General features: G+C 43.7%; 2 protein-coding genes and 1 long non-coding RNA gene across 13 annotated transcripts; 1 reads left to right on the forward strand and 2 right to left on the reverse strand.

The window, feature by feature from the left end:
• Nucleotides 1-659: 659 nt before the first annotated feature.
• Hnrnpr (heterogeneous nuclear ribonucleoprotein R) lies at nucleotides 660-32,455 on the reverse strand. Of its 6 annotated transcripts, none has more exons than XM_085838832.1 (11): nucleotides 32,305-32,455; nucleotides 29,135-29,303; nucleotides 26,918-27,036; nucleotides 26,167-26,274; nucleotides 23,713-23,826; nucleotides 14,011-14,187; nucleotides 11,963-12,098; nucleotides 8,719-8,924; nucleotides 5,162-5,311; nucleotides 2,041-2,162; nucleotides 660-1,919 (listed from the first exon to the last, which is right to left on the reverse strand). In XM_085838832.1, the coding sequence occupies exons 2-11, from the start codon at nucleotides 29,289-29,291 to the stop codon at nucleotides 1,310-1,312; spliced, it is 1,899 nt and encodes a 632-aa protein (XP_085694958.1). In that variant the 5' UTR covers nucleotides 29,292-29,303; nucleotides 32,305-32,455; the 3' UTR covers nucleotides 660-1,309. The 6 variants fall into 6 exon arrangements, with proteins under 6 accessions (XP_085694958.1, XP_085694955.1, XP_085694957.1 ...); XM_085838829.1 differs by having other exon boundaries at nucleotides 29,135-29,300; nucleotides 32,305-32,412; XM_085838831.1 differs by lacking the exon at nucleotides 32,305-32,455 and adding an exon at nucleotides 31,640-31,803.
• A 245-nt stretch (nucleotides 32,456-32,700) lies between these two features.
• On the forward strand, nucleotides 32,701-41,140 carry LOC147004194 (uncharacterized). 2 transcript variants are annotated; one of them, XR_015047300.1, is made up of 3 exons: nucleotides 32,701-33,159; nucleotides 35,003-35,128; nucleotides 39,725-41,140. It is a non-coding gene; the product is annotated as an uncharacterized LOC147004194 (long non-coding RNA). The 2 variants fall into 2 exon arrangements; XR_015047301.1 differs by lacking the exon at nucleotides 32,701-33,159 and adding an exon at nucleotides 34,796-34,856.
• A 9,819-nt stretch (nucleotides 41,141-50,959) lies between these two features.
• Znf436 (zinc finger protein 436) lies at nucleotides 50,960-60,540 on the reverse strand. 5 transcript variants are annotated; one of them, XM_021159664.3, is made up of 4 exons: nucleotides 60,026-60,540; nucleotides 58,630-58,684; nucleotides 57,813-57,939; nucleotides 50,960-54,943 (listed from the first exon to the last, which is right to left on the reverse strand). In XM_021159664.3, the coding sequence occupies exons 2-4, from the start codon at nucleotides 58,660-58,662 to the stop codon at nucleotides 53,691-53,693; spliced, it is 1,413 nt and encodes a 470-aa protein (XP_021015323.3). In that variant the 5' UTR covers nucleotides 58,663-58,684; nucleotides 60,026-60,540; the 3' UTR covers nucleotides 50,960-53,690. The 5 variants fall into 5 exon arrangements, with proteins under 5 accessions (XP_021015323.3, XP_085694961.1, XP_085694964.1 ...); XM_085838835.1 differs by having other exon boundaries at nucleotides 58,630-59,201; XM_085838838.1 differs by having other exon boundaries at nucleotides 57,813-58,056; nucleotides 60,026-60,539.
• Nucleotides 60,541-68,720: the final 8,180 nt, after the last annotated feature.

Genomic DNA, 68,720 nt, shown 5'->3' on the forward strand with positions numbered 1-68,720 from the left:
TCATTAGAATAAATTGGAACAAAACTTAAGTCAGTAGACATGGCAAAAAAATTAAAGGTATTATCAGAAAGCCAGAGACATAACCACTTGATATTTAAAAGTCTCTTCTAAAGCATGACTGCTTCCCAAAGCAAGTTTACACAGCAATGGGAATCACAGTCCTAAACCAGTAAAATAGGGGGTGCTGATCATGAACACTAAAAATGACTTCAGTCCACAGTACAAATGACATCACAATACTAAGTTTTCTCTGTATGTGTAATTCTTTATCCAGCAAATAAGGTCTTCAGTCACAAATTGTCCTTGATTTGAAAGAATGTGGGTCAAAACAAACTGCAGTGTGCTTCCCCAGCTCCAATTTGCTTTAATAAAAATTATCCAATACCTGTTCAAAAACATTGGAGTCTGTTTGTTTTCTTTTAAGGATAAAATTTCAAAATTAGAAGAGATTATGAAAGAACACCAATCAATGAAATGGTATTTGGAATATGTGAATTTAGAATAATCCTCAAATCTAATATCCACAATACATGATGGAATAGACGAGAAATTTTTCATGAATTTGATCACTCACATAGGCAGTTCTACTTTGAAAACAGTATTCCTTCAAGGATTACGAATAAAGTAATGTTTTAGGACACAATTGAATTTGAAATAGGTGATGTTTTGAATAGATTTTTGAGTTTTATTGAAATCTTACATGAACAAGAAATTGGAAATACAATCACATCAAAGAACAAATTGTCACGGCTTTGACGTTTAAGCCAAACAAATTTTGTAGGGCAGATTTCAAAAAGGTGTGGTTATAACAATTTAAAAACACAGTTAACCTGCTTCTAGGAATGCAAAACATACAGTCATAGGTTATCTTCAATACAAGGAAACTTAAGTCTGTTTGCTTTAATTTCTTAAAACTACTAAGACAAAGCACTGGCTTGTACTTTTATTTACAGCATACTTCACACTCCTATGTGATCTGTTCCAAATCCGAAAAAACAACTGTCCAAACCAAAGGTTCTGCAAAATCATGATTTCACAGTTTGTTCTGAAGCTAAGATGAAGCTTGGAACGATAAAAGCATTGTAACCCAGAATAAGGGAACTCTGCAAGCCCAATAATGTCCAAGAGCATTTAGAAAAGAAGAAAAATAAGAAGCCTTGAGTATATACACAATAGTGACTTCTTCAGCTGAATACAAATGGCAGCAAACTGCTACTTAAAGATGAAACAGTTACGCCAATTTTGTTTGAAGAATGTAGATCTAGAGCCAATTGGATCTTGACAGAATCGTTTTCAAGCCCTCACTTGTCTATTTCCACTGTTGCCCATAAGTATCCTGATAAAATTCTTGGTTGTCATTATTGTAACCATAGTTACCAGAATAGTCACCACCTTGCTGAAGCGGCTGCTGAGCGATGGGTTGGGAACCCCAGTTCTGTTGGTTGTTGGTCTGACGACGTTTGGAATCAGGCTGGTTGTACCCATCTGCCTTTCTCTTGCCTCCTACATTGCCCCCTCGATTGCCCCGAGCTCCACGAGAACCACGGCCTCTCTGCTGTTGTGCAGGACCCCCTCTGCCACCCCTTGAGCCTCTTGGTGGTCCCAAAGGTGCCCCCCTCTGTGAATAGCCAGCTCTACCTCTTGGAGGTGGTGCTCCCCTCCCCCTTGGTGGTGGTGGAGCACCTCGCCCCCCCCTTCCTCCTCCTCTTCCTCTTACTGCATAGCCATCATCATAGCTGTAGTAGGGATCTTCATAGCCTCCACGATAGTCGTGATAATCATAACCATAGTAATCATCATAGTAGTCTTCATAACCATAATAATCTGGAGGGTAGCCATATCCACCTCTCCCTCCACGACCTCGACCTCTCATTGGAGGTGGCATTCGGGGAGGAGGGTGATAATAATAATCTTCATACCTAGCAAGTGGAGGGAAGGACAAAAAGAAACAAGTCAGCTTACTGTAAGGTTCATCCCGACTTTATTAATCTGATCTGTTACCAAGATATTCTTTATTCAAATAATAAAATATAAACTCACGCAGTGCTTCTGGAGGCCTGTCTAGCAGCTTGGCGCTCTTTCCTTTTCTTGTCTGGTGGCTTAGCTAAGACAATTTCAATTTCTTCCCCTTCTATTTCTTTTCCATTCATTTCATCCATAGCCTAAATTACAAAATTAAGTTTATTGTATAAGAAACAGCATTTTAAAACTTAGTATAAATGGGGAAGTAGAGAGCTGGCTGTTCAACAGTTAAGGGTATATGCTGCTCTCCAGAGAACTCCAGGCTCAATTCCCAGCACCCACATGGCCATCTATACCACCCAGTTCCAAGAATGTGACACCCTCTTCTAGGTCTCCATGGACACCATGCATGTACATAACACAGACAGACAGACATGCAAGCAAAACACCTATACACATAATTTTTTTAAAAAAATCTTGAAAAAGTATAAACATATGGTGTCTTAGTAAGCATTTTATAATTATTTTAACTTATAAGAGCAGCCTAGCCAGATTAGTAAGCATTTTATAATTATTTTAACTTATAAGAGCAGCCTAGCCAGAAAGAGCTGTTTCCCTCACCTTATGTTTTATACATAAATTACTGCTGAGAACAAAAAGCAATGCCATCTCATTTTATTTTAGAAGGCAAAAGGGGAGAGCTGGAAGATGGCTCAGGTCCCAGCACCACCATCCCTAACTCCAATGTCAAAGGATCTGATGCTATCTTCTGACCTCCTGAGGGCACCAGGCACACACGTGGTACATATGCACACAAGCAAAACACCCATACACATAAAATAAATATGTAAATCTAAAGGTTTAAAAAAAAAAGTTTCATTTAGCCAAACTCCTTTTTCCAATTAATCAATCCTAGAAACAAGCCACACCTGGGGAAATGCCAGCAGCAATAAAAATCATACAAAAACTAACTTTTCAGATATCAATAAAGATGTGATATTCATTATCTAAGTTTTGCACAGATGTTTTAAGACTGTGAAATGCAAAGATGAGTTGAATATAGCTATCTGAAACTCAACAGGACACTAAGTTCTGATCATATCCAGCATAGGACTTACTGCACCCAAACTAAAAGCAGAGCAAAGAAATGCCAATAAACCACCAAGAAAGCAAAAACTAGTATTTTGTTAAAGACAGTCTTTCTCGGGCTGAACTGGAATTCTATACACTGGGCTGGCTAGAAACTCAGAGATCACCTACCTCTGCCTCCCAACTGCTGGGATTAAAGGCGCACACCACTGCTGAGCCTAAGCTATGAACTTTATAATCAGCACTTCAACAAATACCAGTGTGTCAGGATTTTCCCTGTCCAATTAAATAGCCATAGGTAGATACAATATCATGTAGGGATAGAATAATTGGGGTAACTTGTCTAATCTAGGTGGGCAGCTTGTATCATTATCAACTGGCTCTGAAATTATTTTGTGAGCATCTTGTGAATTGAGAATTTATTGTTATATAAATCTGACTGGCTAATTATAAGCTTCAAGAGTTTTGATTTTACAGGTTAATGGGTATTGTGATATTATCTAACCATGAGGTGGGCAGTCATTGCATGGGGCTGGCATGGCAGCAGCCCACCAAGGGAAATTAGTGAGTCGGGTGGAGAAATCTTGGGAGCCGCGCGTCAGAGAATCTGTTGAGATGAGAACACCCTGCTTGGAGCCATGCAGCCTGCCTAGCCTGGGAACTTGCCATTTATTTTTTTAAAAAATATTTCCCACAACATACCAGAAGAAAGCAAAGTAATTAACTCTATACTAGAACTCAAGAAACAGCTAATGTCTAATATGCTTGCTTTGCGGTTCTAGGTTTTCATTATCAGTGCTACAAAAACAAGAAAGCAAACAAAACCCTACACCAGCCAGTAGTTCTTTAAGTTCTACTGTAAAGCATCAACCTAGTCAGGGAAGTAAATGCTCAAGTCAAACGTCAGCGGTGAACCACTGCACTGGCCTATGTCAGCACATGCTGGTCTCCTAGTCAACTGAGAAAATGCTTTCATCAGATTAACCTGTGGGCGGGGCCAACTCCCTGTGGGAGGTGTTACTCCTGGGCTGGTGGTCCTGGGTGCTCTAAACAGACTAAGCAAGCCAAGGAGCAAGCCAAAATAAGCAGCATTCTTCTGCTTGAGTTCCTGCCCAGACTTCCTTGGATGGTGAACTACAAGCTTTAAGATCAAATAAACCCTTTCCTCCCCAAGTTGCTTTTGGTCATGAAATTTTATCAAAGCAATAGAAACCCTAGCTAAGACAACCATCAATAGAGAATGTGAGAAAAGAACAGTGTTTGACTCCCTTAGTATTCCATTTTCCCAATCAGGTATTTTTACAGAAAAAAAAAAAAAAAAAGACTACAAAAGTAGTATTGATTTTTCAGTTAAGGAAGGAGAAAAGAAGAAGAAATGAAAAGCTCTGCCCATTAAGAGCTGGGGGGCCGGGTGTGGTGGCGCACGCCTTTAATCCCAGCACTTGGGAGGCAGAGGCAGGAGGATTTCTGAGTTCAAGGCCAGCCTGGTCTACAAAGTGAGTTCCAGGACAGCCAGGGCTATACAGAGAAACCCTGTCTCAAAAAACCAAAAAAAAAAAAAAAAAAAAAAAAAAAGAGCTGGGGGTTGTGGTGGATGTAACCAGCACTTAGGAGTACAGAGGCAGGTGCACCACTGTGAGTTCAAGGCTGACCTGGTCTACATAGTGAATTCCAGGAGAGCCAGGGCTATGTAGACTTGCCTGATATTGCATAGAATTACACTTATTTAAGAACACTTGCTTTATATGTAGCAGGTCCTAGGTTCAGACTCCAGCAACTTACACAATGACATCAGAATCACTCACATACACACTCCTAAACACCAACTTTATTTCTGTTTTAATGTTACTTTATGAGGTGAGAGCAGTGGCTCACGTTAGGAGAGTAAATGTTCTTCCAGGGGAAGTGAGTTTGGTTCTCGCACCTGTAACTGCAGCTCTAGAGAATCCAGTGCCCTCTTCTCAACTCCACTGGGCACCTGCACACTCACATGTGCCCATAGTCTCACACGGATACACACATAGACTCACAATTTTAAAATATTAAAGTTACTTTATGTGTCTACCAAGTTTGAAAGCAAATAGCCAAGAAAAAAATCCGCAGTTCCTACCTTAACAGCAGCTCCCCTGTCTTCAAAATGAACGAACGCATAATCTTTCAACTTCTTCACTCTCTCCAGTTTTCCAAACTCAGAAAACGACTTTTCTAATATTTCTTCTGTCACTGTAGTTGCCAAGTTCCTCACAAATAAGACTTTTACCTAAGAGCAAAGCACAAAATCGGCAGTCTTAGACCAGCGAGTCTAAAGGGGAGTCAGAGGGAGTCTGAGGAACACGAAGAAATGATTCTCACATTAGCTACCACTTTTCTATGGCTTTTAAAAAAAATAACCAAGTTATATAAACTATTGGCTCCTGCCTTTTGTCCCAAGAGAACAGTTACCACTGAGGGTATAGGGCAGGCAACACATATAATTATTATTGTTAATTCACAATTTATCATGGCTCCAAAGTACCCTCCAAAACAAGTTTACCTATTTTCACTCCTAAAACTGTGGATAGTCATGTAAACACTATACAAGAAAATTCTTACTAGAGCTGGGGAGAAAGACAAACAAACTACAATGCTTAATTAAATCATTTAGTAAGAGTGACATTAATGGAGAAATAAAGAAAGTTGGTCCATTTTCTACAATATACACCAAGATAAACCCCAAACAGATTGAAAATGTAAAAAAGTAATGTGGGACTGTATGTTAAAGGAAAACAAGGGTGATCTATTTATAAAGTATTGGTGTGAAAGAAGGGGAAATGATATAATCTCAAAAATTAAAATTTTTAAATTCACAAATATAAATAAAGTATGGATGTGAAGCAGCTTGTGACTTAGAACCTAGAGCCCAAATGACGGAATGGCACTACCTAACGAGAGCAGTGGTATGACAAAAGCTATAATAAACAAAGTCAGAAGACAAGTGACAAGTATGAAAAAAATTTGCAACTTACACCAGAGAAGCATCAGAAAATAAGAAAAATACACAAAACTCATGACTACATGATTCATAAATACATGTAAAGCCACATATATTAAACACTCAAACCTATTAACAGCACTGAGCAAAATACAAGTTTGATCACATTCTATTTTGCTCTAAAAGCAAGCATGGGGGTATCTTAATAACTTTATTTCCCTTTGAACTACAGTTCTCTCCTAAGTGTCTGTCTACAATGTATCTGCCCTGCATCAGCACATAGCCCAGGCTTACTTACTATACTTAGAACAGAAGACTAGAAACAATCCAATGCATATACAGAGCTGAGTGTGCTGTGGAGATCACACTAAGAGGGCTCTATGAGCTGACAGAGAGCCTTTCTTTCCCACTGCTTCACATCTCTGAAGTCACCTGATGAGTTCCCAGAATGCCAATTTAACTGGCAGCACCTTGTGATGGTTTAGTCTTATAAACAATAATACAGTTATCTTCCCAGAGCTGATCAAACAGCATGGTGAATAAAGCAAATACAGATTAATAAACACAAAAGGCTACCTACAGCCACTTATCTAAGAGTTAAGGAAAATAACATACTTTTATTTGCCTATACGTGTCTAAGACAACACTAAAACTGGGTGCCTTACAGGAGTCAAGACAGACATGACAGCAGGGGTAGAAAGTGGAATTGTGTATACTTTTCTGTGTAATTTTTTAATACTTGAATTAAGAAACTATTCAAGAAAAAACAACATACCTACTAAACAAACTATTGCTCAGATAAAAAGCTATAAGATTCAGAAAGATTTGAGTCCAGGCATAGTAGCACACACCTTTAGTCCTAGCACTTCTTTTGGGCAAAGTGGGGGACATGATACTAAGAGAGGTATATGAATTTGAGAGTTTGAGGCTAGTCTGATCTATATAATGAGTTCCTGTACAACCAGGGCTACACAGAGAAACCCTGTCTCAAAAACAAAACAATACAAAACTGAGAAGGAAGAGGGACAACTTTCCGCTGTGAGACTGAGCCCTAGCCTCTTGACTAAACAGGCTTCCGCTCGTTTATTCACCTCTCAACAGAAAAGGAACTTCCTGGACGGAAGTGTAACTAACTCAGTCGTGGAATGTTTCCTCACATGTATGAGGCTATCAGTTTGACCCACAACACCAAAAAGAGACACAAACAAGCTTGGATAGGCTTACAATGCTCAGCAGTCTTAGCGTTATGTCTCATTTGTGTAGTACTTCCTAAGCACTGCCGTGTGCTGTGTTTGAACTCTAGGACTGCAAGAATATAATTTAAATATTCAAAAAAGAACATTCAGGGGCTGGAAAGATAACTCAGCAGTTAGGAGCACTGACTGCTGCTCTTCCAGAGGTCCTGAGTGGTGATGCACTCAGGAGACAGAGGCAGGCAGATGTCCGAGTTTGAAGCCAGCCTGGTCTACACAGCGGATGTTACTACTAGGCAGAGGTAGTAGGGTTGATTTTGAACTTTCACTTGAAAGGTTATCAGGAATGAGTGAAAAGTGATTGATAAAGCAAAATTACTAGTTGTATCTCGAAATTTCTGGGAATTTTACTGCTCCCAATATATAATACACTTTTTTAACTTTTAGATTTTTCTTTTTTTACTTTTATTTTTAAAAAACAGCAGAGGCTGTTTTGTCTTACAGGTACTCAAAGCTGTAGTGAGCTAAAGAGACTTATCCAGCCCAAATAAAAGAAATGACATCCAAGGTCCAGTACTTAGCACAAAGTCACACTGTACTGCCACAAACAATGAAGACTGAAATCAATTAAAAAGAAAAAAGGAAGGAAAGAACTACGACTATTTAAGATTCCTACTCCCCTCCCTGAACACTCATCTACTCAAGGAATGTGAGACAGAAAAACAGAAAGCACAACTCCTGAGAGCCTCTCAAATTCTTTTCAATGAATCATCTCTGCTTAGCCCAAAAATGCCTGTACTTACAAAGATAACATTCTAACACACCATACTAATATAAACCAGAATCCTCCAAACTAGTCCAAGTGAGCATTTTGCCTCTGTCAGTCATAAAGATCCAAACACTAATTTACGGGCACTGATCAAGTTGCCTCCAGAGGAAAGAACTGTAAGTGAACTACATAAACTTACTGCAAGCAGATAAATCCCTTCAGCCCCAGAACTGGACAATGAGAGCCCCGAGGCCCTGCCCTCTGGAGGATGTGTCACGTCTATTTTGCCAAATATCAGCAAGCATGACAAGCTTTTGTCTTTCTTCACAGGGACAATACTCTAAGAGTAACTAGATACATTAAAATAAATTAACTACAAATTCAAAAAAATGTAATTCAAAGCCATGTAATAAGAGTCACCACGTGAGCTAGTTCATGTCTGGAGTCTGGAGCAAGAGGATTCTAGAAGCCAACCTGGGCTACAGTAAGGCCCCAATGAGTCTGAGCTATATGGGGAGACCATCCCCCAAAAATAATAACAATAATAATAGTTATTATTATTACCAACATTTCGTATGTTTTATGGTCCTAACATCAAATAAATGCTTGGTGTGTATGAAACACTTATTTGAAGAAACTGAGCAGATGCTAAGACAGGCTACCAGGTTAGTGCTGCATCAGCTACTTTTTGCTTTTCTAAGCAGTTTCAGTGAACAGCTACCTTCTGTATTTACCTTTGCCATGACTTCTGGATCCGGCTCCTCCACGGGGTCAGCCCACTCTACTGTGACCACATTTCCCCACACTTTGACTTTTCCACTCATCAGCCGGCGTCTGGCTTGTGCTGCTGACTTGTGATCCTCATATTCAAGGAAGCAGAACCCCCGATTCTTCTTTTTGTCATCGGGTTGATGATAGAGAATAACGTCCACCAAACCCTCTGTTAAACCAACAGCCAGATATATAAGCCAAAAGCATCCACCACACGTCTAGTGATTAGGCAGACCTAAATCCACTTGCCAATGAGCAAACAAAAAAACATGATTGAAGAAGTCTCACAACAGTCAACATCACATCAGCATTACTCGATGCAGAGTTTGGGACAGTAGTGTGTGTTCTGTCAATTTTAGAATCCTTGAAGTAGGTCCAGCTACTATGAAATTTTGTAATTAATGATAAAACATGAACTCATAATCTATAAAGGCATTATCAGGACCTCAAGATTCAAATTATTTACACAAATGCAAAAGAACTAACTCTCAACAACTAGTCATAGGCAAAAATACAAAACAGAAATAAAACAAAACAACCCACCTTTCTTATATCCAGCACAAAAGCTAGTTTTACTATGAGCAAGGATGCTCGGTGCCCATTCATGTCCAGTCCTTGGACCTTGTCCTTTGTCCCTCCACATGTCCTTTCTAAATCACGTGAGCTCGCCGTAAGCACTTCCTATAGCCTTTTAAACAAAACTTTTTCTAGCCTAGATTTCTCTAGAAATCTAACAATCTAGGTCTGCCTAGATTGTTAAAATACCTTGGACCAATTTCACATGTCCAAAACAGCACTACTATACCCAACGTGTATTTTCCCAAGGCTTCCCTATCTAATAAACAGGTCATCTACCAGCTAAATACTCAAGCCAGAAAATAGTAATTCTTTTATATCATCTCTACTGTCCAAATCCAGCACATTTACTTTTTACCATCTATCCTAGTCCATGGTCTAACCTACTACTACTAATCCTAATGACAGCTCATATAATTCTACTGTTCATCTCATATAATTCTACTTTTAATTTGTTTTTAACAAACATGAGTTTTCTATCAGTTACTTTAGTATTAAGTTACTTCTTGACTTGGACACTTGATATATGTCAATCTTTTGGAAAACACTTGGGAGGGATGAGTAGAGGGACACAAACAGAAAAGAATCACTGTATAAATAGTCAGTAGAGCAATTTAACCAAGACAAAATGGGTAATGGAAATTAAGGTTTCAGACTGAATAGAATTTCTGAAGAAAAGATCCAGGGTCTATTCTAGATAGTATAGAACTGAAGTTCGGCCTTAGATAAGTCATCTATATAGATTTTATAGTACTCGGACGGTGGTGATGCACACCTTTAATCCTAGCACTCGAGAGGCAGAGGCAGGTGGATCTCTGTGATTTCAAGGCCAGCCTGGTCTACAGAGCAAGTTCTAGGAGAGCCGGGGTTACGCAGAGAAACCCTGTCTTGAAAAACTAAAAATGAATGAATGAATGAATGAATGAATCAGAGTACTAAGAATAAATCAACTTAGGACTGAAGAAGGAGAACTAATATGGGGCAACCTTTAAGTTAAAAAAAAAGGGTAAAACCAGAATAATAAATGATAGGTTTAAGTAAAGGGAGAAGAGAGTATGACCGGATGACAAAACATAAAAGAATATAGTGGGTTTTATAAGAGGAAGTCATGATCTTAAAACAGTGTTTTCAAATCATAATCTCAGCATTTCTTTCCCTCCCTTTCTTTGTCTCATTCATTCATGTGCATGAAGAAAGGAAAACGAAGAGAAAGAGAAGGGAGACAGACACACACACACTCACAGAGGCGGGAAGGGGGAGAGCAAGCATGCCAGTGTGTGTCAGCAGATACTCCTCCCATGGCAGCACCCATCTGTACACGTCAAACAACAATTCTCATGAGTGGGTTCTCTCTAATTTTTGTAATCTGGGAGTTGAACTCAGATCCTGAGGCCTGCAGTAAAAACACCTCTACCAGCTGAGTCATCTCACCTGTCCAATCTCAACATTTAAGAAGTAAAATGCTCACTCAGTCTAATAGCTTTGATCATAAGCAGGAAATCTGCATCCAATAACTGTGCCTACAATTCATCCCTTGAAGGAACAGACTCGTCAACTCTTTCTTAGCTTAGGTACTATGGAGGTAAAATCCTTTGGTGATGTGAGGGACATTGAGGTACAGCCTTATTACAATGAACTCCAATGTCTAAAAATTGTTCCTATTTTGGGTTTGTACCAAAATAAGAGCCAAGATCTTAAGCTTTACTAAAAACAAAACAAAACAAACAAAAACTATCTTTAGAAAAAATAATAAATAAAATAAAATAAGTGAGCAGGCCAGGCGTGGTGGCACACTACTTTAATTCCAGCACTCTGGAGGTGGAGACAGCGAAATCTCTGAAGATTCAAGGCCAGCCTGGTCTACACTGCAAACTTCAGGCCTTTGAAGGCTGTAGGGAAATGGCTCAATGGGAAGAGTGCTTCCTGTGAAAGCAAGAGAATCTAAGTTCAAATCCCCAACACCCACATAAAAAGTGAAAACTGACTGGAAGGTAGGTATAGGCAGGAACAATCTTGTTCAGTTCTTTCCCATCACATCATACAGAGTCTTCTGCTTTGTTGTTTGAGACAGAATCTCGTGTGTCCCAGACTGTTCTTGAGTTAAGCTTTTTTAAACTCCTAACCTCCAAGTGCTAAGAATACAAGCATGCATCCCAGTTATTTATATATTTATATATATATATATATATATATATATATATATATATATATTTATTCACATCCCAGTATGTGGACCTGTGGTATAAAATATACTTCTCAATCAACTGCATGGATTCAATTAGAATCTTTAAATAAAGTTATGTAGTCAGGTTAACCAGAAATGAGAACTGTCTTCTCCCGAATCCTAAAAAGTTATTGGAGGAAAAAGCTTTCACTTGAGGGCTAGAGAGCAAAGGCTCTGACAAAAAACAAGATTCGATTAAGACAAAGTGCAAAGGAAATTCCATGAAATCGAGACTACTTAGACATTTATTTAGTCCAACTACTATTAAAGCAGAAAGAAGCAACTGATACATAGGAATCTTGAACTCTTAAGTTTATTATAGATATCTCCTTTTGGGAGAGCATTTATATTTATAAATAATGCAACAGATCCCCACAAACCAACTTCTAAATGCATTTTTTTTTTACCTGTGACTTTACTGAACTCTTCCAGAATGTTCTCTTTAGTTTTATTCTTTGGAATGGATCCAACAAAAAGTCTGTTGTTTGCCACAGAAATGCACACTCCCAGGTGTTTACCAGGGCGAATCTCATAGCTGTCACACTGCAAAGAAGAAAAAACCAGAGACCCCCCAAACCACCCCAGACTGAGGACAACTAATATTAATCTAAAGAGCCCCACAATTTAAGATCAAACACTCACCAAGTTCCCTCACACTTGCTGAAACATGAGTGTAGATTTTAAATTCGTTACAATCCCAGTTATAGCTTAGTTCTGTAACCTCTACTGTTCATCCATATAAAAAGGGGATCAAAGCTATTCATTTTAACACACCTTTCTCTCCCTCTCCCTCTCTCTGTTTTGTTTTTGAGACATGCTTTCTCTGTATAGCCCTTGCTGTCCTAGAACTCAGTGTAGATCAGGCTGTCCTCGAACTCAGAAATCCACCTGCATTTCTCTATCTCCCAAGTGCTAGAACTAAAGGCATGCACCATCACTGCTGACTTATTTCAATTTTTTTTTAAAGATTTATTTATTTATTATATATAAGTACACTGCAGCTGTCTTCAGACACTCCAGAAGAGGGCGCCAGATCTCGTTACGGATGGTTGTGAGCCACCATGTGGTTGCTGGGATTTGAACTCTGGACCTTCGGAAGAGCAGTCGGGTGCTCTTACCCACTGAGCCATCTCACCAGCCCGACTTATTTCAATTTTATCTACATTCCCTTCCAGAGAATTTCAGAAGGAATACCTGAAAATGTTTTTTCTGAGTCCTTGAGGATGAAATTAGATATAGATCAGCAATAGCCAAAATAATTACATGTAAAAAGGAACAATTAAAACTTTAACTTATGAGTTTCACACTGTATACAAACCACAATTCTGAATAAAGCTATAAAGTATCAGAACACTTTCAAAACTTTATGAAGAGAACAAAGAATGTGATGAATTCTTTAATAAATTTTATTTTATGTTTTAACATTACTTACTACTAGTTTACTAAGTGATATTTTTAAAGTTATCCATGGGACTGGTGAGCCAGCTCAGTGGTTAAGAGCATTGGCTGCTCTTCTGGAGGTCCTGAGTTCAATTCCCAGCAGCCACAAGGTGGCTCACAACCATCTGGGCATCTTGATGCTCTCTTCTGTCATACAGGAACACACGGGAACAGAGCACTCATATATATGAATAAATAAATCTTTTTAGTTACCTATACACTATCAAAAACAAGAAAATAAAGCCTTGAAATGTCCTTAATATTAAATACATAAGTTTTAAGAGAAAAATCCATCAGAAAAACTAAAACCTGGACCAAGCTAGTAAAGGACTGCTTCAAACTCACTGATGAAACAAGAACACTTGGTGGATACAGCTGTGCTAAAAAAGGACAAGAACTGCCTGCCATACCACACTGCATATGCCCTTAGATGTCTGGCAAAAATCTGCCAAAAACAGTAACACTGTCACTTTAACACACCGAGAGTCAGAAAGCATACAGGCCAGACTCAGAACTTACTGCTGCTCTAAAAAACACAAGGTCGTAAGAAGCTCTCAGAGAAAAGGAAAGCCACGGAAGGCTAGCTGTTACACAGCACAAAGGAAGAGAGTTAGAATACAAGTTGTTAACTGCACAGCTGGATTGTGATACAAATAAAACAGATTCACACTATTTCTTAAACCAAATCCTAAAAACGTCCCGGTATTCCGGTTACACTGTGCAGAACCATGTCAGACTCCGTCATACTTCAGTACCAATTCTAAAGCTCGACAGCGAGAAGTGACAGTAAAAGAAAAAACTGAATTTGTTTGGTACTAAATAAAATCATACTAACCAACCTTGTTAGCTTAGAATTATAATCAGAAAAAATAAAAGGTTACATACCAAATCAGTCAATATAAAGATATTACAGGCAGTGACTAAAGAAAATGAGGCAATGTTAGCTGCAAATGTTGTTGAACTGCCTTATTCTCTCCAATGTTAAGTTCTTGGACAACAGATCCTTACCACATACCAGTTTAACTGCTTCCTGGGCAGCTTCCTTTCCACAGAAGGTGATAAATGCATAGCCTCTGTTCTGACCAGAGAGTGGATCCATCATGAGCCGCAGATCCCAGATAGGACCAGCCTTCTCAAAAAGGGGCACCAACTCATCCTCATACAAGTCTCTTGGGATTTTACCTACGAAGACCTGAAATAAAACTTCCTTATTAGAATCCAGCATAGGCACTCTTCATTTTAGAACCAGAGGCAGACTTCCTGTCTCTTGTTAGGAGATAAAGGCATAAGATACATAGTGTTCCTTCTTTCTCTCTGTTTTTGAGACACGGTTTCTCTGTATAGCCCTGACTGTACTGGAACTCACTGTGTAGATCAGGCCATTTGAATCTGGCAGTTGATTTGGATTAAATATGAACCCTAACTTTTTTTTTAAGATTTATTTATTTATTATATGTAAGTACACTGTAGCTGTCTTCAGACACACCAGAAGAAGGCATCAGATCTCGTTGTGGATGGTTGTGAGCCACCATGTGGTTGTTGGGATTTGAACTCCGGACCTTTGGAAGAGCAGTCAGGTCCTCTTACCCACTGAGCCATCTCACCAGCCCGAACCCTAACTTTTAATAAAGTCAGGCAGATGAGGTTACACAGGCACTTGTGAGGCAGACGCAGGTAAATCTCATGTGTTCAGACGCCACCTCATCTAAACAGGTAGTGCCAGCCTTGCCAAGATTATAGGGTATGATCTTGTCTCAAAAAAAACAAAACAAACATAAAAAAGCCTTATGGCCATCAACAAAAAGTTAAGGTCTATACTGAACAGAAACTGGTAGCTGCACAAAACTGTACTCACAACTTCAATTTTTTTTGTTTTGTTTTGTTTTGTTTCGAGACAGGGTTTCTCTGTGTAGTCCTGGCTGTCCTGGAACTCACTCTGTAGACCAGGCTGGCCTCGAAGTCAGAAATCTGCCTGCCTCTGCCTCCCGAGTGCTGGGATTAAAGGCGTGCGCCACCACTGCCCAGCTACAACTTAAAATTTTTAAATTTTATAATTTGCCTTTTCTCACAAATCTCTGAGTTACAGGCTATCTTGGTCTATAAGCATCAGGGCAGCCAGGACTACAAAGTAGAATATTGTTAAAACAAAGAATAAAGAAAAAGCTAATCCGTACCTTCATAGAAATATGATGCTCATTTTTATAAAACAGTAATTTAGTAAGAAAAGTCCCGGTCTTCTGGTTACACTGTATTAACCTGTATTTCATCAAGTTTTCTCAATATTAAAATCTTTATTATCTAAAAAAACAACCTTAATAGTTTTCAAAGCCTCTTGCCAACCCTCCTCCTTCAGCCTCCTTCCTAAGTAGCACACCATTACTTGGCTAGCACATTTAATTCCAAGGTATCAAAAAAATTACTTTTTTACCATTTAAGGAAGTCATAGTACTTCTTTAATTATAAGCAAAAAAATGACAAAGTAGAGTTAAGTATAAGATAACAACAACACTGAAGTAGAAAATTAGCAGTTACATCAAAATTTTCAAATTTCTCCAACATCAGTATTGGGACAGGGGGATTGAGGGTTCAAGACAAGGATTTTCTGTGTACCCCTGGTTGTCCTGAAAATGTCTTTGTAGACCAGGCTGGACTCAAAATTCAGTGATGTGCCTCCCTCTGCCTCCTGAGCACTCACTCAGTTTATATGCCCAGCTCTATACAGTCTTCTGATAAAACATTTAGAAGCCACAAAATCTGAAACAGTAAACTTTTACATTAAGTTTTCTAGTGAAAACTCATCTACATCAAAATTTTAAACTCTCAACAATGACCTAACCACAGACAACGAATAAAGTAACAAAAGCATTCTGAAGCATGTGAAAGCTGTCACTGGGACTGGGTATACAGTTCAGGGGTAGAGCATCTCCCATGAATGAGTAAGACTCTGGCTTCAATCCCTAGCACTGCAAATAAGAAAGTTAAAAAAAAAAAAAAAAACTATTAATGGTCAAGCATGGTGTGCAAGCATGGTGTACCATGCCCAGCACTCAGAGGCAGAGGCAAGTAGGGCTCTGTAAATTCAAGGCCTGCCTACACTAAATAATCTAGTTTCAAACCAGCTAAGATAGTGGACATAGAAGCTTCAACCTGTGTTCCCAGCTGCTCAGTAGGGAGAAGTAGAAGGAGGATCACGTGAGTCCAAGAGATGAAGAGCAAGCAGGGCAAGACAGCAAAAACCCACCCTCTCTCCAAAAAATAATTAGGCTGTGTATGTATGACCTCATAGATATCCTGTGTATATTAGTGAGAATGAACAAAACTTGCTTGCCGGGCTGGAGAGATGGCTCGGCTAGTAAGAGCACTGACTGCTCTTCCAAAGGTCCTGAGTTCAATCCCCAGCAACCACATGGTGGCTCACAACCATTTGTAATGAGATCTGACGCCTTCTTCTGGTGTATCTGAAGACAGCTACGGTGTACTTAACATATAATAATAAATCAATCAATCAATCAATCTTTTAAAAAAAAAAAAAACTTGCTTCCCAGGGCAGTCATAAAACACTAACTGGAGACTATACATACAGCATGATCAGGTTAGACATGCTCTGAGAGCCTACGTACTGTTTAAAATAACAGCCATCTTTTTTTTTCTTTTCTTTTTTCTTAAATTTGGGGCTGGAGAGATGAAGGACCACGGTTTAATTCCCAGACTGGCATGACAGCTCACAACTATTCAATTCACAACTCACAACTAACTCCAATTCAGAAGCTCCAACATTTCTCATACAGACATACATGCAGGCAAAACATTAATGTACTTGACATAAAAATGAACTTTTAAAAATTATTTTTATTTCTGTATGTGTGTATCTGCTTGTCTGCCTATGTGGAAGCCAGAAAGCTGTGCAGAAGGAATTCCTCTGGAATGGAGCTCCACACAGCTGTGAGACACCCAGTGCAGTGCTGGCCACAGAACCCAGGTCCTCTGCAAGAGCAGCAAGTGATCTTAATCACTGTGCAACTTCCCTAGTTCCTTTATTTATTTTTTTTTTAAAGTATGTGTTTTTGTGTTTGTTTTGTGTGGGTTACTAAGTACGTATGAATGGAAGAGCCTTTCAGAGGCCAGTAGATGGCATCAGATCGCCTGGAGCTGGAATTACAGGCATTGTGAGCAGTCTGACCTCAGGCCTAGAAAATAATTCCAGAAGAGCAGCTACTGCACCTAACCTCAGAACTATCCCGGCAAACTCTGCACGACCTGTTTAGGAGACTTACATGTGGCCTCTGGACTCATGGCATAGCTGAGGGTGCCCTAGAAGTCTTGACCCCAACCTGACTTCCCAATATTCACTGAGATTAGTCATGTGCCACCACATCCTGCTCTAATATTTGTTTTGTTTTTAATTAAATTTATTGACTTTGACTGAAGTCAGTGTCTCGAATGCGGCAATATTAAAACTGAATCTGGAAACTATTAAGTCTATTCTTTAGAGAAGACGCTCTATACGTTACTTCCACAGGTATGCACTCATTAACAAACTGTGAAGCAGTAGTTATCCCGAGAACGAGAAATGTACAAGAATGATGGGTGTTTCTGCTGAAGAATGAAAGCTCAGGGGTCAGACAACCCAAAGTCAATTCCTAGAACCAACTGCCTACAACTCCAGGTACTTAGCGCCTCTGCACACAACTCTACACAAGTAATGTACATACACGAAGAGAACACAGGTGCTGGGCATGCCTTGAATCCTAGCACAAGGTGGCAAACAAAGCTCTGTGAGTTTAAGGCCAACCTGGACTACAGAAACTTATTGGTCTCTGCTCCCAACCTTGTACTGATTACAAACATGCTACCAAGCCCAGCTTTTACACTAATGCTGGGAATTATGACTCAGGGCCTCAAGCACTTTACCCTCTGAGAGACCTGTTTCAAAAACATGGAAAGCTAGATATTCAGCAGGTAAAAAATGCTTGCAGCACCAGCCCGACAATCTCTGGAATCCACATAAAAGTGAAAAGTGAGACCCAACTCCATAGAGTTTTCTTCCGACCCTGACATGAACACTATGAAATGCAAACCATATCATTCATGTATGCTCCCACCACCACACACAATATGTATACACACAAATGATAACGTTTAAAAAATAGGATCCAGCACTCGGGAGGCAGAGGCAGGCGGATTTCTGAGTTCGAGGCCAGCCTGGTCTACAAAGTGAGTTCCAGGACAGCCAGGGCTATACAGAGAAACCCTGTCTCGAAAAACCAAAAAAAAAAAAAAAAAAAAAATAGGATCTGGACCGACGGTTCAGCAGTTTCAAGAATTTGATGCTCTTACAAAGAACCCAGGTTCAGTTTTCAGCCCCCACAATAGAAGCTCACAGCACCTTGCACCTCCAGTTCCAGGGAACTCATGCTACTGCTCTCACATACAAATTAAATCAATCAGTCTTATTTTTTAAATATGTAGTGGGAAGCAATTGAGGAAGACACCTAATATCAACCTCTGGCCTCATCGTAAAAGCAGCATACACAGCTGCTTTTAAACTGCACTGCCCTCTTGGAGGTGTTTCAGGATACCTTATAAACAAAGAATATGGGGCTGAAGAGACGGCTCAGTGGTTAAGAGCACTGTCTGCTCTTCCAAAGGTCATGAGTTCATTCCCAGCAACCACATGGTGGGGCTCATAACCATTTGTAATTGGATACAATGCCCTCTTCTGGTGTGTCAGCAACAGGATATACATTAAATAAATAAATCTTAAAAACAAACAAACAAGGAATCTACCCTAAGAACAAGAAATATACAGATAATTCCATTTTTCATTTAGTCATCTTGTATGTGTGTTTATAAGAAGGAAAATTCTAATGCTAAGAACTCTAAGCCACAAGTGATGTAGTCTCAGTCACACAGCAAATTTGAAGACAGCCTGAGATACGTAAGATCCTTGCTTCAAACAAACAAGTAAATGAACAATATTGGGGGCCAGAAAGAACACTGACTGCTCTTCCAGAGGTCCTGAGTTTAATTCCCAGCAACCACATGGTGGCTCCCAACAATCTGTAATGGGATCTGATGCCCTCTTCTAGGGTGTCTGAAGACAGCTACAGTGTACTCACTCATATGCATAAAATAAGTAAATAAATCTTTACAAAAAAAAAGAACAATATTAAAACTAGAAGAAGAATGCTAACAGTATTTCTCTGTTTTTGTGGTGCTAGGACAGAACCTAAAGTCTAAAGATTAAACAAGGATTCCACCACTGAGTTTTATCCCCCCTACATTTATTTGTTTACTATTTATTATTGATAAAGGGTCTACATAGCCTGGCTGGCCTCAAAAGCCACAGGAGTCACCTGCCTCAAGGGTGGGGATTCTAAGTGTAAATCACACACCAAGCACACAAGCCCTACCCTGCCACTGCCCCTACTCCCCCAAGCTCCCCAGCCCCAGTCTATCTTGAGATATGTTTTGGCTAACTGCCCAAACAGGCCTTGAAGTTAAGATTCTCCTATCTCTACTTCCCCAGTAGCTTGGATTACAGACCTGAGCCACCAGCCCCAACTGAACCACACTTCTATACTGCCTTAAAAGTATATAAATGCCAGGCAGTGGTGGCGCTCGCCCTTAATCCCAGCACTTGGGAGGCAGAGGCAGGCAGATTTCTGAGTTTTAGGCCAGCCTGGTCTACAAAGTGAGTTCCAGGACAGCCAAGGCTATACAGAGAAACCCTGTCTCGGGGGGAAAAAAAATGACTCAATGATGGAAATGCTTGCTTTAGCATGTGTTGGTCCTGGGTCTGGTCCTCAGCACTATGAAACACATACACACATATAAAGCATAAATGTCAATTTATTAAGAAGTGGAGGATAGGGCTGGAGAGATGGCTCAGTGGTTGGGAGCACCGACTGCTCTTCCAGAGGTCCTGAGTTCAAGTTCCAGCAACCACATGGTGGCTCACAACCATCTGTAATGTGATCTGATGCCCTCTTCTGGTGTGTCTGAAGATAGCGACAGTGTACTCATAATAAATAAATCTTTAAAAAAAAAAAAAAGCAGTAGTAGTAGTGAAGGATAGAAGAAGCTGTTAGAGATGACGAGAGAAATAAGGCCAAAATATTACATATTTGTACCCTTTGATTCACTGATGATGCATGCTTCTATGAAGAACCTAGATGGCTCAGAGTCCCAATCTAACCCTTCCGATTATCACAAAACATGATTTTATTCTTTTATTACATTTATACTGGGGATGGGAGTATGCACCATGGCACACATGCTAATGTCAGAAGACCACTTGCAGGAGTTGGTTCTCTCCTTCCATCATGTGTCGCAGGGATCCAACTCAGGTCACCAGGCACGGCATGTAAGTACCTTAACCCACTGAGTCCTCACGGCATGTAAGTACCTTAACCCACTGAGTCCTCTTTCAGGCCCACATTTTATGATTTTAAAACAATCACAAACTAATAATATGTAGATGGTTCTAATGTTTCTAAACCTGAAAATGCTTAGAATCTCTTTTGATATTAAGCATTAAGAAATAGAAATTAAGAAATAGAATATGGGGCTGGAGATATGGCTCAGAGGTTAAGAGGGTCCAGGTTCAATTCCCATTACCCACATGGTGGTTCACTACCATCTATATCTCCAGATCCAGAGGATCTCTTCTAACCTTTGCAGGCAGCAGGCATACAACTGGTAAGACATACACGCAGGCAAATCACCTATACACATAAAGTAACATAATTTAAAAAGTAGAATATTTGTACTATTGTAACATGAAAATGAAGGTTACAAGAACAAAAGGCAACAACCTTACTTTACAAAGACAAGACAGACCTTAAAGCTGACACTGGGACTGGTGAGACAGCTCAGCAAGTAAAGATGCTTTCCACACAAGCCTGGTGACCTAAGCTCAAACCTCAAACCCATGTAAGGGTGGAAAAAAAGAAGAACCAACTCCACAAAGTTGTCCTCTAGTCTCTATACAAACACCTACACATCAAACACACACACTTTTTTTTTCTAATGGTTGCTACAGTCATCTTTGCTTATCCATTTACAAACAAACAAAAAATATGACCTTTGCTCCTGATCATTTGAAAAGTTTTAGTTTTTGAGCATACAATTTATAATAGTCTAAAACCATCACTCTCCTTAAAAACTGTTCAAATGGGAGTAAATTTTTTTCTTGTAACTTGAACAGTCAACCTAGAACTCTCAAATCTCACAGTGACACTCCCCAAATAAAGAGCAGACACCGACTACCAGAGGAGCCACCCTCCTCATCCTCACCCCCACGCTGCTGCTCAGGAGACTCCTGCAGTGCCTGGAGCCTCCGCGTGGGAGGGAGAGGCTACAGAATAAGTTCAAGTCAGTCACAGACTATGAGACCCAGCAAAGTACACTTGTCACACATCCTGATAATCTGATTTCTGTCCCCAGAACAAACGCCTTCACTCTACCCTCCACATGCCTATACTCACACACACACATCCTCTATCACACACTCCAAAGGAGATCCTATCTCAAAAAAACAAAACAAAACAAAACAAAAAAAATCCTGTACCACTCAAGCTAGCTTAAATTTGTTACAAAAAGGCCACAACTTCTTTTGTTTTTAAAAAACACTTTCATCAAATACTGTGCACTGTGTTCCTGGCACTAAATATAGACAATGAAAACATCCAGTCAGAAAAAGTCCCTGCATAGCTGACTTTTGTCACCTAGTTTCTCCATTTAAAGATCCAAGAGTGCTAGGATACTAGGGAGAGAGGGAGGTGTACTAGGGTTGCAGGGTGTGGGAGTGACGCAGGAGCAGGGTGCTTGCCTAGCACACAGGAAATCGGGGTTGGACCCTCAGCACTACATAAACTGCTGTGGAGTAAACTTGTCATCTCAGTTCTTCGGTAGTGCCAGCAGGAAAATTGTAAGTTAGCTAGTTCTAGGACAACTTGAGCTACATAAAACTCTGTCTCAAACAACAACAACCCAAAAGTACAAAGGCACGTCAGATGGTAGTAGAGCACTCCTTTTATCCTAGCATTTGGGAGACAGAAGCAGGAGCTATCTCTGAGTTCCAGGCCAGGCCAACCTAGACTACAGAGTGAATTCCAGGAATGCACAGAGTGGAAAAGGGGGGAAAAAAAGTCCAGAGAGGGGCTGGCGAGATGGCTCAGTGGTTAAGAGCGCCAACTGCTCTTCCGAAGGTCCTGAGTTCAAATCCCAGCAACTACATGGTGGCTCACAACCATCCATAATGAAATCTGATGCCCTCTTCTGGAGTGTCTGAAGACAGCTATAGTGTACTTACGTATAGTAAATAAAAGTCCAGAGACAAACTTTTAGAAAAGCCTAAGAGCCACTCACTTTCCCACTCTGAGGATGAGCCAGTGTGCCCGCTCGCTCTCTTTCTCGCTCCCTCACTCTCTCGATTCTAATCTACACTCTCCTTCATGGGATTCCCTCCCAGTCAGAATGTTTCTCAGTCATTTCTAAGTGCATTTTGTGTTGAAAGAAAGCAAAGTACTGACATTACAAAACACAAATGATTGAGACATGATGGCTCACCCCAGCACAACCCCAGCATTCAAGAAGCATATGGGATTACCAATTGTTCAAGACAAGCCTGATCTACATAGAGTACTTTAGGCCAGGAAAAGCTACATATAAGACTGTCTTAAAATAAATATGAGCTGAGTCCAATAGCACATGCCTACAACCCCAACACTCAGAAGGGAGGCCTCAACGTCAAGGTAGTCTGGGCTACATACTAAGATATCATATCAAATGAAAGATTTAGGTCAGAAGAATGGCATAGAGGCAGAACACATGCTCAGAATGAATGAGGCCCCAACTCAATCCCTAGCACAAAAAAATTTAAAAATTCTGCAAAATTAAAAACAACTGCTTCAGGCTAGAGAGATGGCTCAGTGGATAAGAGCACTGACTGCTCTTCCAGAGGTCCTGAGTTCAATTCCCAGCAACCACATTGTGGCTCACAACCATCTGTAATGGGATCCAATGCCCTCTTCTGGTGAAGACAGCTACAGTGCACTCATATAAATAAATAAATTCTTAAAAAAAACAAAAAAACAAAAACAAAACACCAACTGCTTCTCCTTTAGCAGTAAGCTCCAACAATTGTCTGTATTTCTTTGCTTTAAGATATGCATCTTGAGCCGGGCGTGGTGGCGCACGCCTTCAATCCCAGCACTCAGGAGGCGGAGGCAGGAGGATTTCTGAGTTCGAGGCCAGCCTGGTCTACAAAGTGAGTTCCAGGACAGCCAGGGCTACACAGGGAAACCCTGCCTCGAAAAACCAAAAAAAAAAAAAACAAAAAAACAAAAAAAAAAAGATATGCATCTTGAGGTGGAGAGATGACTCAGCAGTTAAGAGCACTGACCTCTCCAGAGGTCCTGAGTTCAATTCCCAGGTGGCTCACAACCATCTGTAATGAGATCTGATGCCCTCTTCTGGTGTGTCTGAAGACAGCTACAGTATACTCATATATACAAAATAAACAAATTTTGAAAAACAGGTTTCTATACCCAGGTCAGTTATCCTTGCTAATAATGACACAAATACACACAGATACTACCACTGTAACACTAGGCATACTTTCAAAGTGATCAAGTACTTTACCCACATCATAAGCTAGATTATACAGGTAATAGACTGAAAAGATTTTCCACAAAGGGATAAGAGCACTTACCTCTGTCCCAATTCCAGGTTGCACACCCGAGTACACATTGTCTGGTGGAGGACCACCATACTTCCTCTGTCCCGTGGTTACATCCAAAGTATAACCAGTCCTCTCAAGCAAGGCCTAAAGATAATTACACATGTTAAACTTGAAAATACAAACACACACATAAACTGTAACATCTTTGAAATGCATTTTATGATGAATTAAAAAGGAGCACTGGGAATACAGCATGCATGCACGAGGCACCGGCTTCTACCTCCAGTGCCACATAAACACCAGATATGGGGCCAGGCAGTACTCGTGCATGACTTTAATCCCAATTCCTGGGAAACAGAGGCAGACACATCTTTAAGTTTAAGACCAGCCTGATCTACACAGTGAGTTCCAGGACAGCCAGGGCCACACAGAAAAACCCTGTCTGAAGCTACCCCCCGAAAAAAATAAAAATAAAAATGAGGGGCTAGAGAAATAGCTTAGCAGTTAAGAGTTTACTGCAGGGCTGGTGAGATGGCTCAGTGGGTAAGAGCACCCGACTGCTCTTCCGAAGGTCAGGAGTTCAAATCCCAGCAACCACATGGTGGCTCACAACCATCCGTAACTATATCTGACTCCCTCTTCTGGTGTGTCTGAAGACAGCTACAGTGTACTTACATATAATAAATAAATAAATCTTTAAAAAAAAATGTGGCAACCACAAGAGCTGATATAGAAAAAAAAAAAAGAGTTTACTGCAGAGGACACAAGTTTAGTTCACAGCACACATGTGAAATGTCTCATTATTAACTGTCTGTAACTCCAGGTCCAGGGGGTCCAATACCCTCTTCTGGCCTCCATGGACACAGTAGTCCTGCATACAAACCCACACTCAGACACACACATATACATATAATGAAAAACAACAGTAAACTGTTTAAAAGTGGGTAGCTGGAGAGATGGCTCTGAACTAAAGTGCACCTGCTGCTCTTGCAGACCTTCGGAGTTTGGTTCCCAGTACACATATGGCAGCCCACAACTGCCCTTAACTACTCCATTTGTCTGCTTCACATTCTTACCAAGCCACAAACTCAACACAACTGGAACAGCTCACAGGACAGACTCTAAATTTGGCAACTTCCAAGTAAATACACTCTGATTTCAAAACATGAATCAGGGCTGGTGAGATGGCTCAGTGGGTAAGAGCACCCGACTGCTCTTCCGAAGGTCTGGAGTTCAAATCCCAGCAACCACATGGTGGCTCACAACCATCCTTAACGAGATCTGATTCCCTCTTCTGGAGTGTCTGAAGACAGCTACAGTGTACTTACATATAATAAATAAATCTTTAAAAAAAAACAAAAAACCATGAATCATTATTTGATTCCACCTCACTAACACTAACACCAGTTAACAGAGGTCACAGAAACAATGTTCTTGCCCTCAAAAAGCTTGCACTATAGATAACATTGGTATGAAATTTCATATGAAAGGTCTATAGGATATTTTTTGTTGGCAAACAAAATATGCACTCTACCAAGAAAGAGAAGGGCTCTGCATGTTAGGTTGCAAAGAGCAGCAGCAGACTCATGTTTGTTGCAGTTAGTTAACCCTGGGATTCCACAGGGAAGAAGACCTTGAACCTTCCATTTTTCTACCAGGGGAAGAGGGTTAGTCAGCCAATCAGGGTTGATACACAGCAGTTTGGCATTTGTTTAAGAATGGGGCTAGATCAGTTTATAAACAGATGGGAATGGAGGAGAAAAGTATAAAGGTACTTCACGAAGTTAGTAATACCCAAGCCTGAGTCACCTGGGCAAACAACTCTAAAACTCAATGCCATTCCAATTAAATCTGTGAGGACAGCTTAGGATGGAGCGCTTGATTAGCATGTGTAAAGCCCTGGATTAGGTCCCCACCACTGCAACCTTGACAATACCCCTTTAACAAGGTCTTTTAGGAAAAGCGTTTTTGACTTTCAAAGCAATTTATCTAAGTTAATAATAATAATAATGACTGGGGAAGGTAGCTACTTTACATACGAATTCATCTAATCTTCACAACTTAAGGAGGTAGGCAAAACCAAAACCATTTATAAAGTCAAAAAAGGTCAAAGCCAGTTTATAAATACACTGAAGTCAGAGAAAATTCAAAAGGAGGAAAGCAGTTAGAATACCACAGCTCTTCCCTAAGGCCTTTCACTTCAGCACTCAGTAGGCTGAGGCAGGATCACCTTGTTGGGAACCAGTCTGGGCTATGAGTTTGAGCTACATAATGGGACACTGTACCAAACAAAAAAAAAAATTAAAAAAAAAAAATAAATATATATATGTGTGTGTGTGTGTGTGTGTGTGTGTGTGTGTGTGTGTATATATATATAAAGAGTGCTTATAAAGTAATAATAAACGTGCCCATCCCTCTTTGTCAGAAGACTGAGGATCAAGGAAGGTCTGAACTAGACATTCCCATATACTGGGACTCCTTTACCTTGATTTTTGCTTCATCGGGTCCTTTCGTGGACTCTTGTACCTTGCTGCCTTGTTTCTCTCTTTGCCTGTAGGTCTTCATAACTCCACATAAAAATGCACTTTTGTTCTAAAAGATGCAAGCAATTCAAAAGGAAGAATTACCAGGAATCTCTGAAGGGTCAAATACACAATAAATTTAAATTTAAATGATAGCATTTCAAGACCAACATTTTAACAAAAATATTCATTCCATTCATTCAACAAATACTTTGACATGCCTGAGGCTGGAGCAAACATTAAGTCAGTGCCTCAGGGAGCTTGCCTTCTAAACTGGAAAAAAACAAAGCAAAAAAAAAAAAAAAAAAAAAAAAAAAACACAAAAGGGGGGGTGGGGGGAGCTCACTTCCATTTGTTAATCTTTACCTGAATCTGGACTACCTTTCCAAAATGGCTAAATGTATTTCTCATACAAAGATAGCCCAATAGCCCCCCCTTTATTGTAGAAAATTTAAACATATAAAACTGTAATAGTAACAATAAAATCCAATCATGACTAAGTTCGTAAAGTAACTCACTGTGTTAAAGGTGAGGGAAGAGCTTTGCTTTGTGCCCATGCTTCTGAAACTCTGACACAGACGATCTTTTTTTAATCTTAAATTTTTCCAAAGGAGAGATAGTCACAAACAAAACAGACCACTTCCCCACAGGGAACCAGTTGCAGATCACTGCTCGGAAGGACGGAAGGACGCGTTTGCTAGTACTGACCTTACCTGAACATGAGATAAGTCACTTTCTTTGAACTGCTGCAGAACAGACAGAGCTCCTTCTTCATTAAATTCCCTGAGAGCATCAATTGCTCTTTCATCAAGATCGACATAAGCTACCAATCCTAAAAATTAAATTGAAAAGGGTTAACATTATTGTAATAAAAGAGGTAAGCTAAACTATCTAGTAAGGTCTAGTAGCATTGTTATATTCAATACAATCTCTGACAAACTACATTTTCACTTAATTATATGCATATACATAGCTAAACAAATAAGATATAGAAAGGTCAAATACAAAAAGCAAAAATAATATATCAACTATAAACGTGAATTTTAACTTAAAAAAAAAATGTAGTGGAAAGATCCCTAAAATGTGTCTAACTCCCCCAAACAGCAGTAAGTAAGCTTGTACTACAGATGAACCATTCATTTAGGTAAGTCTGGTTTATATTAGAGTGGTAACAATACACTATCTTTCTCAAGGATAAACATTCAAATTACAGGTTGTTATACTTATTTATGAAAACCAATTTTACTTCTTTCACTCCAAAGAGTATCAAAAGTTTCCCTCCTTAGTACCAAATATAAAGTAAAATGTGTTTATCCAAGCATCGAGTTTGCTGCAGTCAGAATGTGGAAAGGCATCTTAAATTCTACAAATGCAAGTGCAGCTTGCTAAATCAATTCTGAAAGCTGTATTTTAAGTCAATCTTTTGCTTTTCTGAAGTAACAAGCTGAGATTTAAAAGATGCTGTGGCATTCACAAGACTGTCAATAATGACAATCTCCTTCAAAGAATTTTAAATAAATTATGCAGAAACCATATATGCTGCATACTATATATAGTCTACTTAACTACTCACAGAACATCTACTATGTTTAAAATAACTCTTAATATATAAGGAACCTTTTCAGAATTGGTCCAATGTAAAATAGAAATACCTGACAGATTAACAGTCCCCTCCCCAAGTCCATATGAACCAACAGCAAAAGTGATTCTTTTTTGGTAAAGTCAAAAAGAACTTTATTTCATACAGTAAGTAAATTGAAAATAAATTAATGCCACTTGCAAAGTTATTGTTTAAAATGTTGCCATTTCATGTTTTACAAGCTCAGAATGAGCATGGCTAAGCGACTGGCGTTTCCTCACTTGAATAGTTCATTCCACCACCCAAAGCCACAACTCAGGACCATCTTCAATCCAATCCTTCACCCACATCATTGGCCTCTTAGTAACAAAGCACTATACAGGGAGGTCTCTAAGCAGATCACTGCTAGTTCTCTAGGGCAGAAATGTCACAGTTCCTGAGGACTGGCTTTCAAACGGGACCATCACCCAGGAGTCATTTTTATAAGCCATTTTAGTGTCTAAAATTAAATCTCAGCTGCAAGATTTAAAATATTTTAAGAAAAAAAAAAGCACAGCTATGTCTACTAAATTTAAAACATATTTCTAAAAGAAACAATTCAGTTCTCTCTCCTGATCTGGATAGGCACACAAACACAGAGGAAGAAAGTTTCCATCTATGGCCCCAAAGGAGGACACATTTATTTACGAACACCATTCCCTAAGGGTAAATATTTCTCTCCCTCTTTAAAACTCCAAACCACCTACAACCAACCATATTAAGATGTTCAAATTTGCTTAAGCACTTAACCATGGGACTTACACATTAAGAAAAAAACAAAAACAAAAAACAGCTGTTGCAAGCCAAACACTTCCAAATTACCCGAGAGATGTGAATTTCTGTCTATTAGAAACTAGACAGGCCACAAACTCTCACGGAGTATGACATATATTATCTTTTCAGACAATACAGTCTAACTATTCCTCTTATTATGCCACCTAATCAGACCTACGCTGACTTAACAATCACTTTTAAAAAGCTAAAAGTAGAAAAGTAAAAGCAAAACGATGACTGATTTAGGTTAGGGGGAAATGTAAAATTCGGTATGCTGAAACATACATTTTAATTGGTAGTAAATCTAAGACAAATTGATGTTCTGTTCTGAAACAACTAAGTCTGCATATTCAACACTAAGGCTTCAAAATAATGAAATAGGAATAAAGTCAAACCCAATATGCCCTCAATGAAGGGAAAGTATTGGCTCTACACAAATCACAAACAGTAAGCATTATTTATCCTTAAAATCTATAAAATTCAACGTGGTTTGCCCTCACTTTCATAACCAGTCAGAAACAAGAAATGCATATTATACCTGTCTGAAATATTTCATCAAGTCTTTCTGCCACCTTCTGTGGGAGGCCTGCCTCTATCAGTGTCTTGTAGTGTTCTGTGTGAGTTACACTGGAAGTATCCATTGGTTCTTCCTCTTCTTTTAACTGTACCGCATTACCATTCACCTGATTAGCCATTTTATTATGCTGCTGGAAAAAATTCAGGAGCTATATTACAATAAGCCAGAAATAACTAGTTTGTAGGACAATTCATGATTTACCTCAACTAATTTGTACACATGCTGCTAATAACTATCCAGAATATTTTATGCCTTTTGTGAGCATCTGATCTATATTTTCAGTAATAATCTTGTAAAACTATAGAAAATGTACATGGAAGTATCGGATCCTTAAGCAACTTCATGTACTCTAGGGTAGAAGAACTTGAATTTACGGCAGGTACAATTGCTGAGTAACAGAAGCAGCCGTTGTGTTCTGGGGAGCAGATCAACAAACCACCAGGAAATCCTAAAGGCCCCTCAGCTTACAGAGTTCTAAAATTTGACTTAAAACAGAATGAACACCCACACATCACTTAATCAAGGTTTAAGAACTTTCCATTTTCCTTAGCTCGGCTTCAGAAACAACATAGGTATGAAATAAATCCATGTTGTATCTAGGTCAACGAGCTGGTGGCTTGGGTTCTCTCCACCTCACTTAAAAACACAACTTTCACATTAATTTTGTTCTAAGATGAATTTGCTATTCCCATTCACAGATTTAAAAGAAAAAATGACCAACTTTAAAAGCTAAGCCATTGTTTACAGTCTACATAAAAATAATTGAGCTCTAGTTGAGGTTGCTTCTTGTTTAAAAAAAAAACAAACAGGAGTATGAGTGGAATTTTTCTTGTCAGTGAAAGAAAGTTGCAAAAAATACTGAATAAACAACTTCCAAAAAAAACTTCACAAAAACTATCTAACCGGCCTAAACTTTGTCAGGTTTCTCAGATTAACCTACCAAAATCATTTTGTATGTTCAGCCTGTATATAATGCTGAAATGGACCAATTCCCTGAAGAGAGAGTAAACCACAAAAGCATACAAGGCCAGTCTACGCTACCTCAAAGTCAGGGAATTTAAGTGTGTGTGTGAGATTCCATGTGATGAAGAGAATGGGTGGCTCAAGAGACGTCACAGCACAGACAGAGAGAAAGGCATGATGAAGCTGGGTCTCAAGAAAATGCCTACTGTCCCTAAAGAAACACAAGATAGAAACCACAAGTCACCCTCAAGCACTATAGCCTAAGATAGCCAATCCATTCCTGATCAGTCATCAAACACTGTGCAAATGCTGTTTCCTGACACAAAAGAAGCCTTCATTTGAACACCCACTGATGTCTAGTTGAAGTTAATGAGAGGAGAAAGAGGAAGGCAGTAGGAGAAGCCGAGTGTGAAGGGTGTTACTCTGAGAATGACCTGACAGCAGTATGACTTCTCATCACAAAGCTCTCCCTAGCCCTCTAATGCCTACAGAGACGCGACTGTACTTAAAGATGTATCTCAAGGCAAGCCTCAAATTCTGATGAACTAGCAAAAAATAGAAACATCCAAAACTGGCACAAGAAACTACTAGCATGTAAGATGTAAGATGAACCTTTTTACTGATTAAAACAACCTAGTCCTATAAAGCAGCATTCTAAAATCCAAAATCTTTCTGTGGACATACATTTGTGCTTTCCCATTCCTCCCCCCACAAACACTATAAGAAGATCACCACAACTCAAAAGTTCTATAACAAGACCTTCAGAGCACTGCACCTATGAATACTATGTATGTTACAGGAGAGGAAATTAACTGAGAAGTTCGATGAACATCTGTTAAGGTGGAGTGTTTTTGAAAAGTATGCGTGAAGCAAAATGACAAGTTATGTATTAAGCACAAGACATTTATGACTACCATTGATATTAAAACTTTTAAAATGTTCAGATTTTGTCAACTTTAACCTAAAAAAAAAAATGGTAAAATAGACTCTAGGGAATAAATCCTTCGGACCAACAGGGGGGATTCAACAACAATGCCACACAGCCAAACCATATTTCTGGATGCAGCAAATATTCTAACGTGACTAGAACCCTTTGACACAAACATTTTTGCAAAAAAAGAAAATTACAAAATAAAGTCATTTCAATAAGATTTATAAAGGACCGCTGGGAGACTTGGGAAGTCAGTACTAGCTTCTCCCTGACTTGTGTCGAACATCTCTAAGCAAAATGTTGAGAGACGGGCTTTTAAAAGAACCAACGAAAGCTAACGGTTATCTCACAGCTCGGGAGTGTCAAGCCTTTAATCACTACGACTGACTCCTGACACATTCTGCTTTTAAAGGGCAAGGGGGGAAAAAATCCCCAAACAGGTAACGAGAAAGGACTGAACCTTTCAAGAACCCCTGGGCTTTCGTCTTAAAATTCTGGCCACATGGCTACTACCGTGTAAGAAAAAGAAGCGCTTTTCCAATCTGGAGCGCCTATAACATTCTCAGAATTACCTAGCTCAGGCGCCGCTCGAAACCAAGTGTCACGGCCTCTTAGTAGTCATTTTTTCCTTCAAATCCCGGCTCGAAGCATGCAGGTTGGGGATCGGGCGGGAGGCACCCCCCATACCTCGGCCCCTCGGCTCCGACTCCCCGGAAAAGTTTGCTCTCCCGGCTCAGGTAACCCTGGGACTTGCACCCCGCCCTCGGCTCACCCCACCCCCTCGGGCGCGACCCGGTTATCAACACATCCCACGGGCCGCCCGGCGAGAGGCGGGCCAGGCCTGACCGCAGGCCTCGGGGGCAAGCACCGGGGTCAGGGGGAAACGCCTGAAACCCTTCGCCCGGACCGGGGCCGCGGACAGCGGCGGGCGGAGGCGGGAAAAAGCACCGCGAGACCGGCAGGCCGCACGGAGGACAGCGGACCGAGGGACCGGGGCACCGGAGGGGCTGAGAAGGATGAGCGACAGAGAGAGGAGGAGGCGCCGCGGCGGGACTCAGGCCCGCGGCTGCGCGGCCGGCCGGAGCAGAAGCCGCCCCCGGCCCATCCCCACCCCCACCCTGGGGCCTCGGAGCAAAGACCCAAACTGCAGGCCAGGGCGCCGAGCCTGGACCCGGCCGAGTCCGGTCAGACCGGGACTCCCGGCCCCTCCCCCCCCACGGGCCAGCGCGAGACTCACCAGGGCAGAGCGGGGGGCTGGCGGCCTGGCCCGTGAGAAGCAGCGCGAGGCGCTTTGAAAACGACAAGAAATGGCGCGCGCGCCACCCCCTCCCCCCCTCGCATGGACCGAGACGCGATCCCGGCAGCACGCGGGGTTTCCCGGAACTGCTTCCAGGGACTCCGTGCGGCCGACCAATCGGCCCACGAGGCCGTGTGACGGGCAGCTCGACGGGCCAATAAGAGAGAGGGGAAAGCGGCCCGCACGTCGGGGACTCCGAGGGCCAATCGGTGTGGCCGTCGGGCTGAGCCAATGAGGGGTCTCAGCGCCACTGGCTGCGGCGCCTCCAGGGCGGGGGCATGCACACAAAGGGGTCTGTTGGTGGGAGCCCCTGGTAGTGGCGAGGCTGCGGGGCAGTGGGCCTTGCGTGGCCGAAGCTCCTCCCTCTTCGTCTACCACGGTTAAGAGGTTGAAAAATCTAGGCCTCCCGCCGCGTGGCCACCTCCGGAGCCCCGCCCCCTCGGGTCCCGGCGGCCACGCTCCGCAATGGCGTTGCTACCCGGCGCGGGAGTCCCTTATCTCCAATCCTCCCTCCCGCCGTGCTGGCGGGCCGCAGAGCGTTAGGTCCCGAGCACACCCCATTCGCCACACTCTGGGCTCCATCAATAGATCATCTGGGCTCTAGTCAAAACACAACTTCAGGGTGACTCGACTCGTGTCGCTGGAGATTTCTCTGTAGAAAAGCATCCCTTAGAATGACTGGAGAAACTGCCTGTTTCCCTCCTTGGCTCTTCTCCACACAGAATAACGTGGATCTGACTCAAGACTGATGTTAACAGAAAGCAGGGACCCTTCGGAGTTTGGAGACTAGAGTAGGTAGGGCCACCGGATCAACGACTGAAAGCCAGGCAAGCGGGCAAAGGGTTCATTTCCAAGAAACCTCTCTCACCTGTCACTCCGGTCCCAACACCACCTCAGTGAAGAAGGTCAAGGGATCTGTCCCAAACATATCTGGAGATCATGTTTCTCAAATCCTATAAACCAAAGTTTATTGTTAGTCTACCCTTGCGTTTTTGAACGGAGATGTGCAAAAGTGCACTTGATACGAACTTGATGGCCAATGTAGTAGTGTTGGGAGGTGGGGCCCGTAGTGGGAGGTGTTTCGGGCACTAGGACTCCACCCTCAAAGCATTAGGCCTCCAGGCTGTGAGTTTGATGCCTGACTCTGAATCTTCTCTGCATCTTTTGCGCTTCCAGCGTAGGATGACGCGGTGAGACGGCCCTTATCCCCTCGTGCTCTCAATGTTGGACTTCCCTGCTTACAGAACTGTAAAATGTAAAGCCTGTCCTAGGGGCTGGAGAGACGGCTCAAATTCAAGTTTAAAATCCTGACTGTGGCCCGGCGTGGTGGCGCCCGCCTTTAATCCCAGCACTCGGGAGGCAGAGGCAGGCGGATTTCTGAGTTCGAGGCCAACCTGGTCTACAGAGTGAGTTCAGGACAGCCAGGGCTATACAGAGAAACCCTGTCTCGAAAAAAAAAAAAAAAAAAAAATCCTGACTGTGGCCAGCCTGGTCTGTAGAGTAAGTTCCAGGGCAGCCAGGGCTACACAGAGAAACCCTGTCTCGAAACCCCGCCCCCCCCAAAAAAAAAAAACCTGACTGTGAATCTCCATCCACTTGAGTAAAAAACCTGGCGCGACCGCATGCACCTGTAAACTCCAGTGCTGATGTAGACTACAACCGGAGAATTGCTGTAGCTTGCTGCCAGCTTGCTGCCAGTTTAGCTCCAGGCTCAATGAGAGACCCTGTCCCAAGAGAGCAGGGCACTCACTTTCCTCCTCTGACCTTCGTCTGCACCTCTGTCTTTCCTCCTCTGACTCTTCGTCTGCACCTTCATCTGTACCTCTGACTTCGTCTGCACCTCGTCTGCAAACACAACATCATCTTCTGTATAAATTATCCCACTGCAGGTGTTGTATCCTAGCAATACTAACAAGGCCATAAGTGTCCAATACCAAGCCAATATTATGGGATGTAAAACACAGATCTCCCAGGAGCTGAGGCTACATACAGCTCAGTGTTAGAGCACGTTCATCCATACAAAGAGCCCTGAGTTCAGGCTCTAACTTGTGGGGTGGGGGTGGGGTTCTGGTGGGTAGGGGTGGTGTTCTGGTGGCTGGAGAGACCCAGGTTCAATCCCAGAGCCAATATGGTAGTTCACAAATGTCTGATACTCCAGTTCCAGAAGATCTGATGCCCTCCTCTGACCTTTTTAGACACTAGGCACACACACATGTGATATGCAAGCATATATGTAGGCAAAGGCACCCAGACATATAAAATAATTTAAATAAGCTTTTGTAGCTTAGAGAAATTCCAGGGCAGTAGACTATGCATATCAAAGCTTTCACATTTACTAGCCACAACCTGAAGGAAGAGTTTGTTTGTTTGTTTGTTTGTTTGTTGAGCCAAGGTCTATGTAACCATGGCTGTCCTGGAACGCACTATGGAAACCAGGCCAGACTCTCACTCAGAGAGGTCTGCTAGCGTCCACCTCCCTGCTGGGATTAAAGGTATGAACTATTATGTCTGGCCCATATACTCTTTTTGGCTTGGGTTTTTTTGTGTGCTTGTTTTGTTTTGATTTTAAGGTTTATGTGGAGGGATGTATTTTGCCTGTATGTATTCTCTGTAACACATGTGTGTCTGGTGCCCGCAGAGATCAGAAAAGGGTCTCAGATCCCCTGGAACTGGAATTACAGATGATTGTGAGCCACCTTGTGGGTCCTGAAGGAGCAACACGTGCTCTTCACGTCTGAGCTAACTCTCCAGTCCTTCATCAAAGGTATTTTAAATAGAAAGTGTGCTCCCATTTTTGTGGAGCATCTATAGACCAGGCTGGCCTCGAACTCAGAAGAACTCTGCCTCCCTCTACCTTCAGAATGCTGGGATCAAAGGCATGCACCACCACCACCCAACAAACACAAGTCTTTTTTATTTTTTTAAGATTTATTTATTTTATGTATGTGAGTACACTGTAGCTGTACAGATGGTTGTGAGCCTTCATGTGGTTGTTGGGAATTGAGTTTTTAGGACCTCTGCTCGTTCCCCTCAGCCCCATTCACTCCAGTCCCGCTCGCTCAGACCCTGCTTGCTCCAGCCCAAAGATTTATTTATTATAAGTACACTGTCCCTGTCTTCAGACATACCAGAAGAGGGTGTCAGATCTTATTACGGGTGGTTGTGAGCCACCATTTGGTTGCTGGGATTTGAACTCAGGACCTTCAGAAGAGCAGTCAGTGTTCTTACCCACCGAGCCATCTCACCAACCAAACACAAGTCTTTATAACTCCAACTGAAAAAATATTTTCCCTTTTCCTGTAATCAGCTTGAGATGACTTATGAAGATGGTTCACTATCTTCTTGGCCCAGAAACCCCTACAAAATCATGCAAATCAAGAGATTCAAATTTGCATGTTCACTTTAAGAATGCCCACGAAACTGGCCAGGGCATCTAGAGTATGCATATCTGGAAAGCCACCAGGTATCTGAAAGATGTCACTTTAAAGAAATTATTGTGAGTTCCAGCGATGTAATGGAGTTTGTAGGTGTATCCAGGCCAAACAGCGGGGCTGGACATTGGGTCGACAGCCAAAAGAATGCTGAATTTTTGCTGCATGTGCTTAAAAACGCAGAAAGTGATGCTGAACTTAAGGGTTCAGATGTAGGTTCTCTACATATCTAGTGAACAAAGCACCAGGGATGCGCTGAGAGAGCTCATGGCCAGGCTACCTGGTACATGATTCCCAGTCCAATCGAGATGATCCTCACTGAAAAGGCGCAAATCGTTCCGAAGCCAGAAGAGAAGGTTGCACAGAAGAAAAAGATATCCCAGAAGAAAGGGGAGAAACCAAAACTTAACGGCACAGGAAGAGACTCAGCACAAAATAGGCGCAGACAAAAGTAAAGGTCATAAAAAGAGAGAGAAACAGAGAGAGGAGGGAGGAAGGAGGAAGAGAAAAAATGCTTTCTAGTTAGAGTCGCAGCGGGGTGGCAGGTTTGCCAGCTGAAGAAGGTATATATTATTATCGTCCAGTGAAAGTGTGAGGGGCTGCCAGGCTCAGTGGCAAGAGCCCTTATGTACTGAGACACCGCACCAGCCTGTACTATCATCATCATCATCATCACTATTATTATTTCTTTATTTTGTGGTACTGGGGACCAAACCTAGAGCCTTGTCTATGACAACAACTCTGCCAGCAAGTTACACCCCAGGCAAAAAAAGTCTCACATGTAAAAAGCATGTGAAAAGAAAGAAAGAAAATTTTTGTCATGAAAGAAAATGCCTCACGGGACTTTATCAAACAGACCTGGTCATTCCTTACCGCGTCTTCATCCTGAGCATGTTACCTCATTCCATGCTCACAGTTGATCCATGTTCTCTTCCTTTACACATGAGGACGCCAAGGCCAGATCAGAGCTGAGACTCGCACTCTGCTGTAACTCTAAATTCCCTGCTCAAATAAAGTGTTATTCTACATGGCCAGAAGAGATACCTCCAGCCAGGAAAATCATCCTTCCTTCTACAAACCTCCTTGTATAACATGATAGCTCTCCTCCCCACCACCACCACACCCCCCGCTGGATGAGGTCATAGGCTAGTACCACCATACCTGCTTTGTATTGTGACTTCAAATTTCTCTTTACATTAACTGATTTTTTTTAAGATGTTGTTTTTATAGCTGGGCAGTGGTGGTGCGTGCTTTTGAAGCCAGCACTCAGGAGGCAGAGGCAGGCAGATCACTGAGACCAGCCTGGTCTACAGAGTAAGTTCCAGAATAGTCAAGGCTACACAGAGAAAACCTGTCTCAGAAAGGAAAAGAACAACAACAAATTTTTTAAATTTTTTTTTTAAAAAATTTTTAAAAAAAGTTATTTTTGTGGGTGCCAGTGGAGGCTAGAGAAGGGAGAAGGAGCAATCATTACAGACTGTCAACTATTTAACATGGTTTTGTTGGGAACCAACCTCCCACCCATGGCAAAATAGCAAGTGCTCTAAATTAGTGATTTCATATCTCCAGCCCCTACATTAATTTATAAAAATCAGAGCTGGAAAGAAGGCTCAACACTTAAGAACCCTATTGCTCTTACAGAGGCTGTGAGTCCCACTTTCAGCATCTGTGGTGGTTTGAGTATGCTTGGCCCAGAGACTGGCACTATTAGGAGGTATGGCCTTTTTGGAGTAGGTGTGGCCTTTTTTGGAGGAAGTGTGTCACTGTGTCACTGTGGGCATGGGCTTTAGGATGCTCATCCTAGGGCTGGTGAGATGGCTCAGTGGTTAAGGGCACCCACTGACTGCCCTTCCAGAGGTCATGAATTCAAATCCCAGCAACCGCAAGGTGGCTCTCAATCCCAGCACTTGGGAGGCAGAGGCAGGCAGATTTCGGAGTTCAAGGGCAGCCTGGTCTACAGAGTGAGTTCCAGGACAGCTGGGGCTACACAGAGAAACCCTGTCTCAAAAAAACAAAAACAAAAACAAAAAAACAAAAAACACAAAAAAACAATGAGAAAAACAAAAACAAAATCTATGGGCCAGAGTGAGCAGGGCCTGAGCAAGAGGGAGAAGGGAAGGGAGAAAAAAAAATTGGTCATCCTAGCTGCCTAGAAGCCAGTCTTCTCCTAGTGGCCTTCAGATAGAGATGTAGAACTCTCAGCTCTTCCTGGACCATGCCTGCCTGGACACTGCCATGCTCCCACCTTGATGATAATGGACTGAACCTCTGAACTGATAAACCAGCCCCAATTAAATGTTCTTCTTATAAAAGTTGCCTTGGTCATGGTATCTGTTAACAGCACACCCATGGTGTCATACAACCATCTGTAACTCCAGGTCCAGGGGGAGCTGACCCTCTTCTGACCTCCATGGGTATCAAGCATGTGTGTCTCATACATGGAGGCAAAACAGTCGCACATAAAATAAGATTAATAAATCTACTTTTTTAAAATTTATTTTTTGTTTTGTTTTGTTTTTTTGAGACAGGGCTTCTCTGTATAGCCCTGGCTGTCCTGGAACTCACTTTGTAGACCAGGCTGGCCTCGAACTCAGAAATCCGCCTGCCTCTGCCTCCCGAGTGCTGGGATTAAAGGCATGCACCACCACCACCCGGCTACTTTTATTTTTGTAGATAGGCTCTTTCCCTGTCCTGGAACTCACTTTGTAGACCAGGCTGGCCTTGAACTCACAGAGGTCTACTTGCCTCTGCCCCGCTGAGTACTGGGATTATAGGTGTGTGCTACCCTGCCTGGCTAACATATCTAGTTTGTATGTGAGCCTAAGTGTTCACTGAGTTCATTAGAAGCTATATCCCCAGGAACTTAAGTTACAGCAGGTGTGATTGACGGAACATGGGTTACTAAGAACTGACCTGAGATCGATCATCTGGAAATGCCGTTCGCATCCTCAACCCCTGAGCCATCCCTTCAGCCTGCCTCCCATTATGATTATTTGTTGATTGAATTCTCTTTTTTAAAAAAATTGAAGAGAGCTCTCCTTTCCCAGCCTAATTTTTAAAACACAATCGTCAGCTTTTAGTTCCAATCAGGATTACCAAATCCAACTTTCAAGTGTTAAATACTTGGACACAACATTCTTCAATTCTACAATAGTGGAATTCCCTGGCAACTCACCACGAGGGCCTCAGAGTTCCCACCCAGCAACACCAAATTCCTCATCCACTTTAAAGAGACCAAAACAGGCAATATCTCAGCAGGAGCCACATTCCAGCTGACTGGTGCACACAGCTCCTTCGACCCTAGTTATTTTCAGGTTTCATTATAGGCAAGCAGAAGAGATAGACACCACGGAGGTGATAGTGCAAGTCTTTACCTCAAATCCTGTCTGAGAAGTTTTACCACCCATATTCAAAGACTCGGGTTAAATACACAGATTCACAAATCCAATTCTACAGGGATTGTGAATCTTGTTTGCAGGATCAGTGTGGTGCTGTGAAGTAATTATAGCGTTCAGTCTAACTTTAGCACATGTTTGGAAATTCAACAAAACACTAAATAGACTGTGTATATAACTAAGCCCTCATTACCCTTAAGCGAAAATATCCACTGCAGGACGGGGCATGTGCTCTGTAATTATCGTGAATAATAACCACAGTATAAGGTTTTTTCCATTTACTGCCTTCCAAATTCCAAACCTTACTAGACTTCTTACCCACACTTGCACATCTTGAAATGGGACAGACCTTTTGCCCAGTGACTCTCCTGTCCTGGTTCCTCCTTCTTGGTCCTCCCCTCTCCTCCAGAGCATTAACTATTGGTGCTCCCAGGATTCCGTGCATCTCGATCCTCTCACTCCATCCGAGACTCCTCATTTCCGTCCATGCTTTTGCTACCACTTTTTTTCTTTTTTTTTTTTTAATTTTGACAGGATCTCATGTAACCTAAGCCATCCTCAAACTGTCTTGCGCGCGCCCGACTGGCCAGGAAGAACGACGCTGCAACAGGATCCTTCTGCACACGTTTATTGGGAGAGCTTGATTGTAGAGGCGAAGTGACCCCAAGCCCAGAACTGGTGCTGCTTATATAGGCCTAGGAGAGGCGTTCTCTCTCATCTGATTGGTTAACTTGTCTCTCATCTGATTGGTTAACTTGTCTCTCATCTGATTGGTTAACTTTGGTTAATTTTCAAAACCTCATCTTGGCAAAAGAACCTTTACTGCCTGTGTATGTGTGGTGGCCAGCAGTAGCCAACTGCCACTCTGCAACTGCCACTCTGCAACTGCCACTCTGTAACTGCCACTCTGCAACGGCTTCCCACATCACTGTGTAGCACAGAGGGTGACTTTGAACTCCTGATCCTCCTGTCTCAGCCTCTCTTGCATTGGGATTACAGGTGCATTGTCCCATCAGGTTTATGAGGTGCCAGGGACCAAACCCAGACTGTGAGCACTCTAGCCAAGCATTCAACTAACTGACTACAACTCCAGCCCCTATCATTTCCATGTAAGGGGTATTCCCACTAATTGCTAAGGATGGTGTTTGTTTGTTTGTTTGTGACAAGGCCTCACTATATAGCCCAGGCCTCCTAAGCACCAGGATAAGCAGCTTATGTCACCATGCTCAGCTCATCCGTGTTTCTTTATCTACGGCGACATCTCTGGTCTTGAACTTTGAATTCATACTTAACACTCAACCAGTTTCTAACTCCATGAGTGTCATACCTAGCTGTAATCCCAACACTTGGAAGGCTAAGGAAGGAGAATCATGAAAACTTCCAGACCCAGCTTGGGCTACACATTGAGTTCCGAGGCTAGCTCAAGCTACAGCGTGAGACCCTGACTCAAAACAAGTAAGCAAGAAAACAAACAAAAACCATTGTAAAGGTGACTTTTGTCCCCACCATTCAATCCTCTGTCCTTGAGCTCAGCCACAGCAGCCATCTGGTGGCTGTTCCCTCTGTGAGATCTGTGCTCAGCTCCTTCTTCCAAGGAGCCCATCCAGCTATTCTGAATTCTGCCTAGAGAGCAACGGTGGCTTCCTTCTTTGCAAGTCTGGGGTCTATTACAGAGCTATAAGTACCAGGCAAGTGGTCTGCCGCTGACTTACACTGTGGAGAGCTCTGGGAGCGGCTTCTAGAAACTTGGCAGGAATCTGACATTGGGCCAGGACACAGAAGTAAGCTCAGGCAAGAATTTGACTTTGGACTAGGACAGGAAAGTAGGCTCAGATTAGAATATTTACATTTAGGCTAATACAAAGCTCAAGCTAAACTCAGCAGAGCAAAGAGGCAATTCTTTTACCTTGGACAGCCTGATAAGCCCCTAGAAGCAGTGATCAGAGGACTGTGTTTATTGCCTTGTTCATACTTTTTTTTTTTTTTTTTTTGGTTTTTTTGAGACAGGGTTTCTCTGTGTAGCCCTGGCTGTCCTGGCACTCACTTTGTAGACCAGGCTGGCCTCGAACTCAGAAATCCGCCTGCCTCTGCCTCCTGAGTGCTGGGATTAAAGGTGTGCGCCACCACGCTGGGTTACCTTGTTCATACCTTGACTATTTGTGTTTATCACCTTGTTTGTTCCTTGACCTAGAACTGACCTAATTATTTGCCTGTACTTAAAATGGTATAAAAGCAGACTGAGAGTCATGCTACAGTGTTGTCTAATTGTCTTTTTTCTTTTCAATCCTCACTCCTTCCCTTGAGACCCGGTTGACTGACTGAGCTGGCTTGGTCATTACACCCCTACCCCAAACAACATCTCTTTAAGGGAATGTTCCACGGCCAATTTCTGTAAACTCGGTTCCTAGTCATTCCCCTTAAGTTTCTTCATTCGTACCACTTGATATGTCTTTTATTTGTCTGTTTGGTTGGTTGGTTTTTGAGACAGGGTTTCTTTGTGTAGCTCTGGCTGTCCAGGCTGGCCTCAAACTCAAAGATCTGCCTGCCTCTGCCCCCTGAGTGCTGGGATTAAAGGTGTGCATCGCCACGGACTGGCCACTTGATTTGTCATTTATATGCCTTGATTTTTTCCCATAGGACATGAATATATTTATCCAACTCCCCACCAAAATCAGTGAAGCTCGGGAAAGTCAGTCTTTGTCTTCTTCAGACTTTTTATTTTACTTTATGCACATAGGTGTTTTTCCTGCCTGTGTACTGTGTGCATGCCTGGTGCCCTTCAAAGTAAGAAGGGGGGAAGGGGCTCTTGTGGTCTTTATTACCATCCTATATTCCTTTTCTTTGTGTTCTCTGTTCTATTAAGAGCATACTAAACTGTACAATAAACCACAGACTTCAGTAATATGGGTCTCAAAGGTACTGACTCTATAAGTTTCTCATGAAAAATGTACAGTAGTGATCCTGGAACCAGGACTGAGACATCCTGAGACCAGGCCTCTAAACGGAGGCCTGACCCTTCTTTCCCATTACCACTGGGTTCTGTGCTTTTCCAGGGGTGTCCTCCTATCCATGTGTAGTGTGCAGTGTGCAGATCCAAGTTCCATCCATCTCCCAACAGTGTCTCACGGTACAGTACACACAAGCAGATTGATCTGCCTCAAGACCTGGAGACAAGACTTTGAAGAGGGCTGCTTAGCTGGGCACAGAATTTGCAGGTCCTGGGCACATAGAACTGTGATATAGAAGTAGGGGCTGAGAGTTGAATGGGTATAGGCCCATGGCTTTGGACCCTGTGTGTGGTGATTTGAGTGAGGATAGAGGTTTATGGGAGAAATGGTAAAAAAGCACTATGTCCGTACAGGAGTATTCTAGAAAGCACGATTCTTTCCTTGCCCTTCCTTGCCCAAATACAGAAGAGCGACATTTTAATAGTAGCTACCAAATCAGGTATTTTGAAGTGGGAATCTTAGATAAAAATTCTAGGGCTGGTGAGATGGCTCAGTGGGTAAGAGCACCCGACTGCTCTTCCAAAGGTCAGGAGTTCAAATCCCAGCAACCACATGGTGGCTCACAACCATCCGTAACAAGATCTGACTCCCTCTTCTGGAGTGTCTGAAGACAGCTACAGTGTACTTACATATAATAAATAAATCTTTGAAAAAAAAATTCTATCAAAGCCACACATGTTGGTATACATCTGTAATCGCAGCAATTGGGAGAGAGAGGCAGGCGGATTCAGAGTTTGAGATCACATCATGCTGCTGAGAGAGGATAGATAGATAGATAGATAGATAGATAGATAGATAGTAGATAGATAGATGATAGATACATAGATATGTCATATAGATAGATGATAAACAGATGATAAATAGATAATAGATGGATAGATAGATAGATAGTAGATAGATAGATGATAGATACATAGATATGTCATATAGATAATAAACAGATGATAAATAGATGATAGATAGATAGATAGTAGATAGTAGATAGATAGATGACAGATAGATACCGGGCGTGGTGGCGCACGCCTTTAATCCCAACACTTGGGTGGTAGAGGCAGGCAGATTTCGGAGTTCAAGGCCAGCCTGGTCTACAGAGTGAGTTCCATGACTGCCAGGGCTACACAGAGAAACCCAACAATAAAAACAAAAACAAAAAAAAAGACAGATGATAGATATGTTATATAGATAGATAATAAACAGATGATAAATAGACAGATGATAGATAGATAAATAATAAGCATATAATAAATAGATAGATAATAGATGATAGATAGATATTGGTAGATAATAAATGGATAGATACATGATAGATAGATAATAAATGGATGATAGATGACAGATAGATGATAGATATAGATGATAGGTAAATTTATAATTGATAAATATATAATAGGTAATAGATGATAGATAATAGATAAAAGATAGATGATATAAGTAAATAGATGATAAATATTCATGAGAGAGGATAAATAGAGGATAGAAAATATGAAAAGAGCCAGGTGTGGTGACACACGCCTTTAATCCCAACACTCAAGAGGCAGAGGCAGGTGGATTTCTGAGTTCAAGGCCAGCCTGGTCTACAAAGTGAGTTCCAGAACAGCCAGGGCTATACAGAGAAACCCTGTCTCAAAAAAAAAGAAAGAAAGAAAGAAAGAAAGAAAAAGAAAAGAAAAGGAAAGGAAAGGAAAGGAAAGGAAAGGAAAGGAAAGGAAAGGAAAGAAAAGGAAAGAAAGAAAAGAAAATGCCTCCGGCGGGGTGGGGGTAGGGGGAATGGCTCTACAATTAAGAGCACTGACTGCTCTTCCAGAGGTCCTGAGTTCAATTCCCAGCAACCACATGGTGGCTCACAAGCATCTGTAATGGGATCTGATGCCCTCTTCTGGTGTGTCTGAAGACAGCAACCGTGTACTCACAACATAAAAGAATAAAGAAATTTAAAAGAAGAAGAAGAAGAGGAGGAGGAGGAGGAGGAAGAAAAAGAAAGAAATGAAGGAAGGAAGGGAGGGAGGGAGGGAGAGAGGGAGAAAATGCCTCCATAAGATCAGTCTGTAGGCAAGCCTTTATGGTTTTAATTTTGATAATTATAGTTGTTTTTTTGGTTTTTTGTTTGTTTTGGTTTTTTGGTTTTTCGAGACAGGGTACACAGGTTTTTCTGTGAAGCCCTGGCTGTCCTGGAACTTATTCTGTAGATCAGGCTGGCCTTGAACTCAGAAATCTGCCTGTCTCTGCCTCCTGAGTGCTGGGATTAAAGGTGTTCTTAATTAGTGCTCGATGTGGGAGGGCCCAGCACATTGTGGGTAGTGCCACCCCTGGGCTGGTGGTCCTGGGTTCTATTGGAAACCCAGTTGAGCAAGCCATAAGAACCAAGCCAGTAAGGAGCACCCCTCCATGGCCTCTGTATTAACTTCTACCTTGAGATTCCTGCCTAATTTGAGTTTCTGGTCTGACTTTCTTTACAAATGGACTATGATGTGGACATGTAAGCAAAAATAAACCCTATCCTCCCCAAGTTGCTTTGATCATGGTGTTTCATCACAGCAATAATAGACCTAAGACAAGTTGGTACCAGAAGTGGGGTATTGCTGTGATAGACATGTCTATGTTGGTTTTTTGTTTTTGTTTTTTTGTTGGATTTTTTGTTTTTATTTTGGAAGATTGAAGAACTTTGGACTAGAAAAGTCATTGAGTGTTGAGAGCACAGTGAGCTGTTTTGTAGGAAGTTTAAAATGTTGAGCGAGGTGCAGACAATGGAGGCCTGGCTTGTTAAGTTTCAGAGGAAAGCTTAAAGACTCTACAGGGCCATTTGTTATTTAGAACTAAGAGTCTATGTTCTGTTTAGCTGGAGCTGAAGAGTCAGCTGCGATTAACAAGATTCCAGAACTACTAATGTGAAACCCTTGCTTTGCTGGGATACTCAATGCTGCTCAGCTGGAGCTTAAAAAGTAGTGGTGATTAAGAAGGCATTTGTGCCATTGAGGTGAAATCTTCTGGATCCTACAAGGGAGCACACAGAGGTTGTGTTCCAGAGAAGGCCAAGGTTGTACTGTAGGCTGGCAGCCAAACTTGGTAATGTGTAGGAGTCACTCAGGTGGTACTGGTTTTGAAGGTGTTAGGAAGTCATGGAGAGTGGCTGAGGTTTGGCACTGGGAAAGGCTAGGAAAGGCCATTGGAGAAGGTGCCATCTCAGTAGCAAAGGCCCAGGATTCAAGAGATCATGAGGAGAAGTTGAGACTTATCCCAATGCAGAGAGTCCATCTGCAATCCCAGCACGTGGGAGGCAGACACAGGAGAATCAGGAATTCAAGGTTAGCCTGACTACATAGAGAGGCTCTGTCAGAAGGAAGAAAGGAAGGAAGGAAGAAGATGGGGGTAGAGAAGGAAGAGGGGAAGAAAGGGGAAGGGAGGGAAAAGAAAAGAAGGATAGGAAAAAGAAGAGGGGAGCAAGACATTGATTTCCAGGTTTATGGGAGAAGGAGGGATAAACACTTGTATTCAATCCAGGAAAACCAGGAAGGAAACACTTGGTCTAGTTTTCTGGAAGAAGTTGCGACAGAAACTCGAAGAAAGAAGAAAGTTATTCAGAGAGAGTGGACAGCAGCATCTATAGCTATTCAAGTGCTGGGGAGGTGGAATCAGATCACAGACCTCTTTTCAGCCATGGAGGAACCTCACTGTTTGTAGCTGGCAACAGGAAGTACCGAAAGAAAGAACTGTTTGTTTTTATTTATATTTATGTGTACATGTGTGCTTGTGTAAGCCATCTAAAGTGAGTGCTAGAAACTCAACTGATTGTCTGTTAGAGCAGCCAGCACACAACTGCTGGGCCATCTCTTCTGCCCTAACATGCCAAGGCTTTATTTTATTTCATTTCATTAAGGTATCTCCATGTAGCCCTGGCTGTCCTGGAACTCTCTATGTAGACCAGGCTGGCCTTGAACTCACAGATCCACCTGCCTCTGCCTCCTCAGTGCTGGGATTAAAGAGCGTGACATCATTCCCAACTGCAAAGGTTTTATTTCTAATTTTTCATGTATTTGTTTGCAGTGCTAAGCTTTGAACCCTAAGTCTCCACAAACACCCAGCAGGGCTCTGCCACCAAGCTTCCGTGCCCACTCCGCTTTCTACCTTTAAAAAGCTTGTGTTTATTATATTATGTATGTGTGCCTCCCGCATGAGTTTATTTGCAACATATGCATATAACATGTGGAAGCCATAGGGCATTGAAGCCTCTAACTAACAAGTGGTTCTGAGATGTCCGAAGTGTGGGTGCCAGTAATTCCATGTGGATGCTGAGAACAGAAGCCAGGACCTCTGAAAGAGCAGTACGTTTTCTTCTTCTCTTCTCTTCATTCCTTTCTTCTTCTTCTTCTTCTTCTTCTTTTTTTAAGATTTATTTGTTTGTTTTATATATGTGAGTACACTGTCACTGTCCTCAGACACACCAGAAGAGGGCATCAGATTCCATTACAGATGGTTGTGAGCCACCATGTGGTTGCTGGGAATTGAACTCAGAAACTCTGGAAAAACAGTCGCTGAGCTTTCTCTCTCTCTCTCTCTCTCTCTCTCTCTCTCTCTCTCTCTCTCTCTCTCTCTCTCTCCTCTCCCCCCCCCCCAGTTTTCTTTTTCTTTTGTTTGTTTTTTTGTTTGTTTGTTTTTTGAGAAAGTTGTTTCATTTGTAGTCCTGGCTGTCCTAGAACTCACTATGTAGACCTGGCTGGCTTCAATCTCACACAGATCCACCTGCCTCTACCTTCCAAAAAAGCACTCCTTAACTACAAAGCCATCTCTCCAGACCCACACCTCCCTTTCCCCATTCAGTGCAGGAGATCAAGTTCTTTGCCTTTCAGAAAAACCATTAGAGCTGAGGCAAGGGAGAGCAGACTGAATTTGACTGAAATGGAGTGAACTCGCTAGGTGGCTGTTTCATTAAGAAAAATGTGGTCCTGGTGACAGATTACATGACTGCTAATATTCTGAGTACCATTAGGTGATTTAACCTCTGCAACTTGATGAGGTAAATATAATGGGTATAACTTAATAGAACTCAAAGAAAAGAGACGCTAAGTAATTGCTCTAAGTCATTTGGTAAACCATGTTAGTAGGGAAAAGGGTTGCTAGACTTGGGAAAGGTTTAAAGGTAACACAGACAGGACTAAATAGCTATGCAATTGGCAGTTGTCACTGATTGAGGAGCCGGAGGGGGTGGTGGGGGCCGGAGCCTCAGGGAGCATGAGACAAGGATAATATGCAAGCTTCCAACTGGGCTAACTGGGCAATGACTACCTTAGGAAATTGCAGGAGAAGCCATGGGGTCTAGGGGAGAAGGGTCCCCTAGTGAAGGATGGTATGGGCATCTCCATCAGGAGCTACTGAGAGGCAGCAGCTGCAGAGGCTGTGGTGAAGCCCAAGCAAGAGTTGGGCTCTTGTCTTCCAATGCGATCATGTCTTCCAATCAAACTCCAGGCAAACACAAAACAGCAAACTACCTTTAGAGATGTTGGAAATGATGCCAAATTTGAAAACAAGACAAATGAACTCCCTACATTGTCTTGCACTGTTTTGTTTTTATCTGTTGGTAGCTTCTTTTTTAAAAAATTAATTTATTATTATATCTAAGTACCCTGTAGCTGTCTTCGGACAGCACCAGAAGAAGGTGTCAGATCTCATTATGGATGTTGTGAGCCACCATGTGGTTGCTGGGATTTGAACTCAGGACCTTCGGAAGAGCAGTCAGTGCTCTTAACCCACTGAGCCATCTCTCCAGTCACTGTTGGTAGTTTCTAAGAGCCCCTATCTCCTTCCCTTCCTCGCCCTGATTCTGATAGGGTCTGACTGTGTACCCCAATTCTGTCTACACCTCCAGAGTCAGCTGGGATTAGAGGTGTGTCATCAGGTCTGGCAAATTGTTTTTGCTTGTTTGTTTTAAATATTGAGGCTCCAGCGATCCACTTGTCGCCCACCTGTCTCTGCCTCCTGCATGCCAGGATTACAGGTGTATATATACATCTAGTCTAAGAGGCCTAAGATTTAATATCGTTTAAAATGATGTGTGTTCATGTATGTGTTGTGTGTGTCTGTGTCCACACGAATGTGTGTAGGCATGCACACCTGAGCGCAGGTGGAATTGGAGGCTCCTAGAGAGAGTTCTAACACAAGCCTCCTAAGGGCCTGTTTCCTCTAGGGTGTGGAAGCTGGAGCTTCAGACACACCGGAGAGCCAGTTAGCAGATGAGCAGGTTGGTGTCCTCCCTGGAGTCCTACCAGCCTGGAAACAGCTCTGAGCTCCCTCTGCACCCCTCCGCTGCTGGAGGACAGACAGTTCACGCCTGAGCAAGTTTGCTTTGCCAGGAACGCTGGAGGGACAGTAACACCCGAAACACGCACACGGGAGACTCCCTGCTAAACTTCTGGTGAGTTAACGTTTTAACTCCTTTCCGGCCCCTGACGCTGCTGAGCTGGCAGAGGGTTTTGCCTGTGCTTTGGAATTGAAGTTCAAACTCCCCATGCTAAGTACCCACTGTTCTATTGATGGCATTCCCAGCAGCCCCCACACTTTTAATTCTTTTTTTTTTTTTTTTTCCATTTTGAGAGAGGGTTTCTCTGTGTAGCTTTGGCTGTCCCGGGACTCACTCTATAGACTAGTCTGACCTGGAACTCAGTGATCCGCCTGCCTCTGCCTCCCGAGTGCTGGGATCAAAGGCGCGCCCCCATGCCCGGCTTTTTTTTTTTTTTTTTTTTGGTTTTTTGAGACAGGGTTTCTCTGTGTAGCCCTGGCTGTCCTCGAACTCAGAAATCCACCTGCCTCTGCCTCCCAAGTGCTGGGATTAAAGGCGTGCGCCACCACCGCACCCGGCTTTTTTTTTTTTTTTTTTTTTAAACTTTACAATTATTCTTAAATGTCTAATGAGGATTTGCCTCATGCGTGTTTGTCCACCGCAAACAGTACCAGAGGACATCCAATCCCCTAGGACTGGAGTTATAGATGGTTTGGAAGTGCCATCGGGGTGCTAGAAATCAAACTCAGGTGCTCTAGAAGAGCGGCCAGTGCTCGTAACCACCAAGCCATCGGAGTCTTTCAATGTTGCCCAGCCTAGTCCCAAACCCCTGGTCCCAAGTGATTCTCTTGAGGTCCTCTCCCAAAATGCTGGGACACAGGCCTATGGCTCCATGCCTAGCAAGAAACAGCTTAAGTCTTAAAAGTTTATTACATGTGTGAGGGATGGAACAGTGACAAGTGGGAATCTGTTCTCACCCTGTCACACGGGTTCAGGGATTCAAACTCAGGTGGCCAGGTTTGGTGGCAAGCCCTTCTACCCTTTGAGCCATCTTGCTGCCAGATATTAAAGTATCTTTTCTTTGCTGAGTCTAAGCTACAGGATAAATCATTTCCCTTGAATGTCTGTAGTCTCCCAATTATGAAGACATAAGGCATTTCTTCCCACTACCTCTGTCCTGGCTGACCTGCCACTAAAAAAAGTACAAGTTATTAAGAAAAAAATTAGCAGCTGGAGAGATGGCTCAGCCGTTAAGGGCATTGACTGCTCTTCCAGAGGTCCTGAGTTCAATTCCCAGCAACCACATGGTGGCTCACAACCATCTATAGTGGGATCTGATGCCCCCTTCTGGTGTGTCTGAAGAGAGTGACAGTGTACTCATATACATAAAATAAATAAATAAATCTTAAAAAAAAAAAAAAGAAATTACTTATAAGTAATTTGAAAGTTATGGCCACACTCTGTATATCCATCATCACTGTCTTAGGCAAAATGTGCTTTGGTCTTCTTAAAAACAGTTTTCTTTTGGGCCAGGGGGTGGTTGCATATGCCTTTGATCCCAGCACTGGGAAGGCAGAAGCAGGCGAATTTCTGTGAGTTCAGGGCAGTATGGGTTACAGAGCTAGTTCCATGGAGAAACACTGTGTGTGTGTGTGTATATATATATATATATATATATATATATATATATATATATATGGCAGGTTTGCCTGCATGTGTGTGCCTGGTGCCTAATGAGGTTAGAAGATAGTCTTGGTCCTCTGGAGTCATGGACCATTGTGAGGCACTGTGTGGGGGCTTGGAATGAAACCTGAGTCCTTAGAGAAAACAAGCGGTGTTCTTAGCTGTTGAGCCACCTCTCCAGCCCCTACTTGTCTTGAACCACAAGCTCTGTTTTTATGAGATGGTCTCATGTTTTACTATTTTTTGTTCCTTTTATTAACTTACTGGGGGTGGGGTTAGCACATGCCATTCATTTCTGCCAGGTGGGTGACAGGAGTTGAACTTGGGTCATCAGGATTCCACTGAAAGCACCGAGCCACCTTCCTAGCCATTTTAATGGTTTTTAGTTTTTGTTTTGTTTTGTTGGTTTGTAGACAGGGCCTTCCTACATGTGGACTAGGCTGACTTCAGACTCATGAGCTCCGCCTGACTCTGCCTCCTGAGAGTCGGGATATAATGTGTATACCACTATGCCTAGCACTGGTTCCTGCTGTGTTTCCAGAAACTCTCTTTTTAAAACAAGAACTCTAATTTTTACTTTTAGCGTATTTTCCTTTTTCCTGCAAAGCTAATAAGCTATACTTTCATGTTGCTTTTGCCACGGGCATGACTCCTTAGGAATCTATTCAGGTTTTTCACACTGACCGGACCAGATGTAGCATACTCAGAGTTCAAGACAGTGTGCCCTCAACTCCTACTGGAAAGCCTATGCAAACTAACTGTACAACTTGCACAGCATAAATGTAAAGATGATCATACACGATTTTAATGAATTTAATGAAAATGAGAGGCTCTGCTATCAATGAGTTTGAGATTACCAAAATAACTCAGTTGTTTTGAGTTTAAAAATTATACCTTTAATTATAGAATATTGTTAAGATAATACAGCTATAGACAAGACACTAGGATGGTTGACTAATACCAAGGGAATCTGCTCTACAGATTTATCTGTTCAACCACTCTCCACAACCAGAGAACACAGGCACAGACTGTCTGGTATGTGCAGAAGCGGCCAGGGACTTGCGAACAGAGGGCATGCACATAGCGTTTGTGAAGTGTGCTGCTTGTATGACTTCCACAGCTCAGCACAGCGGAGTGGACTGAGCTGGCACGGCCACTGCCTTTTAAGCCACCCAGCTGGAGTGTACGGATATGAAGAGATGGGAAGGCCATGGGGAACCTTCTGGGAACTTTTCATCTCTTAGAAGGCAAAAGCAGCAAATGGGATTCAGCATAGCCTTCAAATGCTGGGGCTGCGTGGTCATGGTGGGAGTGCGCAGGTGCGAGTGTGTGTGTGTGTGTGTGTGCATGTGTGCGTGTGTTAGTGTATGTGTGCGCATATGTGTGTGTGTGAGTGCGTGTACGCACGTGTGTGCATGTTAGTGTATGTGTATATGTGTGTGTGTGTGCACGTGTGCGTGTTTGTGTTAGTGTTAGGAACAGAGGAGGGAAACGGGGTGCAATGAAGCTGGGTCAGAGGTTCTGTCTTCTACAAGCCACTCCCAAGCAGTCACTTATGAGGCTCAAAGAAGCAATGGGAGAGCGCTGAACACCCAAGTCATCGGCTGCACTGATATAGAAGATACATCTGAGTTTAGTTACCAAGAACGTGTAGTCACCTAACAGTTAAAGTATGAATACCCACAGTAGGCTCGACTTTGTACAGAATAGAGACCATGTGCCCTGCCCCAAGTCTGTCCTCTAATGGGAGTGCCCGCTTAGAGGCCCTCTGAGTGGTTTCTCCTTCGGTTGCTTTTCAGGTTGTCACTAGTGATATGGTATCATCCAGCTGTGGCCACAGTGACTCTCTGTGACGAAAGCACTGGGCTTTAAGTGCCAAATCCCAAAGAACTTTAACAAAAAGGGTTTTCTTAGTAAAAAAAAAATAATAATAATAAAAATTACACTTGCAACTTTGCAGCAAAGCACCGTAGAAATACGCTGGGACTCTTTAAATGCACACACGCACTCGCATACACACACACACACACACACACACACACACACTGGAAGTTCCAGCTCCCCGGGTGCCAACTCCCCTCCGTCCCCTCGGGGCTGAATAAGCACCAACATCTGGGCTATCTAAGGAGAACTGAAGTACTGGGCTACGCTGGGTCAACTCTTCTCACTATTTGTGTCTGGATGCCGCAAACACATTCCTCCATAGGTCTATCCGTGTCTTCGGATGAGGCCACTCATCACAGGAGATAATTCAGTCTGAGAAAGGACAAGGACCTGAGTGTCCAGCCACTCTCTCACCACTGGACACATCCGCACAAGTGCTTAGATCTGTACAAAACCAAACCTTAAGGAGCGCACGGTGCTTGAGCACTCACGCTAAACCTTTTTCTCTATAACAAAAGAAAAAAAAAAATAAAGGACACTTCTCACATCAGAGTTATGTCTACAGTTCTAGCTTACGATCTACTTCACGCAGGAACATGCTGATTATGACTTCAGTTTCTGCTATCAGAATACACGTTTCACTGTACATACGCATGCCTTTATGCAAGCTAAGAGAAAGACTGGGGTGTGGCCCTCTCAAGCCCTAGAGTTAGCAGTGCAGGGGCGCATGATCTTAAAGGTTAGACGACGGCAAAGACCACAGCACTGACTGCTGTTCCCTGGGAAGAGTTCTGGGCTCCCTTCCCTGGGGCGGTCAATTCACTTCCTACTTCCACTCCACCATGACTTCCAGACCTATCTTTTCCTAAAGGCAGTTTCCCTACTAGGATCCCTAAAGTGATTATTGAAGAAAATACAGAAGCCTGATGAATGGCAGTCTCGATGGCTATCTCTTGCTGACATCACCGCCCATGGGCCCTTGGTCCTCAAACCTGTGCCTCCTGTTTCCCATTACATTGTATCTTCGGTCAGCTTTCAAAAACATGCAAGCTATACCCAAGTGAGAAACAAGGAGAAACCCTGTGATCACTGCTTTCAGCAGGCAGAATCCTGTGCACAAGGAGATGTTTAGATATGAAGGTGAGCTACTCAAAATAAAATAAAATAAAATAAAATAAAATAAGAGCCCTTTGGAAGGGATGTGTGTGAGCCCAGCCACTACAATTTGTCAACAGTCACAGCTCAGGGAAAGGCCACCTGCCTTCTACCAAAGCAGTTGTGACCATCCTATTTCCCCCGGGCCAAAGATACGAGAGAGAGGAAAAAAAATTAAAGATGTACTCCATCTCCAGGCCTGAGCATCCGCCAGCATCTTGTCCTCTGGTCTTCAGCTCTCAAGTTACTCGGGAGGGGGCTGACTTTGATGAAGCAATTCATATGATAATCAGTGAATAAACATCACCGTTTTGGAGGAAGGGACAGCATCCCGGAAGCGAAGCTGTGGGTCAGAATTTCAAAAGGGTTGCTTTCTTTCGTGTTTTAGACTGTAGCCAGGGAAGCCAGAACATTAAAAACAAAAGAGCTGTCTTAAGGAAGCTCGCTGATATCAAACGTCACTTGATGACGAGTCCTTTCTCACCTGGGGTTACAGGGCCTAGTCGGTATGAACTCTCTTGTGTTTAATAAGCGCTGAGCTCCGGCTGAAACTCTTATCACACTCGGTACATTCGTAAGGCTTCTCTCCTGTGTGCACTCTCTGATGCGTGATGAGGTTGGAGCTCTGCGTGAAGCCCTTTCCGCACTGCACACATTCGTAGGGCTTTTCTCCCGTGTGGGTTCGCTGGTGCTTGATGAGGTCGGACCTTTCCCCAAAGCTTCGCCAGCACTCGTTACACTCGTAGGGCTTCTCCCCGGTGTGGATCTTCTGGTGCGTGATGAGGTGCGAGCTGCGGCTGAAGCTCTTCCCGCAGGCCGTGCACTCGTACGGCTTCTCGCCCGTGTGAGTCCGCTGGTGCTGGACGAGGTGGGAGATGCGGCTGAAGTTTTCCCCGCACTCGTTACAGTGGTAGGGCTTCTCCCCGGTGTGCGCCCGGCGGTGCCGCACCAGGTCCGAGTTCTGGCTGAAGTTCTTCCCGCACTCGTCGCACTTGTAGGGCCGCTCCCCGGTGTGCACGCGGTAGTGCTTGATGAGGTCGGAGCGCTCGCTGAAGCCCCGCCCGCACTCGTGGCACTCGTAGGGCTTCTCGCCCGTGTGAGTCCGCTGATGCTGGGCGAGGTGCGAGCTGCGGCTGAAGCTCTTGCCGCACTCCTCGCACTCGTACGGCTTCTCGCCGCTGTGGGTCCGCTGGTGCTGGATGAGGTGGGAGAGGCGGCAGAAGCTCTTGCCGCACTCGGTGCACTTGTGAGGCTTCTCGCCCGTGTGGATCGTCTGGTGCTGGATGAGGTGCGAGCTGCGGCCGAAGCTTTTCCCGCACTCGTTGCAGTCGTAGGGCCGCTCGCCCGTGTGCGTCCGCTGGTGCTGGATGAGGTGGGAGCTGCGGCTGAAGCCCTTCCCGCACTCGTAGCACTTGTAGGGCCTGTCTCCCGTGTGCGTCTTCTGGTGGCGATTGAGGTCTGAAATCTGACTGAAGGCTTTCCCACACTGAGAACAAATGTGGTAGCGGATGCCGGTGTGCGCTTCCTTGTGGACAAGCAGGTCGGTGACTTGCTGGAGAGGGTAGCTGACCCACTCCTCCGCTGTCAGGTCTCCCCACGGCCTTTCTGCCCGGTCCCCACTTTCGAAGGCCTCTTCGCTTCCAGGATTCTTCTCGGCATTCTCAAGAGGCTCTTCCGACATGGTCGCGAATTCCACATCGTCACTAAACTCCTGTTTGGGGTTGGCTTCATTCTCGCTCCTGATCTCGAAATCTGTATGGAGAGTGCAGAGTCAGGTCAGTGCACACCATACCTGCTGAGTTCTAGACGCTGGACTTGGGGGGTTAGTTATCCATCTAGTCCCGGGGCTGGAGAGTAAACCTGGGATTTTGTGTATACAGTTTAAAAGCTTTCTAAAGCTCAGCTCCACCACGCCACCTGGTACTGAGCTTGCGCGCTCTCGCGCTCTCGCTCTCTCTCTCTCTCTCTCTCTCTCTGTCTTAGTTTTTCGAGACAGGGTTTCTCTGTATGTAGTCCTAGCTATCCTGGAACTTGCTCTGTGGACCAGACTGGCATAGAGCTCAGAGATCAACCTGCCTCTGCCTCCTGACTGATGAAATTAAAGGTGTGCGCCATCACCCCATCAAATCAGGTTTCTTAGTACATGAGAGAAAACTGTATGTAATAGGTATGTTCCCTGAAAAGACCCTATGGGTAAATTAGTTTACTAACTAGCCACAAACAAACTGAAAATCTAAGAGAGGCTGGGAAGATAGTTTAGAGAGGAAAGTATTTGTTGTACAAACATTAGAATCTGGTGTGGGATATCAGGCACACTCATAAAAACTGCGCATACCATTAATCCCAGCGCTTAAGGTGATGGTCAAGTGGATCCTGGGGGCTTGCCCGCCAGTCTCACTGAAAAAGCTAGCTCCAGGTCCAATGAGAGGCCGTGTCTCAAAAGTAAGGTGGAAACGGACAGAGGAAGGAGCTGAAAGTGAAGCCCTGGCTTATACCCAGGCAAATGTTATCTGCACATCCATGTGCACACACAGGCATCTACCCCATCACACGCGCACAAACACACACACAGAGAAATCCAAATGTTTAATAATACATTAAAGGACCCAAGGAGCCCTGAGATAACAACCTTGAGGAGCCTGAGAGATGGCTCAACCGTCCAGAGCACTTGTTGCTCTTGCAGACGACCTGAGCTCAGCTCCCAGCACCCACAACTGTTTGCAACTCCAGTTCCAGGGGATCTGACACCCTCTTGTGGCCTCCATGGGCACCAGGCATGCACGTGGTACACAACACACACTCAGATAGAACATACACACACATTACAAGGAAAAACTAAACAATGAATCGCCTTGAAAACAGTTACTAATCCTCCCCCTACATTTATCTGGGTAAGAAAAAAAATCTTTTGGTAATTCTATCTAAGAAATGCTCCTGAGACAGAATGTAGGGATTCAAAAGTGTATTTTTTTTTTTTTTTGGTTTTTCGAGACAGGGTTTCTCTGTGTAGCCCTGGCTGTCCTGGCACTCACTTTGTAGACCAGGCTGGCCTCGAACTCAGAAATCCGCCTGCCTCTGCCTCCCAAGTGCTGGGATTAAAGGCGTGCGCCACCACGCCCGGCCAAAAGTGTATCTTTTAAAAGAGGCTCCTTTCTTTCTTTTCTCATTCTTTTTTTTTTGTTGTTGTTGGGTGGGGTGATATAGTTAGGTTCTCTTTATAATAGGTCTGAGTAAATAACATAGTGATGGCTGTTGAATCTTTACTTCATGTTTAATTATGTGTCTGCATCTAGGTTGGAGTATGTGTACATCTGATTGCATATGCCTTCAGGGGCCAGAAGAAGGCATCTAATCCCCTGGAGCTAGAAATACCGGTGGTTGTAAGGTGCTGCTATGGGTGCTGGGAACCGAACTCAGCACCACAGCAAGAGCAAGGTCCACTCTTAACATCTGAGGCAGCTCTTCCACCCATTCCTGGATTTGTTCACTTTGCGTTTGGTAATGGAGTTGTTGCTGCCTTTAAAGAACAATTCGCGGGACAAGAGCTCAAGGAAGTAGGGGAGGGGAGCAAATCAGATCCAAATATTCGGACACGTGTCTATGAAAATGTCAAAATGAAACTCATTATTAGTATCACCTAAAAATGAATAAAAAATAAAAAGAAGAATCCGAGGAAACTGGGACATCAGAGAGAGAGAGAGAGAGAGAGAGAGAGAGTCCAGGCAAAGAAAACCCGTCAGGTCGCCTTCTGTTCTGAGAATAAAAACATTTTAAAATATCTCAGTCCTGTGTCTGGCTGTATGCGGGACTGGGGATGAAGCTCAGGGCTTCAGGTCTGCTACGCAAGCGCTCTACCAACTAAGCTGCACCTGCAGCCTCACGACTTCTCCTCTGAATAGGATCTGTGAGCTGACTATTCAGTGGTTCTTCTGAAACAAGACTGGGGCTGGAGAGATGGCTCAGCAGTTAAAAGCACTGACTGCTCTTCTGAAGGTCCTGAGTTTAAATCCCAGCAGCCATATGGTAGCTCACAACCATCCGTAATGAGATCTGACGCCCTCTTCTGGTGCATCTGAAGACAGCTACAGTGTACTTACACATCATAAAAGAAAAAAGAAAAAAGAAACAAGACACACTTGAAGGATAATTGCCTCTGAAAGATCTCTAGACAAGAACCGACCTAAAGTACCTGAGGCAAAGCTGCAGCTATGGAGCCAAAACAAACATAGAAGGGAGGTTTCTGTCCTCCTGTGAACCCGCCTCAGAGCCCTCATCTTCCAGCGCCCCAGAGAAAAAGCACCATTTATAGGGCATTTATGTCCTGGCGAGCACCAGAGTGTAAGACCTGTTTGGTCAGTAATCTGTACAAACAGGCCACAGAGCCGCTAATGACTTAGGGCACGAGAATCCTCAGAGTCTCGGAAACGGCAGAAACTTTACTTTTCATTTAAGACTGGGAAACACGGATCTTCCCACACTTGAAGATTTGAATGAGCACCAAAGCCAGTAACTAACCCTGTGGTTTTACTTAACAACAAACAAGGCTGTATCGAAAGACCTAAGCTGTTCTGACAGTTTCAAAGCCCATAAGAGGTAAGACAAGATAAAAGTCCTCACTCACCCAGTGAGACAACATTTCCATAATTCTCCTGCATCACATCCCTGTAAAGATCTCTCTGTGTAGGATCCAGAGGTCTCCATTCTTCCCGAGTGAGGTACATGGCCATATCTTCAAATGTCACAGGGGCCTGAAATCACACAATGCTTCCTCACTACTTGGTATCTAGGAGTTTAGAACCAGCTTTTCTTCTTGAAATTAGAGACATGGTTAGAAATGTTGAGAAGGCAATGGCATTAAGTCTCATCTGTAGAGTCCGAAGGGAAAAAAAAATAATAAAGAAAGAAGAAAAAAAGACATGTGGTCAAAAGGCAGGGGCAATCTACTAGCTTCCCGCTCAGGCCATCCCTGCCCACTTTGGATCCTTACATACAAGGCTCTCCTTTTCTTAGACCAGTGAAATTCTTGTCTTTAGGGCCCAGTTCTAGCGCCAACTGCTGTTCTGTTTCTCCCCACCCTTTATCGCTCTTCGCTCCATCCTTGGACACCACATCTAGAATTAACCACTCCACACCACAATACGTCCTTGCTCAGGCCAACAGAATACCTACCATATCGCATCCAGGTTAACCGGACACACCGTTCTCCCTACAGATTGTTGGCAAGAAGGGTACCACCCATCTTGTATGGTTTTATTCTCCTCAGTATTTAGTCTTACAGTGGGTGTTCGATATATGCTTGTATATGGTTATATTAGCCAACTCTAAGCCCGTATACTAAGCAGAATAGCGAAATGAGCTAATCCCAGAGAATTTCCTATAGGGGTTTGCAGACCGGGAAACACCGGGCAAGATGGGTAAGCAGAGCCCCCGGGGCTTACCTGAGTCCCAGACATGAGCAGGGTGGCTGCCATCTCGGGCTCAAGCGTTCGTCTCCTGGGAGAGAGAGATCAGGAAAACCAGCTAGCAGACAACGTTGAAGGAGGCGAAAAGCAGGGCGTGAGGCGCGGCAAGAGGCCCTGCCCACTCCCTAGGGCTGGAGTTCTGGTCGCAGGGTATGAGGGGAAGGCCCAGGACTGGTCACTCTCCTCCCTGACTCCCGAAGAGTCACCCACTCTCCGTGTCTCGGTTAATATCGAGTACGTGCAACGTTAGGGTAGGAGAGGGCAGGCACTGGCTGGGTGCCCCCTAGGCTGGGGGGTCAGGCCGATGCAATTCGAGGGAGGAGGCTTTCAACCCAGCCCATAGAACGCCTCTGCTCTGCCATCTCCGGGCTGGGACCTTTCCGGCAGCAATCCCAGCCAATCAGCGAAAAGAAATCATAAAAGATCTAACCAATCAGAAGCCAAACCATCAGCCCTCCTCCTGCGGCGTGGCCCAGCAGCTCCATCACGCGTGCGCGCACCTCGCGGCCTGACGGGACTTCGAGTTTCACTCTGGCGTACAAAGGCCACTTAGCGGCCAAGAGCAGGGGAGGGAAAAGAACAAAAGGGAAGAAAAGGACCGCGACCTTCAAGACCAGTGAGAATGCCCACACACACACTTTTTTCTTGGAAACCACAGCACGACTCAGCAAAGAAAGCTGCTGGGTTTTTTTTTTTTTTTCTCATGGCCCTACGACCATCTTTGAGTCATATATTATCCGCGAGGTTAGATTGAGTGTGGAAGCCCGGGCTGACCTCAGCTGAGATCACCCCTCATTTGACAGCCCAGGCCAGAGCGGGAAAAGGCTTCTTTTTCCTCCCTCGGGAGACTCCCTGGCCGGGATGGAACTTTGGGCCCCGCCCACGGACTCACAACACCTCCCAACACCGCCTGCAGCGCTCGCTTTCTGGATACGAGAACTACAACTCCCAGTAGGCCCTCCGGCATTCACAACCCACCCCAGACTACATATCCCAGGAGGCCTCGCGTCCCCGGTCCGGTGCTGGAGAGCTATCCGCGGCCCGGCCCAGGGTGTTCCAATGTTAACCCTGTAGGGAGTGTCTCGAGCTCTTTTATAGAGATGGGGCTCAAGTGCACCCATCTAAGATGCCAAAACATTGAAATCAGATGGGGGGAAGGGGGGAGGGTGTGTAGGGAAATAGCTGGCCCTGGAGTGGGAGACTCAGGGACTTGGTACTCTTTCTTGAGGGTGTCTCTGCTGAAAGGAATCTTGGAGACCTCCCAACATCATGAAAACCTTAGGCCTGCGACAACCTGGAGTCCTAAGGATGCTAGTAGTCTCTGTTTCAAAGAAATCACAAACCCAGATTAGGACAGAACGGACAGGCTTACCTCCAGTTCGGTGGTCGCTGGCTCCTCAGAGATCTAAAGAGGCCTGACGTTCAGAAAGGTTCTAGATATCACCAGCAGATTCCAGAGATCTCAGGGCCACGAGTAGAAATCCGAATCCATGGATTAACAGGCAAAGGACAGGGTTTGATTGTAGGATGAGCACAAAGCTTCAAGACTGCAGAGACTGTTCTATAGCTCCGGGAAACAACAATCTCATAAACAGATCTCCGAGGCCACAACAGCTGGCCAAGAAACATCAGCATTGGCTATGCTGCATTCACTAAGAATCCTCCAAATGGAAGGACTTGTAGCCTTCCCTTTCCCTAGCGGGGATGAAGGAATTAGACAATGGAAGGCGAGGGCTAAGCAAAACAGGGATTCTGTGTGGGGAAGAGCTCCCAGCTTGCTGTAGCCTTGGAGAGGGAAGTGATGGAAAAAGAATATAGCAGCTTATTAGGGACTCCCACCCTCTTCAAGTTATAAATATCCCCAAACCTTGGCTTGATGCCCAGACGCCTGTTGTCTCTGACTGAACGGGAGACTTCTCTGCCTAGGCTGGGAGAAGGGACTTTTCTTTCGTTTTACAGATACATCCACACACACTGAAGGACTTGGGGAATTTTTTTTTTTTTCAAATAAGACTCCCGGCCATGCTTTTATTAGAGTGTTCTGTTCCCAATGCCCAGTTATTTGTGGCTACATGACTCAGGGGTCTAAAAAAACGAGCTAGTAGGACCCCTACCAGCCATAATGGATCTATTCTACCTGTGCTTCTCTTGTGCTTCCAAGGGTAGGCCTAAAAAATGTTTAGATGCCACAAAACTGCACTATTCTATTTACTGTAAAATGTATCCAGCCACCATGTAAGTTAGAATCCTGAAGGATTTACAACAGCCAGAATATGGGCATAAAGATTGAACAGACCTAGGCTGGGTATCTTTCAGAAAAATCTCTCCAGGCCCACTTCCTTTTTTAAATTTCTGCATCCCTTTTTTAAATTTTATTTTATCTTTAATTATTTATAAAGGGGAGGGATATGAGCATGTGAGTACAGGTGCCTGGAGAAGCCAGAAGAGAGTGTCCAGTTCCTGCTGGAATTACTGGTGGTGGTGGTTAGCGTCCCTCTAGGCTCCGCCCAGCAGTTACCTAGCAACAGCCTGTCTCTACCCCAGGTACTAGCCTGGAGCCAGGCAGTATAAGGACTGATCTCTCTCTCTCTCTCTCTCTCTCTCTCTCTCTCTCTCTCTCTCTCTCTCTCTCTCTCCCTCTCTCTCTCTCTCCCTCCCTCCCTCCCTCCCTCCCTCTTCCTCTCTCTTTTCCCCACATGTCATAGCCAGCCTTCCTTTTCTTCTCTTCCTTTCTTCCTCTCTCTTCTCTCTGTCCTCTCTTCCCCTTCCTCTGCCTCTATCCCTTTCCAGGTCCCTGGCTCCCTTCCCCCAATAAACCCCCTTTTATACCAGACCTAACTGTTTGGGGGGACACCTTGGCAGAGCCCAATGAAGTGCTCTCTCTTGAATTATTATGCCACGTTTGTAAAATACCACAGTTGTAAGCCACCTTATATGAGCACTGGAAAACAAATTTGGGACCCTTTGCAGGAGCAATGTACTCTTTGAACCACCAAGTTACCTCTCCAGCCCTTCTCTCCTTTTCTGTACAGTTGGAATTGCCTCTGCTAAGGATGTTGAGGAGGGATTTAAAACACACCTGCACAAAATGAACACTAAGACCGTAGGTATTTGGATGATCCTGCCTTTCATAGCAGGAGAAACTTCCAGAAATGCTGTGGGTATATTCAGTGGCCTGAAGGTCTGGGAAGTCCACTCTGGGATGACTTTTATCTTCACACTATTTCCGCTGGAAATCCAGCCAGTGGGCGGTGTCAAGTGAGTGGTCCGTAGAGCTTACCTGGGATTACCAGCAACCCAGCAAATTGAGGCCTCATTCAGAGAACACGGAGTCAGGGGTCAATAACCAAACTCCGAGAACAAGGAGAGTGACTGGTGTTGAGGCAGTCTGCTTAAGTCAGGTCCCTCCCTGGAAGGGCCTCCCTCTCAAGGCTCTTCTAGGAGATCTTTTGTAAACTCTGAGGCCTTTTGTTCCGCTGCTGCCAAGCTTTAAACCCTCTTTTGTCCCTCCTGCTTTTCCTTTTATTCCTAAGGACTGTGCCCGCGAGCAGGATGGCTCTGTGTGCCCTGCTTGTCAGCTTGCCCCTAGTGTGTGCTTTTTCTTTACCCACCTGGGAGAGGAGTGCAGGTGGGAGCAGATCAGGAAGCCCCTGGAGGAGTGGGGAAGGGAAGACAGAGGCTGTGGGGCTTCCTGTTCCTGTTAGTAGCTTGCCTCCAAGGGTTGGGAGGCAGTCCCTGGAGGAGGAAGCCACTTCCTGCCCTATTGTTCTCTTCTGGGTTTTCTAGATTGAGCTGGAAAGTCCTGTCTGTTCCATCAGCATTCAGCAAATGATGATGACCTACTGTGTGTGGAGGCTTCCCGCTAGCCTGGTCCATCCTGGGGAAGTGAGGACCCTTCTTGCATGTCTTTAAAGTGTGCATTTGCTACTGGGTGAGTGTTCCTGTGGGGCTCTGTAAATGAATCTTTTTCATGAATATTTTTAAAAGATTTATTTCATTAATGTGTGTGTGTGTGTGTGTGTATGTGGGTGTGGGTGTACGAGTCACATCCCCTGGAGCTGGATTTACAAGCCATCGTGAACTAGTATGCCACCCAACATGGGCACTGAAAACCAAACTCTAAAAGAACAAATATGTTTAACATCTCTCCAGCCCCATATTTTAATAAACCCTATGGTTATCTAGGATCAGTTCAATTGCAGCTTTTTTTTTCTTTTTTCTTTTTCTTTTCTTTTCTTTTCTTTTCTTTCTTTCTTTTTTTTTTTTTTTTTTTTTTTTTGGTACCAGAAGCATTAATGTGTTAAGCATTTAAAACTATGTCTCGGGCTGGAGAGATGGCTCAGTGGTTATGAGCACTGACTGCTCTTCCTAGAGGTCCTGAGTTCAAATCTCAGCAACCACATGGTGGCTCACAACCATCCGTAATGGGATCCGGTGTCCTCTTCTGGTGTGTCTGAAGACAGCTACAGCAGACTCATATGCATAAGATAAATAAACAAATCTTAAAAAAAAAACAAAAACCTACATCTCTGTGTTTGTAATCCTACTTTCGAACGTTCATTTTCAAAGGAAATGACCTGGGTCTCCCTTGCCCTTACAGCTGCGCCTAGCCCGCCATCCCGTCATGTCCCTGTCCACCACCCCCTTCTCACTGGGAAGGTGGGAGGTGACACCCAAGCAGTCTTGCAGACTGTAGACACTTCGGAGGTGGAGACCGACCGACCGTGGGAGGGAGAGCTTTCGTCTTGAACAGTTTGTGCGAAGCCACAGAGGCGTGAAAGGGCCGCTCTGTTCCAGCAGGGCTTGGGTTTCTTGGGACAGGAGGGAAGAGTGGCAGGGGAGGGAGCAGGGCAAGGACAGCATCTGTCTCATGTTCCTTTGCATGCCTGTCTGTCTGTCTGTCTGTCTCTGCCTTTGCCTGCAGATCAGTAAAGCTGGTGGTAAGTCCCACAAGCAAGGCCCTGGGGTTGGCCTGGCCCTGGGGTTGGCCAGCAGACTGGCTTTGCAGGAGGGAAGCAGGCCCCAAGGAGTGGGGAACTTGGCCTCATAATGCTTCTGCTGGTCTTCCTCAAAGAAAGTAGTTTCCAAAAAACTGTAGACAATGGTACTGAAAATGCACAACCAGAACAAGCAGTGTTCTCTAGGCTTCAAGGGCATCAGCTGAATCCAGGTCGTTAAGCCCCTTCTGAGCTAGACACTAAGCTGAGAATTGGGTGCCACGCCCTACTGACTGCAGGGCTGCTGTGAGGATCAAATGTGGGGGTGACTGGTGGATGCAGCTCAGAGCGAGGACAGAAGTAGAATAGGGAGGCTACTGCCCTGGTCGCCCAGTGGAAGGGCTTTCCTCCATCCCAGAAAGGGAACTGTGAGAAGGCAGGGTGTTGGCTGCTGGCAGCAGTGGTGGAGAGAAGGGCTGCTCAACAGAAGGATCACAATGTATCTGAGAGGCTCTGGGTAACACTGTCCTGAGTTAAAAGATGATGGAGGACTAACAAACACGCCAGACCTGGTAGCCGCAATGAGATGACTAAGAAAGACGTCAGGAAGTGGAGCACTGGAGAGAGAGCTCAGTGGTTAAGAGTACTTGCTGCGCCGGGCGGTGGTGGCGCACGCCTTTAATCCCAGCACTTGGGAGGCAGAGGCAGGCGGATTTCTGAGTTCGAGGCCAGCCTGGTCTACTGCGTGAGTTCCAGGACAGCCAGGGCTATACAGAGAAACCCTGTCTCGAAAAACCAAAAAAAAAAAAAAAAAAAAAAAAAAAGTACTTGCTGCTTTTGAAGGGGACCCGGGTTCGATTCCCAGCACCCACATTGTGGCTAACGATATTCTGTAACTGGTTCAAGGGGATCTCACATCCTCTCCAGGTTCCTTGGGTACCAGGCATGTACCTGGTGCACTGCCATGCATGCAGGCAAACACTCATATATACAGAAAGCAAGAAAATAAGAATACATGGTAAAACTTCCAGGGCTAGGATGCCACTCAGTTGACAGAGTGCTTCCCTAGGACGCACAAGGCCCTGGCTGATCCTCAGATCACATAAACTGAGGTGGGAGATTCCGCAGTTCAAGGTCACTTTCTAGCAAGTTAGAAGCCCACCAGGGCCACTGTGTCCCAATCTCTCTCTCTGACAGCAGTGGTGGCTCACGCCTTTAATCCCAGCACTTGGGAGGCAGAGGCAGACAGATATCTGAGTTCAAGGCCAGCCTGGTCTACAGAGTGAGTTCCAGGACAGCCAGGGCTACACAGAGAAACCCTGTCTCAAAAAAAAGAAAAAGAAAAAGAAAAAGAAAAAAGAAAAAAGAAAAAGAGAAAAGAAAAGAAAAAGAAAGGAAGGAAGGAAGGAAGGAAGGAAGGAAGGAAGGAAGGAAGGAAGGAAGGAAAACAGACAGACAGATAGACAGACAGACTGATACCATATCTTAGATGCCTATAACAATCCCAGCCCTTGCCAGTATTGAGGATTGACAACTGAGAGCCTCATGCATGTAAGACAGCACTCTCTCATCTTAGCTGCATCCACAGCCCATATGTCCTTAACCTTTAAAAATACCCTCTAAATTAGTTGTAGGTCTATTTTTTAAGAAAAAAAATTAAATATTTATTCCTATGTATGTGAATACACTGTAGTTGTCTTCAGACACCAGAAAAGGGCACCAGATCCCATTACAGATGGTTGTGAGCCACCATGTGGTTCCTGGGAATCAAACTCAGGACCTCTAGGAAGAGCAGTCAGTGCTCCTAACCGCGGAGCCATCTCTCCAGCCCCAGTTGTAGGTTATTTAATGGACTTTTATTGAGATCTTTTCCCCAAATTCCCAAAACACATCTTCTCTCTACTTCATATCATCCAACCTTGTCCTTTTGCTCCTGTGGAGAAGCACTCTTGCCTTCTCCAAGTGGTTGATGTTAATGCCAATTTGCCTAAGGCTTGAACTCTGTGTCTTTGAGATGAAGAAAGCCAAGGAGTTAAGAGGCGTCCCAACAGATCACAAAGATCTGAGAGGCCAGCGTAGCTGTGGAAAAGTGCGGAGGTGAGGTAAAAGCCAGCCCTGCAGAACCTCTAAGCCCTGCCAAAGGCATCGGGGGAAACGAACATCTTCAAATGGGGGTGGCAGAGCAAGAGACTCTAGCACAGTCATGCCTGGGAGCTTAGGAAGGTTTCCAGCCCTGCCAGTGAAGGCATGGGTTGAATGGATCCAGGGTGGGGCCAGGAAGACGCACTGGGATGGTATTATAAAGCCTATGGGCTATTCGTCCTCTGTATCCTTTGTGGGAACAAAGTATGCCATGTCACATGTGGACTTGTGTCGGCCTGTTCCTTCAGGGTTCACTGTGATTCATCTCCTTTGTAAAGGGTAAGGTGATTGACAATGAAGATTCAGGGTGCTTTTTCCCGTGCTCTAAATCCTTATGGCGGGTAATATAGTTAGGTTCTGATATAGAAAGTCTTCCCTGGATGTCTCTTTAAAACTCTCGCCCATGGGCTGGTGAGATGGTTCAGTGGGTAAGAGCACTGACTGCTCTTCCAAAGGTACGGAGTTCAAATCCCAGCAACCACATGGTGGCTCACAACCACCCATAATGAGATCTGATACCCTCTTCTGGTGCATTTGAAGACAGCTACAGTGAACTTATACTAATAAATAAATCTTTGACCAGAGCAAATGGGGTTGGCTAGAGCAAGCAGAGGTCCTGAGTTCAATTCCCAACAATCACATGAAGGCTCACAACCATCTGTACAACTAAGTGTGTACTCATATACATAAAATACATAAATCTTAAAAAAAAAAAAAAAAAAACCCTCTCACCCATGGGCTGGGGCAATGAGTAAATAAGGTGCTTGCCACCAAGCCTGAGGACCTAAGTTTAGTCCCCTGGATTTCCATGGAGAGAACGGAGAGCAGGCTCTCATACGATCTCCTCCATACCCACATTGTGGCACGGTATGCCCCTGAGCACACACAATATGAATAAGTGAATAAATAAATGTGCAATTATCTATGATTTTTTAATCTAATTTTTACTTTCATACACATTGGCATTTTGCCTGCATTTATGTCGGTGTTAGGGTGTCATATCCCCTGGAGTTACAGTTATGAGTTGCTATGTCGGGGCTGGGAATTGAACTCAGGTCCTCTGGAAGAGCAGTCAGTGCTTTTAACCACTGAGCCATCCCTCCAGCTCCTTCTGTAACATTTTCTCTCTTTCTCTCCTTCTTTCTTTCTTTCTCTTTCTTCCTTTCTTTCTTTCCTCTCTCTTTTTTTTTTTCGCTTTTTAGAGACAGGGGTTCTCTGTGTAGCCCTGGCTGTCCTAGAAATCACTCTGTAGACCAAGCTGGCCTCGAACTCAGAAATCCACCTGCCTCTGCCTCCCAAGTGTGCTAAAAGTGTACAGCACCACTGCCCGGCCATCTGTGACATCTTCAAGGGTAAAATATTACCACTCTAACTCCTGTTACAATTAGCTTTATAATATTGAAAACTCATGCTTAATTCTGAGATTGGAAATTCTGTTTTATAAAGGATATAGAAAGCTTTACCGGGCTGGTGAGATGGCTCAGTGGGTAAGAGCACCCGACTGCTCTTCCGAAGGTCAGGAGTTCAAATCCCAGCAACCACATGGTGGCTCACAACCATCCGTAACGAGATCTGGCGCCCTCTTCTGGAGTGTCTGAAGACAGCTACAGTGTACTTACATATAATAAATAAATCTTTAAAAAAAAAAAAAAAAAAAAAAAAAAAAAAAAAAAAAAAAAGAAAGCTTTACCTTCTAAAAATACATTCTAGTTCAGTTTGTACAGGTAGAAAAAAAATGTGAAATTAAAACAAAGCACAACACAACACTATAGCCAAATGATGGTGGCACATTCATATTGTGTGTGCTCAGGGGCATACCGTGCCACAATGTGGGTGTGAAACCCTCTACACATTTAATCTCAGCATTCAGGAGGCAGAGGCAGGTGGATTTCTGAGTTCAAGGCCAGCCTGGTCTACAGAGTGAGTTCCAGGACAGCCAGGGCTACACCGAGAAACTCTGTCTAGAATGAAAGACAAACATGCTAAAGTGATCCTTGCTGACGTCATTAGATTGACAGTGGGCACTGCCACGCTCTTCCTTTGGTTTCTAAACATCTGGATGGAGGATGGTATACATTTGCTCTTAGCAAAAGGTGAGAATTGATGGTATTAAACTACCCAGAGAGAAACCTGGCCCCAGATCCTTTGCTGCTTGACTGTGCCCAGAAGCACTGGCACGTGCCGGAACTGGGAGCTTGCTGGAATAAAAACTGTCAGCCCTACCTGAGACTCACTGGGTCAGAAGCTGGGTCTCAGCATGGCCTCCAAGGTAAACTCTAAGAAGCACCTATATTTCTAAGTGACATCTCTCTGCACCTCTGTGGGTGACACTTGTGCCTCAAAAGTGGCATACATCACCATCTGGTGTGGAGTCCATTTTCCCACCAGGCAGAGACCTGCTGAAAAGCAGAGCTGAAGGCTGTGCCCAGCTCTGGCTCCCGCAGTGTTGAAACTGTGACAGGGAACAGAGATGGACGGACAGATGTCTGTCCTGTTCGGTCTTTAGGAGCTGTGGGTGTGAAACCCTCTACAGAGGGTCTTCAGTCTCCCCACAGGGCTCTCTAACTTTACTGTTTTAAAAGCTGAAGGCTTTTATCCAAGTTTGCCTACCTGCCTCCTTCTCCCCTCCCTATGTCCTTCCTTCCTTTATTTATTATGTGTTTGTATGTGTTGAGGGGAGGTGACTGTCCCTTGACATTCATATGGAGATCGGAGGAAAACCTTCGGGAGTCTACTGGCCTTGTGTGGATCCTGAGGATTGAACTTGGGTTATAGGTTTGGCAGAAAGTGCCTTTTCCCACTGAGCCACCTTGCCAGCCCCCATGTGGCAGATTTCTATATCCAGTCTATTAACAGGCTGCATCTTTTGGGGAAGGTCCCTGGTAGGAATAACCCATGGTCCCCAGAAGGCAGGAGCTCCCCACTGTCACTATCCAGCTGTTTCATCCCATGGGTAAACAGGACAGATGGAATCTCTGGAGCCCCTGA

This window comes from Mus caroli, unplaced genomic scaffold (genome assembly GCF_978045245.1).
Source record: "Mus caroli unplaced genomic scaffold, Mus_caroli_1 scaffold_6, whole genome shotgun sequence".
Taxonomy (NCBI): domain Eukaryota; kingdom Metazoa; phylum Chordata; class Mammalia; order Rodentia; family Muridae; genus Mus; species Mus caroli.

Coding starts and splice junctions, on each gene's coding strand:
- Hnrnpr (XM_085838832.1), bottom strand. CDS start 29,291: ATGGCTAATCAGGTGAATGGTAATGCGGTACAGTTAAAAGAAGAGGAA. Junction 5,312..8,718: donor ATCCAGAAGTCATGGCAAAG/GTAAATACAGAA, acceptor CTTTGCTCTTAG/GTAAAAGTCTTATTTGTGAG. Junction 1,920..2,040: donor CAGGCCTCCAGAAGCACTGC/GTGAGTTTATAT, acceptor TCCACTTGCTAG/GTATGAAGATTATTATTATC.
- Znf436 (XM_021159664.3), bottom strand. CDS start 58,662: ATGGCAGCCACCCTGCTCATGTCTGGGACTCAG. Junction 57,940..58,629: donor TGCTCATGTCTGGGACTCAG/GTAAGCCCCGGG, acceptor GTGTGATTTCAG/GCCCCTGTGACATTTGAAGA. Junction 54,944..57,812: donor TGGAAATGTTGTCTCACTGG/GTGAGTGAGGAC, acceptor CTCTCCATACAG/ATTTCGAGATCAGGAGCGAG.